This window comes from Coffea arabica, chromosome 10c (assembly GCF_036785885.1).
Source record: "Coffea arabica cultivar ET-39 chromosome 10c, Coffea Arabica ET-39 HiFi, whole genome shotgun sequence".
In the NCBI taxonomy this organism is placed as follows: domain Eukaryota; kingdom Viridiplantae; phylum Streptophyta; class Magnoliopsida; order Gentianales; family Rubiaceae; genus Coffea; species Coffea arabica.
This window is the reverse complement of record NC_092329.1, coordinates 47482979-47555067: the sequence shown is the minus strand read 5'-3', so window position 1 is coordinate 47555067 and position 72089 is coordinate 47482979. Positions and strand designations below refer to the sequence as shown.

At 33.7% G+C, this 72089-nt stretch overlaps 4 protein-coding genes and 1 long non-coding RNA gene across 20 annotated transcripts in view; all 5 read right to left on the bottom strand.

Moving 5' to 3' along the window:
- Positions 1 to 4283: 4283 nt before the first annotated feature.
- Positions 4284 to 5822, bottom strand: LOC113713746 (uncharacterized). The gene is made up of 2 exons (XM_027237535.2): positions 5413 to 5822; positions 4284 to 4873 (listed from the first exon to the last, which is right to left on the bottom strand). Exons 1-2 carry the CDS (start codon positions 5699 to 5701, stop codon positions 4542 to 4544), a joined length of 621 nt encoding a protein of 206 aa, XP_027093336.1. The 5' UTR covers positions 5702 to 5822; the 3' UTR covers positions 4284 to 4541.
- Positions 5823 to 10946: 5124 nt separating this feature from the next.
- Positions 10947 to 18416, bottom strand: LOC113714554 (long chain acyl-CoA synthetase 9, chloroplastic-like). 2 transcript variants are annotated; one of them, XM_027238460.2, is made up of 12 exons: positions 18280 to 18416; positions 16752 to 17218; positions 16404 to 16484; positions 14925 to 15194; positions 14291 to 14422; positions 13986 to 14159; positions 13656 to 13885; positions 12747 to 12864; positions 12170 to 12301; positions 11964 to 12098; positions 11679 to 11885; positions 10947 to 11294 (listed from the first exon to the last, which is right to left on the bottom strand). In XM_027238460.2, exons 2-12 carry the CDS (start codon positions 17196 to 17198, stop codon positions 11127 to 11129), a joined length of 2094 nt encoding a protein of 697 aa, XP_027094261.2. In that variant the 5' UTR covers positions 17199 to 17218; positions 18280 to 18416; the 3' UTR covers positions 10947 to 11126. The 2 variants fall into 2 exon arrangements, with proteins under 2 accessions (XP_027094261.2, XP_027094260.2); XM_027238459.2 differs by having other exon boundaries at positions 18141 to 18368.
- A 4847-nt stretch (positions 18417 to 23263) lies between these two features.
- On the bottom strand, positions 23264 to 36682 carry LOC113714797 (uncharacterized). The gene is made up of 10 exons (XM_027238876.2): positions 36432 to 36682; positions 34412 to 34671; positions 32880 to 32913; positions 30915 to 31051; positions 28709 to 28775; positions 28324 to 28423; positions 27362 to 27525; positions 25748 to 25794; positions 25584 to 25634; positions 23264 to 23845 (listed from the first exon to the last, which is right to left on the bottom strand). The coding sequence occupies exons 1-10, from the start codon at positions 36502 to 36504 to the stop codon at positions 23486 to 23488; spliced, it is 1293 nt and encodes a 430-aa protein (XP_027094677.1). The 5' UTR covers positions 36505 to 36682; the 3' UTR covers positions 23264 to 23485.
- A 2245-nt stretch (positions 36683 to 38927) lies between these two features.
- Positions 38928 to 41081, bottom strand: LOC140015632 (uncharacterized). Its single transcript, XR_011822270.1, has 2 exons — positions 40751 to 41081; positions 38928 to 40637 (listed from the first exon to the last, which is right to left on the bottom strand). It is a non-coding gene; the product is annotated as an uncharacterized lncRNA (long non-coding RNA).
- A 30245-nt stretch (positions 41082 to 71326) lies between these two features.
- Positions 71327 to 72089, bottom strand: part of LOC113715137 (uncharacterized) — a 12959-nt gene continuing 12196 nt past the window's right edge. For all 15 annotated transcript variants that reach the window (XM_072069019.1, XM_072069022.1, XM_072069018.1 and 12 more), the window contains 2 exons: positions 71905 to 72089; positions 71327 to 71672 (listed from right to left, as the gene is read on the bottom strand). The exon at positions 71905 to 72089 is cut by the window's right edge and continues 159 nt beyond it. In XM_072069019.1, coding sequence (XP_071925120.1) covers positions 71910 to 72089 — 180 coding nt within the window. In that variant the 3' untranslated portion in view covers positions 71327 to 71672; positions 71905 to 71909. The remainder of the gene's footprint in view (positions 71673 to 71904) is intronic.

Sequence of the window (72089 nt, the reverse complement as noted above, 5' to 3'; positions counted from 1 at the left end):
TAAGGACTTAAGTGTCCTATTTTGAAGTTTAGGGATTGAAGTGGGTAATCGTCCAAAGTTTGGAAAGACAAAGTGGTACTAACCCTTATTTATTTGTATGCGGGTGACAGGCACTGCCCGCCCCATCAACCCCCGCGGGGCGGGTGCCTGGGATCCCTGCTATTTAGAGGTCATTGTATATTCATCGTGAACTGCCAGGCAGGACACATAAAAATGAGTGATATCCAATGGGCAGTGAGCTCCTGCAAAGGAAAACTTGAGAAGGCTTGGGCTCCACTGGAATTCGGTATCCATTTACAATAATGTTACCATACTTGTCGGGCTTTGGCATCAAAGGCCTTAAGGAAGTTAACTCCATTGCTATGGGTTTGGCCACGTTACAAAATAAACCGTATGGTTTGACCAAATCACATTCTTACCCTTTGAATAGCATAATATTTATCAAGTACACCATCATGTTAATGAGCATTACGAAATGCAAGTTACATTAGGAAAAGTAAATTACTAGAAGGCCCAGAGTAACCTTTTGCAATTCAAGTTGATGATACTAATTTCAAATTAAACTACTAATCCTCACCAGTACGTTTAGCTAAATCCTTTTCTTCTATCGTCAATATTATATTCAAATGTGGTGAGTCGTGGTTCAACACAAGGAGAATTTGATTCAAGGGAGGATAGTAGCAATTGATTGGAGTCATAGGCTAAAGAAAAGCAGAGAAAGAAACACATCTTCTTTATTTTATACATTTTTTTTCTTTTTTTCCTTTTTAAATACTCAGCAATTGGTTGACCTTTTTAAATGGCATCAGGGGGTTTTTGATCATTTTTGGCTATTCAAATGGTAATATCACAATTTGTCAAACTTTAGGATTTTTTTTTTTTTGTGATTTTGACGAATCTAGGGCAGGTATATGCACTTTAAGTTGAGGGGCATCTTTGTCATTTCACAATTTTGGTTGGTTGGGTCTTGGCGTTGTTGCTACCAGTGAAGTCAATGTTGTTGGATTAATTCTCCGAGAATTAATTAATCGGAGTCTGGACAAACATTAGCCCAGCGTCAATGTAATTAACCCTTTACTCAATGCAGAGCAACAAACAAAACTTTAGAGCCATTCGGACTAACTATATGGCTACTGGTAAGAGCCAGTAGAACGGGTGTTCGGATCCTCTCCCACTATTTCCCCTTCCTTCCAATCCTCACCCTGTGGCGGAAAAGGTAAACACTAGAATTCTAAAGTGACAAAACAAAAATTTTCGTCTTTCACACTGGTAATATTGCAAGAAATTCTATTTCTTTTCCTTATTATTTTATAACAGGATCAACAGTAGTTCTCCACTTACCTCCTTTGATGATTCAAATCCGTTACATATCAATTACAGATGAAGTATCTTACCAATTAAACTGCTCTTCATTGTCATATTACAAGAAATTCTTGTTTTGGTCAATGTGGTTGCAAAGAGAATGACCTGATGATATCCAGCCGTAGAAAATACTAACCTACCATATTTACATGAAGACGTGATTCTACGGTATGTGCATATTTATGTCTTTAAGGCTGAGTTGTAATTATGCAGTAAACATACATGGGTAGTGCCAAAACTGACGCGTTTCAAAAGTTAGCACCAAATAAAGGCGTGATTTGATGAAATTCACACTCTGGTTAATCAGATTTTATAATAAAATCTTCTATAACATAACAAAATAATAGTAAAGTGGTAGGATATATTAATTTCGAAAACTAGGACGCATTCAAAAGAACATCAGTAATTATTACAACACAATTTAAAGTATAGTTTAATAACAAAGATAAGGAGAAGAGAAAGATCAATGCATGTGAGCCCTCTCACCACCCCAAAATACAAAGAAGTGCAATAGGAACTCAAAAGATAGCCGATATAAGTTGGTTCAGTTGGATAAAACGGACCGTTTCCTTACAAAAAGTTAAATCCCGCTGTTAATCTGAAAGCTATATTCCTGAATGATCTATAAAAATATTTGTAAACAACCTATGATTTCAAAAACATGCCCTAACTAGTGATGATAATCAGAATCAAATCCATTCAAACTTTTTTCGTACAAAAAAAACTCAAAAGATAAACCTAGAACATCAATTCATGTGTACTATTCGAGCTTGACTTCCAATGAAGTAAAGGTGGGATAGAAAAGAGAGCTAAAGCTATCTGTTTTAGGCCTAGCTATTTGTCTAAAGTCTTAATTGGTAGATTTTTTTAAAATATTTTTTGGTACTTTTACATGTATGGACAGGAAGATAGCTCCCCTCTCCAAGGGGTGTGACAAAACAACGTGCCCCATAAAAAGTTCTTTGACTCCAACTATAAAGGGTCTTTATCCTAAGAATGCAAAGCAAATAAAGAAGGTGAACTTTAGTGTACTAGCCACCTTCTATTGATTCTTGGTGGGCAAGGAGGATTGTTGAGGGGTCCCTTCAATAGCTCCACATCTTGATTTCTCATTGCCTTTTCTGTTGTTCCCCAAAAAATTCTGTATTACGTTATCCTTTTTTGATCCACCCAATCAATGAAACGTGTAAAATAATTCTAGCTAGTCTAACAATTATGAAGGATCATTAGGTTTGTCTATGTATAATCTTCTTTCTCTTTCTCCCACAACTTTGGTGAGATTTTTTTTTAAACCCTCCCTTCCCTCTCAACTCCCAAATTATTGTAATAAGGGAGAGAATTCTAAGAACCATTTCCTGACCATCCATCGTAACTGTAACTAGTTTAAAACGGATAGTCAAAAAGAAACATATTCTTTCCCCTTAACGTTCACCTTTCAAAGCTGAAAGTATGAATTGATTCTAGAGTAACATGCAGCTGCGAAAGCCTTTACTATATAACGATAATTTCATTTATTAAAAAGAAATTAACATATATCGACAATACCTACTTTGTAATTCATCAATCTTTTCAGATTTTGCGTTTTTTTTTTCTTCTATTTGCACAAAAATAGAACAGATAACGAAAGTCTGATGAGTTCAGCTAATTTTCCCAATTATTACAAGGAAATAAAACATAACTTTTGAAACACTTCTGGAATTAACTGATTGATGTGTTATATATAAGAGAGCAAACTGAAAATTGTTTGTTCATTTTGAGGCTTTGATTAGTACCAACCTTCTTTTGCAGTTAAACTTCACCTTTATTTATTTATTTCTCTTTGAAGCAAGGCTTCTGGGAAGACATAATTAATTGCCAGTAGACCACTTGAAATTTGAAAACCGAGTAAACCAAAGATGTAAATTTGGCAATTCTACTTCACAAAAATTTGAACCCTACAAATTGCCAAATACCCCATGTAGATAAACAAACAAATTGGACATAGATAGGACAATAATACTATTGCATGGTTCACTAAATCTGCCTTTGACAAGTACCTTTCTACATTTTCGTAATTAAGTACAATTTCTACCTAGATCCATAATGTATGAACTCAAATTCATGATCCAAAAAAAAAAAAAGGATAACAACTAACTTTTCCAAATCATAATTAAGCTAGTTTCTTTCATAGATTTGAATTTTATTCTTCTCTTGTCCTTTTCGTCCACCCCTATTAGGCTCTTTTCTCAACATCCATAGTGGTCCATTAGGTAATGATCCCTTTATTACAGCCAACAATGGGGACAAATAGCCCCACAGACATCTTTGTTATCATGCCAATAAAATACAGGAACAAAGCTCCTCCTCTCAGTCATCTGCACATGCAGGCCATTCTGCACTGATGGATGAGATTCACAATTCTAATCTTTTTTCATCCCTTTTTTCTTTTTTGAGGACGAAATCAAACAAAATAGCAATTATTCCTGTATCAGTTGCTTGTGAAACAAAGGAAGCAAGACATGGATCTCTTAGACAGCTAGAGGACACATTCCATGCTTGTTACTGTATAATATTGAAGGCCATTGTATTGTATGACTGACTTGTGTTTCCTTGTGTGGAACACAAGAGATAAATTGACTAATTTACTTGTTCCTTTTTGAGTTTTATCACAAAAGCCAGCACCCTCTTAAGCACTTCATCTCACATAAAGTGTAAGATCCATTTTCAAGAATTTTTTTTTTAATTAAGCATTTCAGTGCTAAATTTTCTTCATTATATTCTCTTTTTTTTTTTTTCAAGAAAAAAAAATCCTTGACCAAAATGAGTGAAATCAGCATGATCTCCCAAGTGCATGGTAGAACTATATTCTTGCAAGAACTTCCAACAATTATATTTGTTGTGTACATAAAATGACATGCTTCAAGTAATTAAGGCATCAACCATTCAATCAAAGAAGATCATTATTCCTTTCTCAAACTTCGTATACATTTTGAGATACAAAATCAAAGCAAATCATTTATCAATTTAATTTGAACGCAATTTGGATTTTTTTTTTTTTTGCTGAATCACAATTTGATTTGCTAGCTATCTCATCTTATATCACTTTACATAGTTGAGGTCCAGCCTTAATACACACCAATGTCAGTGTTAGGAGTAGTGGAGCAAAGCGAGAGAGCACCTGTTTATGTACAAAAAACCCTTTATTCTTTGGTCCTTCTCTTTGTCAGAGTTCTTATCCATCCATGTCTCACCTTCACTCCGTCAATCTTGGTTCCCACATGGCATACATTTCCTTTACTGGACTTCTTCCATCTGATGAGCTGGAACAAATGTCCAATCCGCTTTCGCCACCTCATCGAACCACGTGGATTTGGATGCTCTATCACAGCCTTGACCCCTAGATCACCGCCCCCTTTGCTCAAGCTTTGCTGCAATGACATGTTGCTATGTTGCATAGGCATCTTTGGGAGTTCTTTGCTCTTCTCCCATGAAGCAGCACCATTGTCTTCAAACTTGATGGATATGAATGAGTCTGCAAAACTCCATGACATATAGCTAGAATAATTTAATATCACATGCCATTATTTATATTAATTTTCACTTTGACTAAAATGGTCAACTAATTAGCACAGTATAAATGAAACAAAAGCTGTTTAAAAATCATCTGCTGATTTAAACACATTTACCAAGATGTGATTCTGAGAAGCCTTCATGTAGTTAAAATAATAGTGAAAAGACAGTTTTTTGAACTCCAAATGCTCGTACTATGACACCAAAGGCTTTAAGACAATTAAGTATATGACCTAATGTTGAGTTTAAATTACTAGTAAGCCTAAAGATAAAGCATAAGGTTGGAAAATCTTTCTTCCTCTTGCCATACTGTGAATCTATCAATCCACAGGAACTTTGGTACACAAATCTAGCTGATCCTCAACTAATATGCAGTACTTGTCAAGTAACCAAATTAAAGGAGGCAAAAAAAAGAAAAAGAAATCAAGAAGTGAAGAAGAGTGATAGAAATGATATAAAAAGAACAAGAAACTTCAATACGAATTCTGGCTGAAGCCTCACCTTCTTGACTGCTTGAACTCTCACAGTGGTATTGGTCATCTGACTTTCTGTGCCTAAGATCAAGGCGATTGAGCAAAGAACTGAGAGCAAAGATCCTTGGCAAATTCATGGGATTTCTCCTATGAGTAAAACTGTGAGTTCTATGATTGTTGCTGTTGTTGGCTTGGTGAAGCTGTTCCTGCTGTGATGCTAAGACAAGCAGCCTTTCATTCAAGCACAGAGCACAAATCCCTATAACCACTTCCCTAGGATGGAGATAACATGTCTTGTTATCTCTGTATTCATTCATGTTTGATCTTGAAGTAGAAAGAAATGTGGGATTTTCAGGAGTCAAGCAGAAAGTAAATGCAAGAGAGCAGAAAGTAGGAGACTATAGGAGGAAAGATCTTGTGTATGCTCTTAGAGAGCATATATATGTGTATGCGTGTGTTTGGGAGTTTGGGTGGTGGGGTTGATAGATTTGGTGTATAAATAATTAGTTTGGGTAATTAAATGATGGTTTACATTAGCCATCACACTAATATCTTTGTAAATAGTGATTAGCTGGTTAAGTATCTACCAAACCACATGTGCCACAAATCTTACCAATATGGTATGTTTTGGAAGGATAATGTGTAAAAATGTGCTACTTTATCTTTAGAACTATTATCTTGAGAGATTGTTTTAGCCTCTTGATCCTTGTATTTTGTGTGTGGTTGAGTGTGTGTATATGTGTAATGCAATTTCTTTTCATATCAGAAAGATTTGTTTGTTTGCAACATGGTCCACAAGCATACTCAGCTATATGTGTAGCTTACAACTCTAAATTATTGAGGTTGAACAGCCATTTCTAACCAACCACAAAAAAAAAACAAGGAGGGAGAGAGAGAGAGAATTGATGCAGGAGGCATTTTTGGCTAATTGAGGCATTGGACCATTTCCACTCATTGATTAGCTGACCCCTGATTTCTAGTGGTTCTCAACATTGTGTATGGATCAATAGACCTATGCTATTCATCTAGATTCCATGTTCTAGAGCTACCCTTTTCCTGTCTTCTTCTACTTCTTCATTTTGGGGGGGGGGGGGGGGGGGGGGCATGTTTTTGTCCCTTTTTCCACCATTGTGTGCTCCCTGAGTTAGAAAAGTAGAAAGGAGAGATTCTAATATGACTAGGGTTGGTCTACATAGTTTCTACACATTAGTACCTTTGCATTGAGGAATCCAAGTCATGCATGTGGTTTACCGTCGTTTACCAGGGCTATAATTAAATCATTGCCCTGGCTTGACTGTTTAATGATTATGGTGGCTTTCCAAGAATGTGCACATTTATGTTTACCAGGAAGCAAACTTGAAGAAATGTCTTTTTTTTTTTTTTCATTAATAATGGTGGGTTTTGATTTTTCAAAAATTACTTCTATCTTGCTTTGATTTTGAATTTATGATAAAATGTGAAAGTCTATTTTGAATTTTGCTAAAAGAAACAAATTGTTAGTTAGTAAAAGGACATTATAATACCATATATCCAACTCCTAAGTGTCAAAAGTAGTCATGTTGTCTAGAAGTACATTTTTAGTAAAACAATTACAAAGCATGAAGGAATAGAGGAATACGTCCATGTTGAATGCCTTGATGGTCTCCATCTAGAATGGTCAACTTACATTGGTCTTGGTCATTCTTATCCCATTTTATATTGGAAATATATTTGTGCAAGAAATCTTCTGGTATAGTTTATTAGACATTATAACAAAATGCTTCATACTAAAATGAATTGAAAAATCAAGTCAATTATATCAAGTCAATTATCATGTTAAGTTTTTTTTTTTAAAAAAAAATCTACTCTGTAGGACGTGAAGTGATAAATTGACCCTCACTTTAGCTTTATTTCGCTAGTTTCCTTCCATTCCTATTACAATTTTTATGACAAAAATGCTTACATAATTTTGAAGATAATGTTGAAACTCAACATTAATTTGGAATATGTTGATGTTGGCTTTTTAATCCTTTTTATTATAAAAAGATGAAAGAAAATGAATGAATCTTATATTTATTGAGCTTATCTCTCTTTTTTTTTTTTATCTACGACGGTAACTATTTAACCTACTCCTACCCCTTTTTTTTTTTTTTGGTAATATTCACTTTCCTTTTTTTTAATATATTTTTGGTATCATATTCTGGGATGCATTCCTTAGTCTATACTAATGCTCTACAAGTTTGAACTGCTTTATCATATCATATCATACTTTCACCATAAATAATATACCAAATCACAAACTGCCAAGGACTTTTGCTATCTACCAGACTCTTCAAGATTTTATTGCAGTGTCCCACTTTCAGATCTTTTCCTCAACCTCGACTCCACCAAAATTATTTTTTAAAATATTTTTTGAGTTTTTATTTTTTTTTAATTCCACCACAATTAGTTGCTTTAACTTTTCTAAAGTGTACACAAGGAAAGGTGGTCTTAAAAAGAAGTGGTAGATAAATGGAATAGCTTTTGAGAAGTACTTTGAAAAGCAAAAGCTTCTCTAAGAATTAAACACATATGAAGACAACTCTTTAGTCTTAGCCCTCACCGGACAAGGGGCCAGAACGGTTTGCCATTGGACCGATTTTGTGCAAAATGCATAAAATATAATTTTGTATGCACATGATATAACTCATTTTTAATAACGTGTAACTATAAAACAAAATTTTATAGGCCCTACACATGGTGTGAAAAATGATATACAAGATGCAATTTGGACCTTACATTTTTTTTGGATCAAATCTTGGCCATGAACCTTCAGGAACGGTTGCTTCCTGCAACGGTTCCTGCCCCTCCTCTGCCCTAAACTTCTTAATTCCATATTTAAATGATATTACAAGTTGGTTAATTTTTTGAGTAATTTTTTTATGCATTGTCAATGTATACACAAGCGGGTTTTAATGCATGTCACATAATATAATTTCAAATTTAAAATTCACTTTTTTTGCATAAAATTCTCTTAATATCCATTATGTCATAATCAGCATAATTTAAAGTAAATTTTGTGGTTTTTACTCTTTCAACTATCTTGGCCATCAAAGGGTGTCATATTTCAACAAAATAATCCAACTTAACAAATGCCAGTTGCCTCTAAGGTTTAAAAATGCAGTTCTACAAATACAACTGCAAAAATTGGATAGAGGTCTATTCTAAGTAATCAAGTGTCTCGTGCTTACTTATGCAACTCAGATCAATTTACACTACTATTTAGAAGTCGTTAAACTAATGCAATTCAACACTTTTGGCCTCTCATTGATTTTCAAATTTTAAATAGTCCCTTAATACAAAGTGTCAAATTTTGAGTTCCGTCCATTTCAACTGTTAGATTCATCAAATTTTGCCTTCAAATCCATCAGTTTGACTGTGGAAATAGACTAAAGGATCAAATTTGACACTTGCCAGGGGCTAATCTAATAATCAAACTAAATGAAGGGCAAAAAAATTAATGATTAGAATAGTTTAGGAACTCCATCAATGGTTTATCCTAAAATTTAAGACAGGATAATAGAAAAAAAAAAAAAAAGACATCATGGTAGGTGTCAGAAAGGGAAAAAAAAAAAAGGGAAACATCATGGTAGTTGTCATGAGTTCAATTCAGTTAAACTACTTCTTGACTTGTGCCTTAAATTATATGTTGATGTATTGGTCTAAGAGCAATTTCAGATAAAATTTGTGGCCTCTCCCATGCCATTTCTTTTTTTTTTTCCCTCTCTTTCCCCTCTTTCGTTTCTTTTAAGCTTTTGACTTTTCACTGATATAACTAGCCATAAGCATGTAGCATCACGTATTAAGACTCAAAGACACCAAATAGATAAATAAATATAACTCAATACATTTTTAAATTTTTTTTTCTAATCCTATTGAGTATTTGAAATGTGATGACATAGGTAGTGATGTCGTTTTAAACTAGTTCTATCACCATGGATTCTGTACAGAAAGCAACACGAATTCTTCAATACTTCTTGTACTTAAAAAAGATCATGTAGACATATATGGTGGTGGCATTAGGATGACATAATTCTGGTGTGCATCTCTGAGGAGATATATTGCATAATCTGACGGGTTTGGCTGTTATATTTCCTGCGTAAATTGATCAGACCAATAGGAATCTCATGAAAAGTTTTATGTGGTTTCGAAACAACTACTTGGCAGGTTTAACAGTTGCTCTCGAATCAATGAAAGAGTTCTACGTAAACATACAAGGGTCTCACTTGGTTCCATTTAATACACCGACTGGACCTTATTTAGCATGTAAATTAGCAAAAAAGATCCTTATATACCCACATAGAACTTTTCTATTAGTTCTGGATTAATTACTAGACATGCCAATTAGTTACTTTGAGCAGAAATAAATTTTTTGAGAATTTGATATGTGGCAAAGTTTTATCATAAATGGCCAAGTGGGAAAGGGATGAGCAAAAAATAAACTAAATTAGGTCAATCAATTCCAATAAATTCGAGTTGAATTCGATTTTGGTATCAGATGTTCGATTTCGATTTTAACAAAAAAAATCACTTTTGCTTTTTTGCATATAACATTTTTGTAATTTATTCTTAATTTCTTATCTGTTGGGATTTATATGCCTTATGTTACAGTTTAAAACTTATTATGTAATACACATATACACATACCCATTGACTATTTTTATTGACCATCTCTTCAATTATAAATAATAAAATTGATAACTTTCTAACTATTGAAAACAAAACAGTATATAGTTCAAAGTAATACATGTAAAATTACTTAATTACTTGCTACGTAATATGTTTGTATGTTTAATTTGCACGATACACAATTCGTATAGATACATATATAGGACCTCATTACAAGCTATGGATAATTACTTTGTAAAGTAATTCAATAAATCACATGCCACAAATCCAATTTCTTTTTTTTTTTTTTTTTGGTGCTTGTTATCAATTATCACAATAGATTTCCGGTTTTAATTCAAACAATTTTCAATTTACTAAAGTTGAATTCGATTTTGATTTCCAGTCAAAATTTTAGTGGGGTAAAAATCAATATTGACTCATTTTGTTTAACCAATTAATCAATTAACCAACCGACTTCACCCATAAAGTAGGCATCCCTTGCATGGTAAATTAGAGAGCATGATGTCTATAAATATCCCTAAACTATCAAACTATTTATTCTTATCCTAAGATTAAAACTACTTGTATCTGACTTGAGCATCCAAATTAAAAGTACTTGAATCTAACCTGAGCACTTGTGATTTTTTTTTTTTTTTTGGTGGTAAAAACTTGGTATTGATTTGTATGAAGCTATCATATCTTTGCAAATCAAGGCAAGGTTGCCAAAAATTTTAAAAAGAAGGAACATTATAGTTTATTGGTTTTATCTTTGTTAGCCTACAAAGCAATCTTGGCTCATGCTAGGGCAGCTAGACCGAGTGCTCTGTATCATTCAAGAATAATAATTCAACCTTCACATGTAGTTCGATCTTGATGCCAGCAAGCAGCAACTTTTCTTTAACGTTTAGGACAACAGAAAAGGCAAACTATTGAACATCCAAAACTGGAAATGTTATCCAACTTGCTACATTTAGGAATTTAGTGCAGAAGAAAAGGTTATTTTAAAGGTTAAAATAATACAGAAAGTGTAATCCTTAATCTGTACTGCCATCAACATTAAGCAAAATGATAAACAAAATTTTACATTGCTGTATCAAGATATCAAGATCTGCTAAATCATGAAGAATACAGTTTGGCAAGATCCTCAGAGAATGCCTTTCTGATGGATTCTCTCTTAATCTTTAAAGCTGCTGTCACAAGGCCAGATTCAGGAGTCCATGGTTCTGAAAGAAGTTTAATTTTTGCAGGGATCTCGAACTTCTCGAGGCGTGCATCCTTCGCTGCCTGTATTGGACCAGACAACAGCTAAGAGTCAATTTTTCAGGAAACTATGTTGGATATTAAACAAATAAGCAGGCAAAAGAGATCCTGATCTCTTTGCAGCAGGCTCAAACAGTTTCTCATCTGGTGCACTTTCCATTTCTCGTTAAGGTTTGGATGACAATGTAAACCATGTTATCTAACACTTAATCATTAGGATAGTTTGACTTTTAAACCTCAAACATTGATACCATGCTAAAAAAAAGCATCCTAATCAATTAACACTTCACAGATATTGGCAAGATGTTGACCTCAAAAATGGAAAACAAATAAAGGTCTGTGCCAGGATGGGAACTTTTATATATATCCATGTTGCACTCGATGCTCAAGGAGCAGAAAAAGAAGTACCTTTACTAGTGAACCATGCACTTCCTTTATAGTTTCTTCTTTTTGGCATAGGTCTGAAAAGTCGGTGTACTCAATCCCTTTCTTGGATGCCCATTCTTCAATGGCAGCTTGTGAAGCAACCACTAAAGCAACACAGTAGCTATGGAAAGGATCAGCATGTAGCATAATATTATCGACATACGGGCTAATGATAAGAGCAGCCTCAACCTGTAGAGCAAAGCACCAATAACTGAGCCAAATTCAAACTATACAATAACATGCATAGGCGAGCATCAACATTGTTACCTTTCCTAGGGAAACATACTCTCCATGCTGAAGTTTGACTATATCCTTTTTTCGATCAATTATCTCAAGGCAACCATCAGCATGAAATTGCCCAATGTCACCTGTGTAGAACCACCTCATGCCTTTCTCATCAACCTGTAAGCAATGAAAGTTTAGTTGAATTGTTTAAATTTTAATTAAAAAATAGTGCAAAATTTTGCAATTACCTTGTATACTTCCCTGGTTTTCTCTTCACTTTTGAAATATCCAACAGTAACATTTGGCCCACCAATAACGATTTCGCCTCGAGGCTTTGGAGAATCACTCGTTAGATATCCACCCTCGGGCCAGTCTATCAACTATAGTTCAAAAGTAGAAACGTGACAGAAAGCATTTACACGAGGAAGTTAGATTAAAACAAGCAACTTCAAAAATAAGTTCCCAAGGAAAATAGGTAAATACTAAGAACAACCATTTATTTGGCAGCATTTTATATGGAGAAACACAACATTATTAGATTTACACAATGCAGCCTAGGAAATAAGATGTTAGTCTAACCCCTTCAAAAATGTACAAGCACCTATACAGAAGTCATAAGTCCTATAGGCTTTGGTAGCTTACATCATAAGACACAATTCAAAAACAATACAGATAGCTGGAAACTGAACGTCTCACACACTGCAAATATATATAACTACTATAGAATATTTTTTTCTTTTTTGTTAGATTCACCAGGAAAAGTAGGCTATATAATTGGCAAGCTAATACTTTTGAAAATATGAAGTGAAATACTTTGTACTTTACCTTAACATATGAACAAGGCAGTGGGGCACCCACACGACCAACAGATGTATCATCCTCCTCACTGAATGTCCCGCCGGCACAGGTCTCAGTCAGACCATAGCCCTGGCCTATTGGAACACTGAAAAATACAATTGTCAGAAATATAATATGCAAAACTCATGCACAAAAGAAAAGGAAGGAGGAAGGTTAACATCTGTACAAATAATGTCATATGATAAGGATCAGCATAATGATTCTCAAACACAACTAAAGGAAACATAGATACAAATCTTTGGAATGCCATCATGGTAACAAACTGAATTTATTACTTGATCCAAAAGAAACAAATCATTATGTATTCATTTGAAGTATTACATTTTAGGGAAAAAATGGATTTACAAGTAAAATGCATTTAGATGTATAGAAGTATATGGCCGATGTTGACCAATGGAGAGGATATATTTAGATAATGACCAGTTAATAAAAGACAATTAGTCAATTTGGCTTAGCATAAGAAGTTCGTCAAGATCATCCCTTTAAAGGATAGAAAGCATGGAAACTACTCTAGTCTCCTCTTTCTGGAAACTAATTTGTCATACGCATGTGGGTTCAAGGCACAAACATACACAGACACACAAAGAAAGAGATCCACTTGTACAACGAGAATGAGCATTAAGATGCGGAAACATTGAGAATGGAACTTCAACTTCTATGTATGTCATTATTATGTTGACATCAACAGCATGCTAATAAACTAATCAAGCACAGTTATCAAGATTACATGCATTTGTCCACTTAAGGTTTAAATATGGTTCATTACATAGGAGATCAAAAGTGCATGTTGACATAACCATAGGAAGAATGCATAGATCTCAGGCAAATCATTCTTTCTTATCTATATATGAGTTGAAGGTTTTGAACCAAACTAACCCCAGACATATGTTGATGAATCTTTGAGTATCACCCGAAAGCGGAGCACCTCCAGATAGTACAAAACGGATACGGCCACCCAAAATTGCTCTTATTTTTCTGAACACCAGAAAGTTCCAAAGAAGCCTCTCCAGACCCCAAGCTCCCCACCAACTTCCATTTACTGCAGACAGTCGACGAGCATATGCCAAATCAAACAGTTTCTTTGCTAGTCCACCTGTAGCATCTACCTGAAGATTTGGCAAAGCTCAGCAACTAAACGACCAACTTGCAAAACAAAAATTAAAGCATGGTAAAGCATTTTACTTGTATTAGCTAAGAATTACAGACCTTCTTGCGAACACCATCTCGAACACGATCAAGAATTGCTGGGACACAAGCCATCAGTGTAGGCTTTAAAACAGATGCATCCCCTTTTGTTCCCTTCTTTATCTTATTTGAAGTATCAGTAAGAGTCAAGGGAGAGCCATACCCTATAGAAATTCCAACAGCTGCCATAATATTCTGTAGCATAGAGAATTTTTTCTCATAGTAATTACCTCAACTATGTTGTCACTAACTCAAAGTAATAATTAAAGCAACCAAACTAATCACTTACTAATTATCCCTGATTCAAGGAAGATAAGAATCTTTACCTCAGCAGCTAGTTCAAGAATATGGGCTAGGGGTAGGTATGCCATGTAAATGTCCTTTGTTCCAAGGCCAGGAACGATAGTCATAACAGCAGAGCCTGTAGCTAAAACATTGCCATGTGTCATCATTACACCCTGCATAATAGGAAGTTACTTTCAAAATGTTTCAACAATTTGTACAACCTTGCAGACAAGCTCAACAAACAATGACAAGATAACTAATTACGCAAATCTTCAGAACAAACTTTTCTTGTTACAAATCAATCATAAGCAAATTTCACTATTCATCTTTTTCTGTGTCACATCTAAGCCAGAAAACAGGAACATCTTCAAATCAGGATCAAAAGAAAGATTCAGATTGGCAAGCACTCCTCTACCAGGTAAAAATTCAAAGAGCTCAAATCAATATTCCAGTGATAATATGCACACTCTTAGCTTTTCAATGGAGGTGAACTATTCAATGAATTCATAAAGAGTGATGAAAATCAATTCTAAGTACCAAATACATATCATATCACATGCAGACATTAAGAAATTTCTCACGTACAAAACCAGATAATCACACTTGCATTCATTTACCTAATTAAGCAGATGTTCCTATATATAGGTAATTAGTGCAGACAAGTCTTAAATGCACCTTAGGCAATCCAGTACTTCCGCTGGTATACATTATGACTGCAATGTCAGCTGCAAGAGGTAATTCTGGATCAACAGGATGTCCTTGACCAAGCCTTAGTAGATCAGAAAAGGATATAAGCGTCCAGCTAACACTAGCAGAAACTGATGCTGAATTCGATGGAAGCTCATCATCCATGCTGATTATACGTTTTACTGTGTCAAGTTGCCCGCTTATATCTATAAGTTTCTTCAGTTCTTTGTGCCCACAAACAACAGTTGTAACCTCAGTCTGACCAATGGATAGAAATTTGAGTGAGAGGATATGACTTTCACAATGATAAGCAAAGGAAACTGGTGCATAAACCTTTAAAGCATACTATTCTATGACAACATTGAACTTCACTGTTCACAAATATGTTCAAATTTAACAACCATCTTGTAACCAACTCGTGGAACAGAATATTGAATTTGAAATTTGAGAGTCTGAAGTGTATTACAAGATAGGCAACAAAGTCTTCTTATTACCACAAGGCAGTAGATAAAATCTGATTTCAGTGCATATGGGAAGCTTTCCGAGTAAAGATAATTAACCACCAGCAAACCAGTCATAGAATAAATGTGAGCCTAAACACTAACTGAAGACACTAAAAAAAAAACTTTCGTTGTTCACACCAGGACTAATGCAAGGTATATAGTACCCTAAAAAATCTTTCAAGCCCAAAAGACACAAGCTAGAAAAGTACTCTTTTAAGAAAGTCAATAATACCCTAACAAAATCTTGACCTTACAAATGAGCTGACTTTCGACAAACTTCTGGGAAAATAAAATGCAGTTGCAGCCACATGCTTAGAGACAGGTAAAGCGACAAACTGCATGCAGATAGAGTTCAGGAAAAGTTGATCACTCTACATTGAGCTACAGTTCATGAGTAGTGTTCAAGGTCACTCATGCAGCAATACAGCCAAGTTATTTAAGGAGACTTGTAACACTATTTCCTTTCGCTAGTTACCTAAGTATTCTCCATTTACCCACCTCCCTTCTGTTTTAATGACTTTGGAGGACAAAAACCACTATTAGATGAGGAATCTAATTTAGGACTGGGCACTGTTCATGTTCCTTAATAGCTTTACATTGATTATAGTAGTGATGAGAATGTTTGGATAGTTTCCTGTTTAAAATATTATTTGGAATAATTAGTGTAGCACTTTTTGTGATGTGATATATGTGAGATAAAAAGATTATTGGAGAATGTGTTTGTTATGCAAACACAAATATTATTTCAAATAATCATACATCCAACCAAACACTCCCAGTATATTAGACAAACAACCAATGCATTTACTGTGGACAATAGACGTTCATATTCATGTGAGCATGTAAGTGTATAACGTATGTAACTGTGACTGAGGGTTTAAGCATGTCTTGGAAGATGGTAGGCAGTTTGAGCAGGTCTTCAAAGGTAAATATATGACGGAGTGGAAGAGAGACAGAGTCAGACCTCATTTAGTGAATGACAGAGAGCTTCTTCCCCCAGAGATGCATAAATGGTCACAACAGTCACATTCCGCCTGAAGCAACCCTGATTCAAGAACATCCGAATTATAAGTAGCAAAACATTGGACAGTTGAAATGCAATACTACATCCTTTTGAAGAAAAGAGAGAATCAGAAAAGTGTATGACAGATTGTACAATCAGTGGAAGTTAGATGCCTAAAACTAGTGATTTTGGATAAACAATTTGGTAGTCAGTGGTCTGAATAGTATAATAAGATGTCTTTCAGAACATCATGCAATCTAGTGTAGCATTGTTGGTATTGATTTTAGATCCAGCAAGACAAGCTCAAACCTGCAGTGCAATGAACCACTCCGCCCGTGTATCAGCAAAGATGGCTACACGTTCTCCCTTTCCATGACCAAGTTGTGCTAAACCAGAGGCAAAATTGCATACAGCTTCAAAAGCTTGGCCATAAGTTAACCACTCATAATCACCCAAATGAAGCTTCTCAAAGGACCTTCCATCTTCGGATGTCTCAATCTCTCTGGAAATTAACTTCCTAGTACCTAGTAGTCTCTTGTCAAAATGCTGCTTGCATGCTTGCTCAAAAAGCTCCGCAAGAGTGGTGATCCCTTCCCAGGCTGTTTCCACAGGAGATGGAAACCGACTGTTTCGAATTGCGTAACCAGGTTCCCCACCGACATCAACTGGCACACCTCGTTTTTTCTCGCTCTTTGAACTCCTTAATAGAAAAGTAACCACAAGAGGAACTAGGACTCCAACAATATAAGCACTCATCTCTCAGGTTTCAAAAACCCCTACAAGAAGCAACCAATATATGGCTAAGACAAATTTAACATCATCCACTTACCAATTGCAATGTTATACATCATGGTACATTTATCAGCCTTATGCAATTCAAAAGCTTGGATAGAAAAGTAATTCACAGAAACCAACAGTTTGGCAACATCACTGAATACTGGCTCAATTATGAAAGTAGTTATAATCATCACAAAATTAGCTCTTTTATCAGACAGTTAAAGTAAAATAGTTTCCAATGGTTCCTTGTTATTAAAAATACAAGTTTCCCTAAGCTTTAATTCTCTGATTGAATCAAATTAAACACACACACACACACACAGAGTTCAATAATTGCTGGATATCCAATACTGGAATAGAGACAACCAAGAAAGATTGGGTGCCAAGGGGGAAGAGCCAGACATCAACTGGATGCAGGAAACTACACGGTACAAACACAATTGCAACACAAAGCTGACAAAAATAGAACAACATTAATGCCCACAAAGAACATTCTTATCGACCATGGTCCCATACAACCACAGACACTGTCACACACACGCAGAGCACACACACAAAATAAAACCTCAAACTGTTTCTCTAGATGCTAGTACATAAACTCTCATCTAAACTTACTACAAGACTCACAAAGAATCAATTTTTGCACCAAAAAAGAAAGAAAACTTCAATTCTAAATATCAGCATAATCCAACAAGTAACAAAATAAACGAAAACGCACTTGATAAAATTGGCACATGCATAATATCTGTAGTGGAACAAGTAACAAAAAATGGCAGACACTCAAAACTTTACATGCCAAAATCAAGGAGAAAACTGAAACTACTTCAAAAAAATTTTAAATTTAAAATACCAACAAGAACCCAGTTCAAGAAAGTCATAAAAATGTATAATCAAACGCCAATCAAGACTGCAGTGTCATGCCTTGTTAAACAATGAGCAATCAACTCAGATGATGCTATTCTGCACTAGAAGGAGGTGTAGAAAAATGGGTTGAGAGCAATGACAATTGAAAGACGTCAGAGAAGGCTAAAAGAGGGACCACAATGGCTTAATCAGGGACCGGTAAAAAAGGCCGTTTTGGTTTGGCGGAGAGATCAAGGCACCGCTGGCCGCAGGGGCTTTGAGCGAGGGACTTTGGAGTTTCAGAAGGTTCCAGTCTGTAGCTGCTAGCGTATTTCTTCTAATATTTTGTTTGTTCATTTTTTGTTTTTGGGATTTTTTTTTTGGCAGAGAATTTTGTTTATTTGAACCATACACGTGGAGATTGAGATGAATGCAAATGCAAATCAGGACAACTGAATTAAATGGGAGCAATATTTTGACCACCAAGGGAAAAAAAAATTAAATGAGAGCTATAAAAGTCCAATTTTTGAGGTTCATATTTGTTAATCCTATTTGGCAATTTTTGTGACACAATCAGGCCTTTTACCAAAATTGAAAAAACAACAGATCAAGAATAACAATTCTTTTTACAGTTTTCAATGTATAATTACTCTAATTTGGCCCAAAAATTTTCAAGTGAATCAAGTTTGTTTTCTGGAGGGTTAATTACAATTAATCCCCTTAAGATATATCTCATTTTTCACTTTACCCCTTAACCTTTAATTTTACTCACTTAACCCCCTATAGGACCAAATTACCCTTCCATTATTATGACTTTTCATTTACCTTTTTTCTTCTCTTTTATTTATTTTCCTCTTTCTTCTCTCTTTCATCCTTCCCAATAGAAAACTCCATCTCAACAGAAATTTTTATTTTGAATTTGTAATTGCATTTTTTGGTGAAGGTTTAAAAGGCAACAAAAATTAATTTTTATTTTTTGTATGATGCGACGTGTCACAAATTTCAATTGATGATTATTAATCAGGTCACAATTTCATCTTATGATATGTTCTTGAGAATAAAATGAGAAACTAGAAAGGAAAGAGGAAAAATCAAAATTAAAAGAATTGAAAGGCTAAAAAAATTGTATTTTAGGAAAGTGATTTAAATATTTTTTTTAATCATTTAAGGAGAAGATAGATCTCTGCAATTCTTCTTTTTTAATTTCAATCATTAAGATGAAGATTTTTGTGGGAAAGAGGAAAAATTAAAAAAGAAGAAAGAGGCAAAGAAAATAAAGAGCACACAAGGGGAAAGGAAAAAAAATAAAAGAGAAAATTAAGAGTTTAGAATAATAGAGGGATAATTTTGTCCAATAGGAATAAAGTGAGACAAAAAAATGGTTAGGGGGTAAAGCGAACAATGAGGTATACTTTAAGGGGATTAATTGTGATTAACCCTTTTCTAGATAAAGAAAACAATTCATGATGTAAGTCCAACAATGACTTAATTCAACATGTCAAGTCAAGCAAAGTACAAGATACATTCTCAAATTCAGAGTTTAGAGGGCAAAATGATTATTGAAAAGTCAATCAATGAATTATATCAAATCCTAACAAATTTTGAACTTCATCCAGTGATTTGTTAATCTAGGTAAGCAAATTACACTTGAAGAGTTAAAGTTTTCTTTTTGGACCAAGTTTGATGTGTAGTTAGACAGTCATAGAAATGTTGGGACAAAACATGTTAAAAGATTATGGAAATAAATCTAATTTAATCTTTAACAATGAAATGGGATTCTTAAAGAGTTCAAACTATAGCAGCATTTGGGAGGTGTAAATATAAGAATCGGATAATTTAAAAAACCTCCGTTGAGGTTTCTAATAATTTCACTTAGCATCCTAAATTTTGAAAAATATCACTTGCCTCCCTTATTTTTGACTTTTTGTAACATTATTCACAATATATTATTAAAAACTCATTTTTGGATAGAGAAGGTGTTTTCACTCCAAACGTACCATTCGTTGTCATTTTTTTAATTAAAATTATATTAAGAAAGCTTAAACTCAATAGACAAATTGTGTGAATGTGCAATTTTTGTGGGATATAATATAACAGTAGGAGTTTTAGGGTATAAATAATTTATTTATAAGAGTGTATTTAAGGTGTTTTCAAGTCCCCCTAAAAAAAGGTGTTTTTAAGCCAAAAAATATTATTAAATTAGTACAAAATGTTTGCAATCAACATGGAAAATTTTTCAAATTGTTAAACTTTATGAATGCTAAAAAGGACACGTTTAAAATTATGTTTACAAACTTGTTTAAGATGCTTTTAAAGATCGAAAGAAGTTATTCTTTTGCTAAAAAGTGTTTGTGAATTTCTAAATATTATATTTATTGTGTCGACTGATGACATAAAAACTATTCAAAAAAGTCTTTAAATATTATTAACATCCTATAAATTTTAACTACAAAAACCATATTGGCTAAGTTTTTAAAAGTTTAAGATATTAACAAGATTTGCAATGAAAACAAAAAGGTACACAAGAAAAGGGCAACATTGGAATGAAAATATATTCTCTATCCAAAAATAAGTTTTTTAATAATATATTTTAAAATGGGTTTATAATGTTACAAAAAGTTAAAAATAGAAGACGTAAGTGATATTTTAAAAGTTTAAGGGTGCTAAGTGAAATTGTTAAAAACATTAGGGGAGGTTTTTGAAATTATTCCTATAAGAATAGAATCAATATTTTTTTTCTTTGGAGCATTTAAGGAAAGGGTTAAATGCACTAAACCCCTCTCAACTTTACCCTTAATTGAGTTTTACCCCTTTGAACTCCTTAAATAAACACTTTGTTCCCGTATTTGATATTTTAAGACAAAACTGCTCTTACTATTTTATTTTATTTCTTTTTTTGTTCATTCATTCTTTTGTTTTTTCTTTTCCACTACTTTTGTTATTTTTTATTTTTTACTATTTTTTCACTTCTCTCATGTCACTATTTTGTTTCACTTTCATAGTAATATTACTAATTTGTCTGCTTTATTATAAATTTGTAATTATCTTTTGCTTATAATTTCATTATTTTTTTTTATTTATTTACACAATTAGAAAATTCAAGACAAATTGTATAGCAAGAAAAATTTATAGACGCCTATCATAATCAAAATGTGTATACAACTAGAATTAATTTGACTATTTAAAATGATATTAGTAAAGTAGAATTTTAAATTACTTAACATTAAAAGTATATCCCAAAAAAGAAAGTAACTAATATTTTTATTTACTTTTTTATGTATAGTTGATTAAACATTATGTTATTACGATTTAAATTGGTTATTGTTGTTATCAAAAACTATTTTATTCGAAACTCCAGACTTATTAATTTATTAATGTATGAAATAATTTATGCGCATAGATTATATAGTATAGACTTTATGATCATTATTACTTCCAATAACAAAAGGTAAAAAAATTGAAATAATTAATGAATAAATTAAAGAAGGTTAAAGTTTATATATAGAAAATAATAGCAAAAAAAAGAAAGTAGTTGATTATATGAGAGAAGAAAGAAAATTTTAAAAATACAAAGTAAAGGGGCAAGTAATAAAAGGACCACAAAGCGAAAAAGGAATAAAAGTATAATTAATATTAAAGGGGCACTTTTGACCTAAAACATAAAGCAGGGAGGCAAAGCGCTTATTTATTGAGTTGAGAAGGGTAAAGGGTAAAGTTCAAGGGAATTTTATGCTTTTAACCCTTAAGGAAATACTATATTTTTTACCTCAATTTTGTTTTTCTCGTGTTCGATATGCAATAGAAAAGCATCATCAAAATCTTGCTTTCTTTATGCATTGACTTTAATAATTGGACCTTCTTCGCTTTTTGGAAAATTTTTGAGTTTTCTTGAAATTGCCTTCTCTATATTTTGGAAGATTACTCTTTAAAGTCTTCATTTTACAACCTCCTCGAGCAAATAAGAATATAATATAAGTTGAGCCTCAGGTTCTAAATTCTAATCTCCCTATCCCCTCCATGCTTTTTAAATCTCACCCTTGCCTTGTTTTGAAAAACAATTTATAAAAATAAGGATATAATACACAAACAATTTTCATAGTTTTAAAACCTCCATTTCAGGCATTGAAATTAGTTGTATATGCTATATATTCCTCCAAATTTTATCTCAAGTTACACCAACATCCAACAATTGTTGAAGCAACCAAGAATTTATTTGGACTCAGCAGAATGATCACTAGAACTCAAAAAGTGAATGCTATATATGCTTAATCATATTTACAAATCTCGATTACATCTTGTCAAATATTAAACTTTCCCTCTTATAATTGGATGAAAAGATTATACTGTTGTTTTCAAATTATACTTGTATATAATCTTGCACTTTAAATCCCAACTAAAGGCTTGTTTCAATAATATTTTATTTTTAAAAAAATTTTGCGTGCATCACAAATATATTTTTCAACCATTTTTTTATATTTCTAACCACTTTTTCATCTCACGTACATCACATCATAAAAAATATTATAAAATTATTCCAAATAATATTTTCAAATAATCTCTCATCCAAACACACGTAGCATTTTAGAGAAGCCTCATATGCAGGGAAAAGTCCAAAATTGAAATACTCAAAAAATGAGTTTTTTTTTTTCGAAACTACTAAAAAAAAAAAGAATTTGTGACGTTTATTGATATAGGTCTGAATCCTTTATGCCTAAAATCCAAAACCTGGATTATTGGACCAAACATTTGTGTGCCACTTAAACAATTGCATATAGGAAAGAAATAAAAATAAATAAATAAATAAAAAAGAAGCATCGTCTGATAGAGAAGTTTGCAGATAGATCTCGTTTGGTGACTTCAAACTCAATAATTATGAGATCAGACTATAGTATCGCACTGTAATAAAACAACTGATTTAGCATTAGACCATTTTTGTTGGAGTTTACCATTTTCTTCGTACCATGCAGATGATGGAACAGCATTTGAAGGTCAGTCATTTAAATTATGCTTTTTCATCAAATCACCTCATTCAACTCTCAATTAGCTGTGGTTTTAGTCCACAACTTTGAACGGAATTTTGGATATCCTTCCCAAGAAAAGAAAATGTCTGATTTTAAAATTATTTACAACTTGGAACGGAATTTTGGATTCTCTTCCATACTTGCCATTATAACAAAGCTGTAATGACACTAGAAATCAAATGCCAGGATAATCACCAATCTGGATATTACCTTTGAACCTTAAAAAATTGATGACATTGAGACAGCAGCTATAGAGAGAATGCTATGGACTCCTCCAACAATACACTGTTCTGCTTGTATTTGAGAATCAGGCATTACAGATACGTCCACCATTAATTTCCAAAAATCAGGGCAAAAGTTCAGTTATCAATGGAGAAAAGTCTGCAGTACAGATATAAAATCTCAACTTGGTGCTGATCTTCCATTCACATTCTCTTCTGGATTGCCGTGAGGTGCTGCACCTGAGAACATCTGCATCATAGACCGTAGAGCTCCAGAAAACTCCTCTGGCATGTGTTCACCTAAATCAACATTAATGTTTCCACCCATTCTGATTTCTGGCTCATCGTGTGCATCAGTCGAGCTCGTTCCTTCATGACCACTATGAAAATTCTGTCCTGGGGACAGATTTGGAGCCATATTCATGAACATGCTAGCGATATCAACAGGAAGGCCTGTAGCGTCAAATGGCATGGACGTAAAGGGTGGAGGCACACCATGGCTTCTTGATCCTGCTGCAGGGTGGTGATTTGAACTTGAATTCTGAAAATAGAATAAAAAGGAAAATATCACAATTTAAAAGTTAATCTTGAACAGGACAAACGCAGTTGTTACTGAGGTAGAAATCGGAGAATAAGCATAATCTTGTGATCGGCTGATACAAGGAATTCCCAGAATCAGTATATATATGTGTGGAACAGATAGCTAGACAAACTACCAAAGAGAGACCTTCTATAACACACTTGAGACCACTTCTTTAGCATCCATAAAAGATGTATATACCCATGAGCTTATACATGCATACCCCAAACAATGAGTGCAACTTTCTGCTACATGATGAGTATAGTAGGCAAGCTTATTTTCCAAAGGGTTTCCACCACCCAGCACACCTAGAAGCCAAACGAGACACTGGTACACTATTTTCGTCACAACTTGAAGGTTGTTAGAGAGATGCCACCAGTGCAGAGGTTGTTAGAGAGATGCCACCAGTGCAGAGGCCGCCAGCATCAAGGTGCATGTATTGCAGCTTCTTCAGATTCAATCTAACATTTCTACATGCAAAGGCTTGAAAATAACTTGAAAAACACCTATTGCTACCAAACCTATAATTGAGCAATGCTCATAAGATCTTCAAGAAGTCATCACAAGGGAACTAATTCCAACTTGTATCTTATATACCTCTTGTTCCACAAATAAGTGAAATCACAACATATCATGCTTATACGGAAACAGTGCTCTTTTATGTCTTTCCTCAACACTCTTAACTCTGTACAAGATCGAAGCACTTTCTTCTTATCCACATTCAGGTCAATTAGGATCAAACGTATAGAGAATAGATGGGAAGACCTTTGAGTGGCATCTGCTTGACTGTCTAGCACATTGGCTGGTCAATAGTGGGATCCTTTAGGAGCATATTACACCTCTCAGGAAAAACTCAGAAGATTTTAATGAATATGTAACATGGGGCTGTAGGAACTTGGAAACATCTCAATGGCCATAAGTGATATTTGACTTCAGACCTTGACCATCTATTGAGATGCACATTGCTCTTCAATTAGAATTCCATTTTCATCCTAGCCCCTTATTCCAACGCTGACCTTCTCATCTTACTTTCCATCCTTGTTCTCTATCCATATATAGGAGTTTCTTTGATTTTTTATTATTATATCCACTAATACTACGTGATTTATCTCATTCACAATTTACTCAATGAATCATCCTTCTGCACAATTTGCAGTACAATAACCCGCAGAAACTCTCAAAACATCCAACAGTAATACAATGCAACATGCAACGCAAAAACTCCTGTAATTAAAACTAGCCCATGCTTAAGCACTAGGATACCCCCGTAATTAAAACTAGATAGCTCCATACCCCCTTCACCCCAAAATTAGTTACAACAGCACTACATTCAAGCAGTGAGAACTACCCCAAATATTAACCAGAATCCCCAAACTCATGATCCCAATTTCCACAAATTATACGTACTAATGCACAGTTACAGGAAGCAATATGACACTCCTCCAAAATTCGAGAAATCTTGAGAAGCTTCTATTCATTAATCATGAGCTCTAGCTGGAAACAAAGCATAGCAAAAAATACTGAATCATGCAAAAAATGATCCCTATACAGTATTAAAACTACTTGAAACAATATCATAGAGATTCCACAAAGAACAATTTAGACTTCCTCTTCCTCTTCACTGAATCTGCATGCCATGGCATCAGATTCAACATACTGCCACAATATAGCTGTATGGCATTATACGACTGCATATTACCTGACTTTGCCCTGCCCTTTGTTGTTCTTCTCTCAATTTTTGCTCTGCCACCTACATTGAATATGAGAATGATATTAACCACAATTAGAATGATTCACAACACACACACACCCTTTCGACAAACAAGCTCAAATTCATAATCATAGTTAAAGGCACAAACTAACCCGAATATTCTCTTTCACAGAACTATTATTAGGATCCAACTGCAATGCTGCATTAAGAGAATCACATATTCCAAATCGTTAAATTTTCAAATAGTAAGATCTAGTTATTCACAACCATGAAAGCAAGTGCCTTGCACCACCAATCTTATAAGACAAACTTTTTTTTTTCTATGGTGCAGATTCTGTAAGAGCAAGCATACAAGTAGTAATTATCTGCAATAGCCGTAGTTATATTAATCTAGATAATGGATGGTTCATCAACTCAAGAATACATGAAAGATATTTCACAAAACCTACAGAATAACTACAAAAGCATAAAAATTGCCACAACAATCACATTTTTATATTATAAATCCAAACATAAACATAGAATTCTTTTCTTAATTTCTAAACATAGAGCCAAGAATCAAGATTAGAAAGTCATTTTCACCAGCATGTTGAACAATTTATGCACTGAGTTTCAATTAACTACACCATTTTGGTTACATTCATTTATTATTTGTTGGTCTAGCAGGCTTAAGCAGGGATTGACGTGAAAGCTCTATGATGCCAAAAAGTAACAAAATCATGTAATAGGATAAACACATGAAAAAATGAGAGACTTTAAAAAAATAAAAATAAAAATAAAACGTGAAAGCCCCAGTAAGATGAAAGCAGAGGTGAGAGGAATGATCTACAAGATAAATTTGATGGGCAACTGACACTGGTATCTAGGAGCACTTCTGAGTATTTCACGGTCCTCTAAAACATGGAATGGAACTCCATTTATTCTATAAATTCATCATACATGTAGTGTACAATCACCCTCCCCTAAAGATGAACTGCACTTTATTGATCCCTTAAATTAAGGCAAATAGCCCAAAATGTATTCTTTTCTCTGATCACCAAGGTCTCTCCTGTTTCAGAAATTTACCTAACCTTGTCAACAATTACGAGTAGTTAACACTTGTGCTTTTGTGATTGAAATCGTAATTTTTTTCTTCAGTAAAAAGCCACGAGCTCCTCTACACCTAGTTCATAATTGTAGAGTTTTAACTGTTGTTAAAAGCTGGGTTTCTTCTTTGAGTTCCAGCTGTTGGTTGAAAACAACACTGGAGTTTCAGCTGTTGTTCTAAAACTACATTGAATGCCCCCACTACTTTGTCATAGAGATATCCCGTCTATATAGTATCCAATGGATATCCCGCCTATGTAGTCTACTGGAGAGTTGAAACCTGAGAAGGTCTCAATATAAAATATGGAACCTGAGAGGGGTTCAATGAAATTTCAGATAGGAGGTCCTTGTAAAAGATAAAAGACAAGATCCATCCACATAATTTACCCTACCTCACCTGTTACCATGTCTCCTTGTAATATAAAAGACAAGATGCGTCCACATAATTTACCCTATCTCACCTGTTACCATGTCTAGACATTTCAACTTTCCTGCATCCTACAATCTCCTAAGCTTCATCACAGATATGTTAAGAAATAAAATTATCAGCACATGTAACAACAAACAACAGAAATCACAAAAATACTCAAAGCAGATCAAGTTAAAATCTGGGTGCAATCATTATATTTACAACCATCACTTGGAGTAATATAGAGTATTTAGATCAATTCCAAACCAACCTTTGATAAATCCTTTATCAATAGCATCCCTGTACTTTCCTTGAGCATAATAAGCAAATCCTAAACGACTGTAAGCCTTGCTATAGTTTGGGTCAATTTCAATTGATTTCAGGCAATCATTGATGGCTTCCTCAAAGTGGTTGATCTGAGTATAAGCAGCAGCCCTGGTAAATTTAACAGATTCATCGCAATTTTCAACTAAAATCCAAAGTTGCCATAATTGGCTATACATCTGCTATTTGCAATTGTTTACATCATTAAAACTTTAAGAACCCCAAAGTCAATAACTCTAAAAAAGAAGCTATTAGTAAATCAATTGGCGACTTAGCAAATTATTGTATAAAACAACCAAAAACAAAATAAACAGCAAATGACTAAGGATATAGTAACCTGAATAATACAACTACGAAAGAGAAATAGAAATGGTAGAATCGGAACTGGCTGAAACAAACTCAAATCATGTTATTCCCTATAGGTAGTTCACACAACAACAGATCATCTACAAAACAAAAAGAAATGGCCAGGAAGCACCACTGCACCACCACAAAGAAAGCAAAACAACTGATAGTGTGCAAAGGGTATGTTTTCTGACAACTTGAAAGATCACAATAGAAAAAATGAAAACCCTTGTTCCATGAAGGTATTTTACATTAGTTAAACAGATAATTGTTCAAGTCACGATCTGAACATTAAACCTAAAAGCTCCTTCGGCAACATTACCTATCGAAGCACGTTATTTTTTTATCAACTAAGCATGTTAGGATGCTTCACCCAAGGTTTACAGATTGTATAATGATATATGAACATAGAAGTTTGGTTCACAAGCAAAAAACTCACATGGTAACTTAGATTGTTTAATAACAACCTATAGACCTTTGAATCTGCACTCATCAGAATTTAGTTGAATGCTTTAATGCAAAGAACACCATGGTTACACATCCAAAAGTAAATAAATAGTATACCTGTTACAGTAATAAACAGCATTATCTTCACAAAGTGCAATGGCAAAGGTATACAGCTCTATGGCATCCAAGTAAAGCTTCAATTGCATGGCTTTGTTACCTAGACACACACACACACACACACACACACATATATATATCATTAAAAAATGTCAAGTCCAATATCAAAAGAAAAAGACTTAGTAAGATTTAGTATCATGAACATCAGAAGATAATTATGCAAAGTAACACCAGAGGAGCATCTTTAAAGTGAAGGATACCAGGAGAGTAACTAATGGTTAGAACAAATAAAAAAGAATGACTATCTATAGTAAAATGACTATGTATATGAAGTACTGCCAGTTCAAAAATGACCCAGAAATTTTAACACCTATTTTAAGTCTACCTTGCAATTTTAACGTCTCAGCCAAATTTCTTCCATCAAAAGTCTGGCAACCAGATCTTTGCATTTCCTGTTATTACAAGCATTTTCGCACTTGATCAATGCAAGCTCAGCAACAAATAAAAAACCAGGAAAGCAACACTTTATCAAACTTCATGCAGATCATTTTAGCTTACACAACCACAATAGCTACAACATGTACAATGAACTTAATGGGCCATAAGGTGGAAAAGTCCCATGCCGAGGCCTAAAGCCCCAATTTTTCTCATTGAAAGGAGAAGAGATGGTGTAGAGCTCATATCCCATAAGGTGAGACAAGCCTTCTTGCTTAGACCTTAAGCATTTAATTAATCTTCATCCTTCATATTTTAATGACAGCGCAGAATATAGTAAACAAAGAAATTGAATCAGATTATGAAAATAATGTGGGTGAGAGAAAAAATATTACCCTAGAAATAGAATAAACCACAGTAGACAATTTAACAAGCACCTAAATTTAATTTATGAGCATGATCACGCTGCTCTATTGAACTTATTGCGCATTAAACGATCAAAATGGCAATAGAAGAAGTAACTTTGTTTAGTTAATTCATCTACAAAGTTATGTTGCTAGGAGGAAAATGACTCCAAATCCCATTTTGAGACTTTAAGAGTTCCTCCAGGGAAAAATCTTCAGTAATTGGGGTTGGAAAGCTTCCTTCAGTGCCTAGGGAGTCGCTACAATTAAGTAACACCATGAACAATAAGAACTTATCTTTTAAATAGGGGTGCCAGAATGATCACCTATTCCTGGGCTAGCCCCTAACCAGCCTTAAGAACACCATGTGACCACAGAACGACAATATACACTATGTTATCTTTTACCCAAAGAGAAGAGACAAAGAATCTTATAGAGAAGCCGAGAGAGCAGGATGTTTAATATGGTAATGTCAGTCAACTGAAAAGGAATGATGCATTTCTTGAGGAAAGTGATCTCATGGAAGGTGAATTGTGTAGGAACTAGGTTCCCTGAAGAAGTATGCATAAGCAAATGTCGTTTCAGGAAAATGAGGACAAGGATTTATCTTCGGCCTGAAAACGATAACCTCAAATAATTAGAGGTCCTGCTGAAAGGTGAAATGCTCTAGATATGATTGAGATGAGGTAACCCTGGTAAGTGGGACCCTTTCTGACTTATAAAGTAGTGGCACTTGGTAAGCAATAAAAAAACAAGTAAATGAACATATCCAGCAGCATTAAATTGATAAAGTATGACCAAAGATGATAAGGAGGTAAGGTAATCTCTCGCCTCGATCAGAGGTTAGTGCAAGTCTACTTGCAGTACAACACCAAGCTGAAAAAACCTTTGCTCCTAACTTGCAGACCATAATGCCCAATAATAAAAAAGAGAGTAAGATAATCCTTGAATTAACTCTTGGTACTATCCAGGAGACATTATGTTATGTTCCTGCAAGAAGTGGTCCTGCACAGGGTAGGATTCAGCATGTATATCCACGGCTTAGCCAGTACGCAGATATGTTAGAGATCCTTGAGTTGCTAGCATGGGCACTAAGTAAAACGTATGGATAAAATAAGCTTTAAGTATTTAAGATTCATAAAGAAAGAACGAGTTTTTTCTATATTTGATTTGTCTCTCCACATTTTTCTTAACAAGTATTGCTCTGAAACCAACAATTTTTTCCTGCCAAAGAAAATCAAACCTCTGAGGTTTTTTAAAGCATCTAGAAAACCCATATTCCAACCAAAAAGATCCAATATGTTTATACTTGGCTTCTGCTCTCACTTTCTTCACCAAGTCAATTAACAAATAACTTCCAAAAAAAAAAACACTAAAAGAACAGGGAAAAAGTGTTACTAGAACCCCGTCATCTAGCAAAGAATAAAAATAGAAACAATACAACCATAAAAAGGCACATTTGAATACTAAAATCCAGCATTCTCTAGCATCTGCATTTGAACAATGTAATGTATTGCAGGACAGGACAATCTTTGAACTATATGCAGTGATAAAATCAGTTTATATAACAACTTTGAAATTGCATTGGAGCTTGACAAAGTGACAAACAACATACACTGGAACAGTCACTGAGCAGCTAAAACGCATGCTGTAAAAGTGGTATGCCATATCATAGTTTTGCTTCAGAAATTATGAAAGGCACATTTTTCAAGTAAATCCAAATAAACTATGAAGCAACTAAAAGACAAATACCTCCAATGCTTTGTGAAAGATATGTGTGGCTCTATCCAACTGGGCCTGATCATCATTTCCATCAGCCGTACTTTTGAAATAGCGAATTTTTTCCAAAGCACCAAAATATTGCCCAAAAAGCTCATCCTTTGATGTTCCTAACATAACATCATAAAAGCTAGAAATTATATCATACAAAACAAGGTCCTTAAGATGTAAATCTGGACACTGTCTCCAAATATTAATCTCATATACAAATAAGGAATACTTGGAAGTCAGACATGCATAATGCCGGTCAAAAAAAAAAAATTTTGAACCGAAATTTAATAGGGATAGGAATGTGAACTGTCTTGATGCATGATCTGGAATATTTTAGTGCCACTGACATGTTTCTCGCATCTTGCATTCTTGTAAATATACTTAGGCAACTCAACCTACCAGTGAAATAAAATTTTTTAAAATATGTTTTTACTGTAGGAAAAATGTTGATGGCTTTCAAGATTTAATTTAAGGCTTTGATCAAGTAAACTTTTAATTGTTTTTTCAAGATAATAAGAACAAAATCCTCCAAACCTTTAGAAGGTGGTCATATATTGACACCACAATGAACTAAGGAAAAGGGAAAATGTATTCGACTCTAGATAACCCTTATCCAAGAAACTACATCTTCTTTATTCGAGACTAATAATGTGTGCCCCGTACCCTGCACAATTTAGGCTACTATCAGCCTAAGAACCCATCTCACAAGCCTGTAAAGAATCAAATGCCCCATTTTAAAAGCAAAGGCAAAACTTGAATATGAAATGATAAAAGAAAGATTGGGGAAGATGAGAATGAATTGAAAAAGTAGCAAACAAAAGATAGCCCTCCAAGAACCGATCACCTAACCACACTTACCATTGCAATCACAGAATGCATATGAGAAACAAAATTCAAGAGGATAGTGGCAAGCGATCTCAAGATATCTAGACAGTGATGGATCTGCAGGCCTTCTAGCTATATCTACCATAAGTTTGATATGGTTTAACTTGCTTTATGATTTAGCATTTCTTGGAGTAAAATCAAAATTCAAGTGTTCAAGCAAAAATTGGCTTCCTACTCTTTTAGCTTTTAGTTTCCCTAGTTCTCAAGCAAGCTTGGTTATGATGTTTCCTTAGTTCCTACTAGCCTTAGCCTCCAATTGTTGTGTACTGCACTTATCCCTTGTAGTAGAGTGGTGTAGAGAAGGAATGAAGTAAAATTATGTCCACCCAAGTAAATGACATTGTGTTGAGTTTTGAAGCAGCCTTACCATAACAGGTCATTTACAGGGAAATCTAGGTAGAATTCTTACATATTATATGCTGGACTTTCTCCACCTCTGCCTTCCTAACTTGCTTCTTGTAAATTCCTACTGCTGCTCTCTTGTTTTCTAAGATTCTAGAGGTTCCTACAACTAAGAATTATCAAATCAATAGTCCGTGCAATAGCTTGTCTAACGCTGCATCAATGATTCTGGACAAGAAAGCTTTTACATAGTTCGTCTAGGGGCATGCAAGTCATCCAATGTAACAAAAGGATTAATGACGGCATTTTCTTGACCTGGAGACTATAAGTTCTCTAACAGTCTAACTCGCTCGATTATTGTAATTAACAGTCTAATTTGTAGGTATGGCTCACAGCAAACCTTATTCAGATCAGTCCAGTATTAAAAAATTATCTTCAAAAAGTATAACTGCAATTCACAACCATTTTAATCGTGGTCCAATATAATTCAAAAGATTTTGTACATAATAGGCACCAAACATTAGCAACTCCTTTCTAACTAATATCTGAGCAAATTTACAAACTTGAAGAAATAAAAATTTATGTCAAACAACCAGAGACTTGAGAATGCAGTATTTTTACACAACATAAACCAAATTTTGGAAGGGAAAACCCAGCACTTAGCTATCCTAGGTTTCCACATTTTTTCAATCAGGATAGAGAAGTCCAAAGATCACCTACCATGTGTCTGATCCTCTTTGCTCCAACCATCAACCTGTTTATGGACATGAAACAGAATCAAACTCTCGAAGGCACAGTTACAACAAACCTACCAGGAAATAAGGTTTAGCACATAGTTTCTTTTTTAACCAAAATAGTTTTTTGGCCAAAAGCATCTGATGACAACATCTAATGGGCTGCTTCCTGAATGTACTTCTCTCTATAAATAATGAACACAGAATATTGATTTCCCAATAAGTTGATTACCTAGAATAATAAAGAAACTGGAAGTACACTTAGCAGATAAGTGTTTTGGAAGCCACATTTTAAATCTTCATGTAATGTAATAGAAACATATGTCAAAAAGTTAGACAAACCACTTAAAAAGAGAACAGACCATGAGAATGTCATTACATGGCCCAAAGAGCACAATTTCCCATACATCATAAATTCCCAGTATTTTCTCCTAACTTACTGTAATACCATCCCAAAATAAAAGTTTTCCCATTGTCTAAGTAGCAGGTATAATCACACCAACATATATGTGCCTAGAGATATGCCTATATGTACATGTGTGCGCGCGCATGTATGTGTGTCTCTGCATGAGAGAGAGAGAGAGAGAGAGAGAGAGAGAGAGAACCTGTATGTGTGTCTACAGAAACCAAAAATAGAATAACAGACACCCCATACAAAGACCAAAACTTGTGACATATCAAGAACAAGTTTGTTTTTGTAGACATTCCAAAGCTTTTAATAGATTTCAGTAATCCACTTATATCAAGAACGCAGATATAAAACAATACCAGAAAACCAAGAAAACATGATCTCAAAATAATAATAATAAGGCTATTCATTTTTTCTCCAATAAAACAAATCGAGTACAAAAATGGGAGCACAACTATATCTTACTTAACATAACAGTTTTGGGACAAGGCTCACATTTTAGGGGGAAAAAGTGAGGCACCGTTTTTTGAAGGAAAGAGACAGAAAGGAAAAGAAAGGAGAGTAGAGGAAACCTGAATCCGTCCATCTTGTTTGGATTATGGAAGGAAAGGAAAGGAAACTAACATGCATTAGTTACGTTTTTATCCATAATTTAAAAGTCTAATGTATAAGCACATGATAGGTTTTTTTAGGAAATCTTAAAAATTTTATTAATCTTTATGTCCTTTCCCTCCGTTTCTGCCCACTTTTGGATGGAAACCAGGCTGACAAAAAATAACTAAACCTTATCCCTCCATTCTCCCAATCCTTTCCTTTCCCTTATCAAAAATCATCCCAAGCATCAAAAACCTTATCGCTCCATTTCCTTTCCCTCCCATTCCCTCAAAACAAACAGTCCCAAAGGATTATCAGATGCTGAATTTCGGTTTAAAAAATGCCAAAAAAAATAGGCTTAGACACAACGCCACGTACAACATTATCTGAACTATAACTTTAAAATGCATTTGACTATGTATAGGGACAACCATGTATAGGAAAAGAATGTTTTGGTAAGTCACCCAAATCCAACAAAACCAATAAAACGAAAGATGCTTGCACTAAAAACGAACCTGAGAATACGAGGGCTTAAGATGATGAGCATCACTAGCATTTCCTGCCGAGGATGTGGATGCACAATCTCCTGGAGACACCTCATGGGGAAGATCAGCATTGCTGTTACTCCTTCCAACTGTCTCCCAGGAACTGAATATGTCAACCAATGATTCAGAATTTAATTGATTTTCAGATGACAATTCAATCTTGAATGCCTCTGACAAGCATTCCTTGGCTACCTCAATACCCTCAGCATCAACACCAGAAGCGGGTTCAACTGCCATGATAGAGACAGATAATACAGAATGGTAGCCTCAACATAATAAGAATATGAATACCAAGTACAGAAAAAAGAAAGATAAAAGAGGATAGCAATGATTTGCATCTGAACTACAAAAACATCTTCAAAAAAAATGAAATTAATAAAAGGCTAAACATGAGGGGGGTGGGACAAAGGGCCCCCCTTATGTCTCCAATAATTTCTTCCATACCAACGTATAACAATTTCAGGAAAATTACAAACAGAACTTGAAAAACTAGTCTTGTCATATCAGGCAAAATCAAATACCAGCACTGCATGAAGTGATTAGTTATGTATGTAGTAGAAAGTCGCATTCTACTTTCCTAATATATATCTTTGCTAGTACTTAAAAATTTTAATCAAATTTCTTTGTCCTATTATCACAAAAATCAGTTTTTTGCCAATTAGTGTCTATTTAGAAAAAATTTAATACCATCTAGCGCTATGTATTAACCATTTATAGTGTTAGTTACATATAGATAGACCCACACACACACATGTACATGTAAGAACACAAAACAAGCCTAAATTCTCATCTTGCTAAAATAGGAAAAGATGCAAATAAATATGATGTCACATTGACCCAGAGTTGAACAAAGAGAACAGGTAAATTACCAGGGGGATCTTTTCTTATTTTGTTTTTAAGGCTACCAGTGATGATGTTAAAACTTAGCATTCCAAATTTTTATCACTCATTTTCACATGAACAATCAGATTGGGGTCGGTACTACAGATTCTCAAAGTGGACAAATGCAGTTGCAGATGCCTAATCTCAGATTATCAAAGTAAACCATTCTCATCTAGCTTAAAGATTTATCTAACATCAGGAACAATTGCAATAAATCGCCAAGATGTCCACATGGACTTTTGGAATAATCATTTGTATACCGTCAATGTCAAAAATTATTTACACGAGTGAATTGAGATCTTTGCCACATGTCCTTTATCTCTTATGTACTTAAGTATTCAGATGCACTATTCTAAAAATAACAAATAAAAAAAAATTCTTTGAGATGGTATAGAAAATTTATCCTAAGATAAAGGACCTCATTAATGGCTATTTTGCTCTGAGAAGCTTTTCCATGGAAACGTTTTATAACATCAATAACTTTCTAATACTTGGTTCGTAATCAGAAAAACATTTCCAACTTAACTTTGTGGATATATTGTTCACTCTTAAAACTTCCCGTACAAAAGCTTAACTGGATTACTGACAAACAAACATAGCAAGAATTAATAAACACCACAGGATTTAATGTTAAAAAATGTTTTTAAGTTGTCGCAACAGAAAATTCTGAAAAAATTAACTCCACCACAATTAAAACAAATTACTCCTACCAAACATCTTCAAAAAATAAAAATAAAAATAAAAGATCACCAATTCTAAAATTTAATAGTCTTCTGTCACAATTCGTACCAATATTAAAGTTCTTCAATACCGAAAGTATCCTAATTACTACTGCCAATAAGATTTCTATCAACAATAAAAAATTGACGTCATTGCAATAGATGTTTCTTTATATAGTTCCCATTTTCAACTTAAACAAAAATAAAGAAAAAAAAAAGAAATATCGCCCGATACATTTGCACTACTAGTTCAAGAATAATCAGTAAAGCAACAAAATCAATTCCACAGGGTAGTTAAAAAAGGGAATTGAACAAGAGAATACCACAGTTGACTGACTGAAAAAGAACATATTGAAGTAAAAACGGAGAGGTAAATGTAGAAAAATTACCGGAATCGAGGAAGCTAATGAAAGATTGGGCGATACGGCGAGCGAGAGGAGAATCCGTCTTCAATTTCGCCATGGCTAGCGGTGGAGGAAGGAGAAAATGTGAAAATCGTCAAATTTCCGAAGGGCAGCGAGGTTTATTGCATACCGGGGTAATTTGGGAGTTTCAAGTTGAGAGAGGTTTTCCCATCTTTCTTTGGGTTGATTGCGCTAAAGACTAAACCGGCCAATTTCTCCAAACATTTTGTTCACTTTACCCTGAAAATGTTTGGTATCATGATCAATTCCCCCACTTATCTTCGATGTTTTAAAAATCGGACCGTTAATTAAACCGGTGAAGTGAAAGGGTCGAGGTTCAATCGATCGGACCGGTTCAATCTCGATTCAATAAATTTTTTAAAAAATTATTTATATAAATATATATATATACAAAATAAGACATGTAATGCATTAATTTAATACTTTATATGATGAAAGGTTTACTATTTTTTAATAACTTGAATTTTTTAAAAATAAAATTTTTAAATTATAAGTTAAAACAAATAAATTTCATCTCAATTTCAATTATATCTAAATCCAACCCAAAAATATCACAATATTGCAATTTAAAAAAGGAAGTTTGGAATTCGAAGGAAGTCAAGAAAATCGAAAATAGAAATGTAAACTTGATAAGAAACAAAAAATGAGATAAAAGTAAGTGGTTGTAGTATTAAATAATTTGGGTTAAAAAAATAATTTTTTTTAAAATTTTTTCAATTTAATGGACAAAAACAAAATTAAAAGATGGAAGAAAACATCAATAAATTAAAAATAAAGAGGTTTGATTAAAAACGGAGTGACAAAAAAAAAAGAGGATAGAGAGAGAGAGAGAGAGTTGAAAATTAAAAAGAAAGAATCATAAGAGAATGAGATTTTGTAAAAAAAATGGAAAAAAAAAATATGAGTGTTTGTTTTATATAAATAAGTTATCAAAAAAAACTAATAGGATGTGATGGTGCAACGGTTAATACATTGGTCTTCTATTACAAAGGTCTTGAGTTCGAATTTTGATAGCTGCATTTTGCCAAAAAAAAAAAAGAGAAAAGTTGAAAACCGGTTCAATCGTGGTTTTTTACGATTCGACCGGTTCTTGACCGATTTTCTGACAAAGTCAGCTATGGCATTGAATCGGACTGGTGCTATGGCCGGTTTGCGGTTCAACCGGTCGAACCGGCCGGTCCGGTCCGATTTTCAAAACATTGCTTATCTTTTAATCACTTTACTCCCAAGATTAATAGTTAAATTTAGCAGAGTTTATTAATCCAAGTGTAAAGACATGTTTAACTTTTAACATTATTATCACTTAACTCTCATAAACTGTCGCGTCCCATTTTGCGAAAAATAAGTGAAAAGGACCTAAAATGGGACTTTAAAAAATGTGACAGTTTGGATCCAAAATTGAGTCTAAAAGGGTTTTTAAAAAAAAATAGGAATCGCCACTTGGTATTGAATTTAGGTGTACTAAATCACTCAAAAATGTTTTTAATAAAAATAAAAATAAAACCCTTTTCGACAATTCCAGATCTTTGAAAAATAAGAAAAAATAAGTTCGGGAGTTATGGTTGAAGAAAGGGAAGACAAAGATTCAATCGAGTCAAACATAAGACACCCTTTCAACCTAATCTAAACTAGTTGCTAGGTTTAGTGAAAATTTTCCTAATTTAACTCTTATCACGTTTAGATGATTCCTACATGGATACAAATCTAAATTTATAGAAAGTATCAAAAGGGGCAAAATATCCATTCAAGTGCTTAATTGATACCAATAGCATTAATTGCGAAGGCCAAAATAATTCCTTGAAGAGGGTCATGAGTATGCGAATGATGAAATTAAAAGAAAAGAAAATTAAATTAAATTATATACATAGGTATAAGTGATCAAAGGAAAAGGAATACAGAATAATGGGTACGGGAGGCAAAAATTCATGACATAATTTTCTTATACATGGATTAATAGGATATTTAAACTAAAAAAGTTATAATCACTCATTCTCCATATTCAAAGAGTAATGTTCCTAATCTAGACAAGCAAATGAACTAACTTATTTTTTACAATTTCTTAAATGAGGTGCAATTCTAAATAATATGATTAACACATATAGAGAGTAGGGGATAATATAATAAGAAATATCATACAAATGAGAAAAGATCCTAAAATAAAATTAAAAAAATATGCATGAAAATGTAATAAATGTCACAAAAAAAATGAATCTAACGCATGAATGATCAAAGGATTTAGTTTTGGACTAACTCGTTTTTAAAAATCCTTACTAGCGTTGGACTAGCATATAAGCGGAGGGAGAAGTCACAACTAGCGTTGGATTAATGTGGTGACATCATGCATTCATGATATATAGTAAAACAAATAAGGCATACACTAAAGCAGTTAAGCACATAAGAGCACATAGCACGTAACACATAAGCATAATATTTAGATGCAAAAATTCTAAGAAAAGTGGATAAAACACATAACACATAAGTAACATAAACACACAAATCCTACCTATTACAACGGGAAATTTAATTACAATCTAAAATAGGAAAATATAAAAAATAAACCTATCCATTCTATCTATTACAATAGGAGGACCTAATTACAATCTAAAATGGGAAAATATGATAAAATAAACCTATTTGTCCTATCTATTATATTGATCTATTTAATTACAATTTTCCAAAAAATATCACCTATCTATTACATCTTGAAGTATTTAAACACCTCTCAAATAATTACAAAATTAACTAAACAAACATAAGAAATTTTGAATGAACATTTGAATCAAATAAATAACAAAGCATATAAAAATATGTAAACACATAGGAGCACGTAGGAGCACATAAAAGCACGTAATTGACATTTAAATAATAATAGGGGTACCTCCCTTTTGAAGTGGTGACTAAATGAAGTCAAATTGCCCTATTTATACTCAAAATGAACAAAAGAATAATAGCACCAATTTAATTGAAAATAATAATAATGATGATAAAAATACTAAATTCACATTAATATGTCAAACATAAAGAAATTTAAGAACATCTAAAAATCACAAGTTAAGTATATTCAAAAGTAACATAATTAGTTATTAAAGAAAAGAAACAATTATAATAGAGAGAACCAAAAATTCACTAGGGGCTGAATTGCAAAAATTGAAAAACTTTTGAGGTAAAAAATATAAAAAATTTTCAAAGTTTAGAGGTCAAAATTAAATAAAAGATAAAGCTCAAGGACCAAAATGCAATTAATTTAAAGACCCAAGTGAAAGAAATTTAAATTTCTGGAGCCACAATAAAATTACTCAAAGATGAGGGGCTAATGTGAAAATTTGTTTATCTGATTTTTTGTAAAAAAGGGTTTTGGGCCATTTATTTTTATTTGCTTGGCTCCGGCCCAAAAGAAAAAACGTGGGCTGTCTTCATGAAAATAAACACAAGACCAGATGAAAAAGCCCCAAAAAAAGAAGATCCTAACCCGACCAAAATTAGCCCACTCGAAATAAAATATTAGCCCAATCCATTTTCCTTCTTTTTCTTTCATTTCATTTCTTCTTTTTTTTTTTTCCTTTTTCTTTCTTCCTTCTCTTTTCTTTTCCTTTCTCCCTTCTCCCCTCTTATTCTCTTCGGTGAAGCTGAAGCTTCCTTCCTATTGGCGGCAATGGCTATCGGTGTCGGCCACCGCCGACAAATTTTTTGATCACCAAATTTTATCAAAATACATACCCCCACTCAATTTTTTGCGTAGAATTCGTTTTTGGGTTTAGTTTTTACAAAAAATGAACCGAAAGTAGCGAAAATAGCAAAAGACAGCCCAGTTTTTTATTTTTTTTTTCAAAACACCATATGCTTTACCAAAAATCATAATAATTATACTACAACACTTCTTACAGCTTCTACAATACAATTATGATTTTAATTTGACAAGAAAACAACATAAAAGGGCTAAATTAAAGCAAAACAGCTCCTAAAAATTCATTTTTTGTTGCCTTTTAGACTACAAAATTGACACAAAACTTAATTAAACAACCTCCCCAAACCATTAACTAGTCATGATTATTCATTTTAACAACAATATATGTACAAAATTAACATTTTAATTCGATTTTCCATATAAGCATTTTCTCAAACACTTGGCATGCATACACAAGAATCATTTCCTTTTCCTCAATCTAGTCCCTGCCATTTTCCAAATTTTCAGCAACATATCAACAACAATAAAAGACAACAAAAGCAAGAACACTAAATAATAAAATATGGGTTTAATATGATTAACAAAAATTGTAAAATACCTCAATCCAAGCAAGAGTTTCTCAGCCAAATGGTTGAAGGAACTCCCAAGCTTCAATCCTTTGTTGCTTGCTTTGTTGTGTTTGAATTGTATGTGGGTGTGTTGTGTGAATTGAGAAAATGGAAGGATAGAGCCAAGAGGATGAGGGAGAGTTTCTTATTGGTGTGTGTTTGTGTAGTGGAGGTGTGCTGGAAATTTTTTTTTGTTTTGGGAAAGAGGAGGGCCAAGAGGGGGAATTCACAGGAGAAAATTTTGGAGTCCTTTTTTGTCTGGCTTTTTGTCCAATTTAGAGACAAGAAAGAGCCGAGAAAGTCCAAAAGAATTTGGTGGAGTTTTTGGTTAATTAAAAATGATGAGTTTTTCACCAAATGAAAAGAAAGATGCATGGAACATTGAGTGCAAAAATGGATCAATAGTGTATTTGGTGAAAGAGAAATAACTAGGGGAAGATTTTATCTACAATTTTTCTTCTTTTTTTGTTTCTTTTTTTTCTAAAACAAACCTACAAAATGAGAAAAATATACATTAAAATGCAAGAAAATAAATAACTCATTAAATAGAAAAAATCCAAGAAAACATTAAAAATTGACAAAAATTTGGTGTTTACATAAACTATAGCTTTATTATTAGTTTACCCCATAAAATTATTTTTTAGACAATTTATTCTAGGGTTATTATCACTTTACTCCCTAGAGTAATTATCAGTTTAAATTATTCATCTAATTACTTTTGATTTTTTATTTTTAACTAGCTAACGTTATTCTACTTTATAAAAATTATGTTGAATAAAAAAAAGAAAGTAAACTGAATTTCAAGTAATCAAAGAATATCTTTTAAAGTAATTAGTTTTAAAAAAATGTACACGAAATGCCAATTTTAAGAATGTACGTCTCTTGCCCTTATCATGACATGTTGTCAAGCAGCAAAATCTCTTGAACCTCCTTCTCGTTGGCCCTCAGGCATCCTAGTAACACGAATCGCATATCAACCGTTTGCAGCCGTTCCAGAATGTGAAGAGCCTTAAAGGCTTCTGAATCATTTTAGGTTGTTCAAGAGTTTTAAAAAATAGCCTAGATCTTGTACATAAGAGTTTTGTATTGTATAGAAGATTCTAGAAACTAAATATAGGAAGACTTAGTGTAAAATTCTCAAGAAACTTGTAAAGCTTTTTTGGCTTGCCTATAAATAGGACAAGCATCCTCATTTGTTAATCATCTTATACAAGTGTTTTCAAGAGCAATTTAAGCTTTCCTTAACCTCCAATACTTCTCTTCTTTGCTCACTAATTTTAGCTTCTTCACAAATCTGCAAACTAGAGTTCGGCTAAAGTAGCAAAATGATCATAGCTCAAGTCTTAAACAACAGCTAATGTAGCACAGTGCGAGTGTTTATAGGAAATTGAGCAGCCCGCGACATTAGGCACTACCAAAACATGAACCGGTAATGTATCATCTTTCGTGGCATCATCCTATAATGTCCATATTTCCCTCTAACATTTAGACTACAAAGCACTATGATATGACTAAAGATAGAAACTGAAAAAAAAATTAAAGAACAGGATACAAACTTGAAAGAGTTCAAAAGTTTACAAAACACCAAGAAATTGTAGGACAGGCTCCAAATAGAACAGTAGAACAATACCTTTAAAAAATAAATTGCTATAGCAATAACTCCTTCCTACATCTCCATTGTCTTGGTATTCCTCGAATCCCCGTAATATATCTGCCTATATTTGACATATACTTCCTCACCCCCTCGAGCTTGTCGGCCGTATGCTTTGATTCCAAATTTGCGAGTGCGTTGTGCGTCCTTTTTACATGGACGGCACGAAACTGGGAACATCGGGTCTCTACCTGATGTATCCTTCTGAGACAATTCGAGAAAATCATCATCAAATAAAAAAAGTTCAAATCATTTAAAAACTTTAGAATGTCTTTCTTGTTTTACCTACAGAAGGGCACAAAGCGAGCCGGTGTCTTTGCTTTCGACTTCCCCAGATTTGTCTTTTTCTTGTTCTTGGTCAAACTTTTTTTGTACTTCTAATAAGCGACAAAGGCATCCAAGCAATCACCTTCGAGGATTAATTTTATGTCGCTTTCTCCCTCCTTGGTTACAAGGTGATTATATGCTTGCTGTACAAAGTGGGTCATGGCTCTCAATTCAAGTAGCATCACATCACCAACTGTGGCCTTTTCAAAATCTTCCAAGAAGGTTGTTACCACCCTTCCCCCACTATCTCTAAGGAGGGTTGTTACCACCCTTCCACACCTATGTCCTCTAATTTTTGAGGAATCAAACATGACATCGGTGTTAAGCTTATAAAAGCTGCAAGAATAACCATAAAAAACAAAAGGAAAGGAGTAGCGTTAGTTGCCAATTTATCCCCAAATACATCATTAAAAAATCAGACAAAAAGTCTGAACTCTGGTCATCATCTACCATGATGCCATCCAATGAAATCCATATCACCTGCAGAAAGTGAGTCCGAAGTGCTCCTTTTTCCCTGAGGTCAGAAGCAACACATGAAATTACATCTAGTTGAATAGCATGTGCAGATCTTGCAACCCAAGAAGTTAAAGAAGACGAACAAGCCATCTAAACCTCTTCATTCTCTGAAAAAGAAAACAGCAGAATATAAGCATGTGTGATCCCCAAAAAGAACACAAATCTGCATGATTCAAAAGTATATCCATCACTAGAATTTTAAGTCGATATTCAAAGAAGTACTGCCACCCCATCCTCCCTTTCCCTGCTAGCCACCTCCCTCCTCCTTCCCCCAACCCAAGTTGTACAAAGCCAAAAGAGATGACATTCTCATGCCTCTTAAGCATTAATGACACTCTCAATTTACTTCTGAATGTCAAATCTTTTGGCACAATTGAGTGAAATTATCCCATTTTAATCATGTCCAACTCTGAGGAAATCCAGGTGAAGCAGTAGAGTTTTTAACACAAATAAGAATAGCCAGACCCCAGGAGAGACAGAAGCCCATATGATACCCTAGAGCTTAACATTAGATCTACTACTTATACCTAAAATCCTTGAGAGGGGGTAAAGAACCAGTGGTAGAAGCGCCAGCGCTAGTGGCCCTAGCAAAAAGCAACCCTAAGCATGCCGGAAACACTTAAAAATCACTACAACCATGGCAGCAAGATGTTGGAGAAAAGACAGAAATTTAGGCAGAAAACGCGTAAAGGAGGCTGGCTTGGAGCAAAAGACACTGAAGAAGTGCTGGAAATTTTAATATAGTTATGATTAGTTCAGTTAATTAATGTTTCAATTTCCTATTTTCTCCAATTAACAGTCAACGATTCAGCCCATAATTATAAAAGGCATAAATTAATTAATATATTAACAAAGAATATATCATTAGATGTGTGTCAAAATAGGTGACTTGGACGGGTTTGGACGGATCTAGATGGATCATAATTGGGGAATATGTATAATTGGGTCAATCCATTATACTCATTTAATAAATAGGTCAAAATGAATCAACTCATTTATACCCATTTACGAAATTGGTATGAATATACCCAATCACCCATTTATAATTCACTCAAAATTTTGCTTTTTTTTTAATTAAATTTTTTGCATGTTGTTTGACAAGATAAAATGACATTTTATGTTATTAAATTGATAGAAAATTCAAATTTATCAGCTTAACACTCACTAAAAATTAAGTTTAAATGTATAATTATTTTTGAATGGGTATAAATAGGTGAATCGAATCAACCTACAATCCACCAACTAAATAGGTTTAATTAAATACCCATTTAGACCCATTCAAAGTTCATTGCATACCTAAGTCCACTTATTAGTGAGTGGGTTTCGGCGAATCAATATAATTGGGTTATGATTGACACTTTTAATCAATGGTTAAAAAAATTAATATACCAATTATAATTTCTGACTAAGAAATAATTAAAAATATCATAAGAGAGAGTAAATTAGAAAATTATTAATGATACGTTTTTGACTAATTCTTTAAATGTAAAATAATTTTTTTCCAACAAATTAAATTCAAACATTAAATCTAAATTTAATTTGATTAAAAATCAGATTCAAGATGCGTTTGATAAAGCTCAAATCTGAAAGATCTAAAATTTGAAACATGAATCTATTATTTAGTAAACCATTGAAATCTTAATATTCGAGTATATTTTCAACAAGTGATATGCTATTTTTTGGAGTAAGTTTTGCCCAAGTAATTCTGAGGCACTTAATTAATTAAGATATTTTATTTTTTGTTACCAAACACATATGAACATATTAAGGCCTAAATCCATTAATTTTAAACGTTGAATTGAATTATCAAATAAGGCCTTAGAATAACTTGTTTTATTTTAAGGTCTAAACCCATCAAAATATTCCTAAATGTTAACCCCAACACATGTGGATCAAAAGAAATGGGGACACCAACACCATACAAACTTACTTAGCCAAGAATTAGACCTTATGCAGTGCAACAATACTTTATAAACAAGCACAACTAACAAAAACTGGAAAGTAAAGGTAAACAACCAAGTTATAGCAACTCACCTCTTGACTAGACATCTTATAGCAACTCATCTCTTGACTGGACATCTTTTCTTTCAACTAGCATCGCCATCGCACACAATTCACAACCAATGAGCCAAAGATTCAGGACTGAAACTTAAAGTACCACAAATCTCCGAAATCAGCAGATCCACGAGCTTTGTTCCTCACAATAAGGTTAAGGCATGCAACTTCTCAAGCAGTGTACTGAAGTGAATTGCTTGTGGAGCTCTCTACCACCTCCATTTTCCATTTGTAGTTGGACCACTAACATAAAGCTGTTTTCCCATCATACATCAACCACTCCAGCCAAAAACCTCCGGATGTAACAAACTAGAAATAACCATTTGCAGTTGAGAACAGATTAAAAGGATAGGAAACAATCAACACAAGAAGGCACCAACTTGATAAATCTCTTACAATTGCTTGATAAGAATAGAAGATACAGGTAAGCCACACAATAACCTAAAATTCCATACTTGTCCCACCGACCCACGTCACAAATCTAGTTCTAAAAAAAAAACTAACACTTTACGACCAATATCCGCTATCATTTGGATGATTACTTTAGACCACATAAAGGAAAATACCTCCAGAAAGGTCAAGCTTCCACTTACTTCGCCAAAGATCTAATCAATTTAGCGTAAAATATACTTCTAGAAGATGCATTTATCAACGAATGTGCATTTCCAATTGAAAAAAAAAAGACAAAAAAAAATAGGTCTTGTCCCTGGCATTTTGCTCTTCAACTCGCGATGCTACACTGGTTTCCTTTCTAATTCTGTTGCAAACTAACGTTTGTAGCAAGATGAAGATAAAATATGCTAAATGAGAAAAAAATTAAAGAAAAAGAGTTGGTTCCGTAAGGTCCTAATCCAACACATCCCAAAGCAACTAATCAGAACTAAGAAGCTAAATAATCTACTAGTCAAAGTTACACTGAATAGCAAAATCAATCTAAAATTTCAAAGTTTGAAATATTAAATCTCAAGAAACTACAGATAGAAAAAAGATATGAAAACAAGGGAACAAAACGAATGCCACCCAAAATCGGACTTCTAAAGTACATGGAAACTCAACATTAACAACCGTCGACATGCAATCTATCCCTTCAAAAAAAATTATGTTTGATTCATTTTTTTAAATTCATCGAAACACCTTCCATACTAATTAAACTTCCTAAATGATTTCTTTACAAATAAATAGCCAATCTTTCCCATGTTTATAGATAGTTTGATTTAAGATCAAACTCATGAATGACGATTAAGCAACAATTGAATACGGAAATGTCTGTAAACTTTTAGCGCAGGAAAAGAATGAAAGAAAGAAAGCTAGCTGTTAAAGACTTGATTCTCAAGTGCTGAACCCTAAGAACCCGCCCAAACTTTTATTTATCAAAAAAAAAACATGCTGAAACCTGAAGTTGGTGCACCTAAGTCTATTGTTATATTAACGAAAATGATACTACCTTTTAACCTATGCATAACCCATATGCTACCAGCCTCACAGTGCATGCTTACTTCAGAATAGCAGAAAGCACAAAATTAAGAATAGATCATCAAAAATAGGGAAAGGAATTTGACAAGCCGGAAATCAAATAACATACCTGGCAATAAACCTCTAGAATACCAAAACATATGCAACAAAGCAAAGAAAGATAAGCAACCAGAAAATGAAAGAGGAAAAGAGTTCATAAGATGTTGAGATGATGGCAAAACAAGAAAGATAAGGTTTTTGGTTGGAGATGGGTCAATATTTCAGATGCTTAGGCATGTAATTCCTTTTTTGAACGCAACAATTAGCGTTACATATGTACAATTACAGGCTGCACAGGATATACTGTCAATATTGAATTTTGCTAAATCGGAATAAATCACTGATGAGAAGTTATCCCACCACCAACTACTAAAGCAACGCAATCTAACTGTTTAAAATCTGAACCAATTTATATCACCCTTCCGTCAAATTTCCTGGAACAAAGCCTACCGAAACATCCTTAATGTAATTGAATTGGATGGATGTCATGCATAAGTATAGTAGGTAACTGTTGTAAATCCACTATGCCCAACCTATTTTGAAAAAGAAATTATTACAGCAAATAAAATTAGTAGCTAAAGAAAAGCAAGAGTGGGATTCTTGATCTGCACAACAAAGAAGCATTAAAATCCATAAAGCCATATCTCATTGGTTTACTCAACACAACAATCAACAGTATTGATGTACAATATGGTGATTTATCATACCTGAAAAATACAACCCACAAGATCAATGAGTTTCAAATTCTCAGAAATGCTTGTGGCACTAAATGGCTGACATAGTAAAGAGGGAAGATATATACCTATCTCTCATTGGAAGTTCAAGTTTAAAAACAAGTATGATGCAGGGATTTAAATATCCAATAGATTTGAGCACTTTCTAGATACTTATTCATCAATCTTCAACTTATATGAGTTAATAAATTGAAGTAGAGATTGGAATACCAAATTGCTGGCTCAAAGAACAAGCATTAGCTTTATTGGATGAAATTTAAGTAGGCAATAATATGCATTTTGCCCCTCAAACTACTCAACATGATTTTTAAGGAAAATGCAATGAGTATTGCCAGGAATTTTGACTTTCTTTCCACATATCCAGCAGGCGAGCACGCAGCTACTTGGAATGCCTAAAAACATCATCTAACTCACAAAATAATTCTCAAAATATTCTTAGACAAGTTTAGCCTACACCTGCAATGGACTCATTAGTTAAAATTGAGGTAACTATCCCTGCATAGGAGTGTCCCCCAAGTTCCAAATAAAACTCCCAGTTCATTTTCATTGTCCCAGAAAAAACAAGTTATTCCTGAAACTATTTGCATCATTAATCAAACAAAGTTTTGAAAAGAAAAACAAAATCTTAATGACCAAACTGTTAAGGGAAACAGGACGTTGCCTTAAAATTTTTGTCCTCAAAAAAGAAAACAACAGACATAAGTTTTTTAATCTTGAAAATTCGAATATCTAAAATTCTACATATGTACCATGCGAATGAGAGTTTTTGAATTATTAAAGGGGATATTATCACTTTACTCCTTTAAACATGTCTTATCACTTGAATTAATAAACTCCGATAAGTTTGAAAGTTAGTTTTGAAGGTAAAATGACTAAAATATAATATTAAGAGAGAAATTAATAGTGATAACAAATGTTAAGGATGTAAAGTGATAATAATCCTTATTAAAGAGGTATTTATCCAGAAATAGTTTGATATGACAATGGAAAAATTGTATCAATCATCAACTCATACAATACTGATGTGAAATTTTGTCCCCCAAAATCAAAATGAGAAATTTTAGTCCTTAATAAATAAAAAGCAATCATTTTTTGTCCTCCTGTCACCTTTCTAGCCAAATATTTGCTGGAATATATTGCGCATCAATCACATGATCAATTTTTGAAAGCAAATTTGGTAACTAGTTTAATGTTGTATAATTTCTCACTTAATCTATTAATCTTCCTAATCATTCTTCGCCAAAACTATAATCTCGCAAGCCCAAATCCATATCACTCATTTTTCTCTGCCACCATCATCCTTCCGCACCATTACCACTTTCACGGCAATCACCACTGCCATCTAACCCATTCTCACTCCTTTTTGGCAATGTTTTAAAACCCGGACCGTCAATTGAACCGGTGAAGTGAAAGGGTCAAGGTTCAACCGGTCGGACCGGTTTAACCTCGGTTCAATGAATTTTTTTTAAAAATAATTTATATAAATATATATATGCACAAAATAAGACATGCAATAGACTAATTTAAAACTTTATATGATGAAAAGTTTACTATTTTTGAATAACTTGGATTTTCAAAAATAAATTTTTTAAATTATAAGTTAAAACAAATAAATTTCATTTCAATTTCAATTATATCTACCAAAATAATCTTAAATCTAACCCAAAAATATCACAATATTTTGAAATTATACAAAATTCACATCTATGAGAATTTGACATTGTGAACTTAAATTTTAATTTACGTCTTTGAGATTTAGGGATTGCAATTTAAAAAAGAAAGTTTGGAGTTCGAAGGAAGTCAAGAGAATCGAAACTATAAATGCAAACTTGATAAGAAACAAAAAATGAGATAAAAGTAAGCGGTTGTAGCATTAAATAATTTGGGTTAAAGAAAAATAATTCTTTTTTAACTTTTTTCAAATTTGTGTTTTCATTTTGGCCAATTGACTTTCTCACTCAGTCCATATTCATTGGAAAGAAAAAATTCTCCATGTTCACATATTTTATCCACTAGAAAATTGTTATTAGCACCCAATTATTTATCGATGTTCCCTTATTTAATACTTATTTACCAGTCAGTTAGGTAACAATATCCTTATTCAATCTTACTACCTACGATATTGTTTTGAGATTGTAATTGAAATTAAAATTTTTAAGTATTTTGTTTATTCACACAAATAAAAAAAAAATCAAGGAGTCATGATGTAAAGTACGAATGTGTACAATGTAATTATAAATATTTTTTAAAATAACAATTACTTATCAATTTTTTTCCTAAATACTTGTCTACAATGTCAATTGAGCAAGAATATCCCTACTCAATCTTTCAATCTGTTATTGCATTTCAACCACTATTTTATTGTGAGATTGTAATTGAAATTAAAAGTCTGAGTATTTTTATTTATTTTCACAAATTAAAAAATCAAGGGGATCACATTAATAATCAAGGGGAGTACATTAACAAACATTGATATACCAACAATATATTTATGATGTAAAGCACAAGTGTTTCTGATGTAATTAAAATTTTTTAAAACATTAACTTATCTAAACAATTCAATTTAGTTACCAAATTAGACCTTGTTTGGATTGTTATTTTTTTTATTTTTTCACAAATCTATTTCTTGATTATTTTTATTCTACACACATTAAATCATTGTCGTACATTTTTCTACAAAAATTTAAAAAATAATTTGAAAAAGCTATTTTATTAAAGGATTTTTTTAACGGTTGACCTAACACATTTAATATTCACCTAATTTATTATATATATATATATATATATACATATACTAACAATTATTACTATCTTTGCATTTATATATTTTTTGTATACAAAGAAATAAGTTTGATGTGTCTTAGGTTGGGGGTATTTTTAGTTTTTCACTTAATAAGTTAAGTAGATATCTACACAAAATAATCGTATCCGCTGGCTATGGTTTAATGGTAAGGGCTTCTTATGACAAGCACAAGGTTAGGTGTTCGACTCTTGGTGGTTGCAATTTGGGAATTAATTTTGAAAAGTTTCAGAAACCGCCGGTTCACGGTCTAAACGGGTTATCACGGTTCATCCTAATCATCCGGTTTCTAGCGGTTTTTGATTACTCCCAGACTTTAGCACTAGACCGGACCGTTGGCCCGTCCGATTTGCGGTCCAACCGGTTGAACCGGCCGGTCCGGTCCGGTTATGAAAACATTGCTTTTTGGCCATCTCGTTCGGTTCTCCCTCTTTCCTCCTGTTATTCCCCTCACCTCGTGGTCTTGGCTTATTTCTTTCTCCCTCTATTTTTTTAAAAAATCATACAAATGGGCTTTGTTAAATTTCAAACATTTGTCATAACTTTGTTGATTCTTGAGGTTGTATGACAGATTTTGTGGGTTTTACTAATATTGTATATTTCATGTGGCTTGTTTTTGCCAAAAATTCAATGACTTTTTGTGATGTTTCGGTTTTAAAAAGTGAAAAGAAACCACGGCTAGTTTTAGCCATTTTGACCACTTTTTGTATACTTTTGGCCAAAAGTAATGTTGGAATCGAAATCTATGTGCAAAATCAGATAGGGAGTAAAACTATGAGCGAATTTTACGAGTGGGAGATGGCTGTCTGTGGCGGTATTACCTTAGCCATTGCCAAAGTCCATCTTGGCAGCTCCTGTAAGCTTTGCAAGAAAATAGAAAGAAGAAGATAATAAAACAAGGAAAAAATAGAGAAAAATGATAGGTTCGTTTTAGTTAGTTTGGCACTTGGAGAATAATTGGAAGAAAAAGTGAAGTAAGTTCAAAATGGGTCATATTAAATGAGTTATCAAATTTGCCCTTCAAAGATTATTCATTTGATAGGTTCATGACATATTCCAACAAAAATTTGGCCAAAATGGTGATAAGGGACAAAAAAATAAGCATTTTTATTTGTTAGGGTAGCGTTTGGTAAGAGGGTTTCGGAATGGAGAATTAGAACAAACCCCATAGTTGTTGTTTGGATTACTACTATCAGAATTGAAATTTTGAAATCATATCTAAAAACTTGGAGTTCCCCAATTCCCTAGTAACCTGGAGGGTTTTGGACAAAATTCAAATTTGATTCCCATTTAGAAACGGGCCCATCCCGCCATTCGTTAAAAAAATATTAATTTATAATTATATACATATATATAATTATATATAATATATATAATAATTATAATATTTAATTATAATTATATATTTAATTATAATATTAGTATAGTTATATAATATATTTATAGTTATTACAATATATTTATATAATATATATTATAAAGTTAATAATATTATATAATAATATATTTATATTATTTGTAAATATATTTACAAATGCATATTGTATGGGCATATAATTACAATATAATATGCATATAATAATAATATATTACATAATTATAATTATATTTATTATTATAAATATAATAATAATTATTATTACATTTAATATATAATATATAATATACATTATAATTATATATTATATTGGTATAATTAATATTTATATATTATACAATTATAATTATTTATTTGTATTATAATATTTGTATAATAATATTTAATTATATATAATATTTAATTTAATTAGGTACAAACTTATAATAACGATATTATTAGTTATATGTATTATATAATGTATATTAGTATTTGTTATATAATTGATGTTATCAATTATACTAATAATTATATATGTTTACTAATAGAAATTATTAATTAGTTATACTAAATTTACTAATACAATTATTTAGTAAAAATTTCTTATATTTCATTTTGAATGAGCAAACAAACCGAACAGCAACTATAGTAATTATATACAATCCTAGTATTGAACCAAACAAATGCATTGGAATGACTAACTCTATTCCAAATCCAAGATGAATGATCCTAAATCCAAATCCGATTCTAAAGTGGAAACCAAACACCACGTAGAAACTAAAATAACTGATTCTAATTCTGCCTATATTACCATAACTGGTCTAGAAACTTCATCTGACAACTACACACAGGGCCCATGGTCAATAGTTAGTAATTTGGTGAATAGGTCTTATGGATATCTTATGAGCCAAGGTTTTGTCTAAATGATACGTGTCTAAATAAATTCCTCATGACATAGGACGGTAATTAGTCAGAACACTAGAATATTGATCTGAGAGTGATAAAATAGACCAGTCACACTAGAAAACAAACAAAAACATGATAAGTTGTTGGCTATTTTAATTAGGACTGGTGGATGAGGCAGATACTGTGTGTGTGCATATTTTAGAAAAAAGCAAATAATAAAAAATTATTTAGAGAGATTTTTGGGAGCTGATGCAATGCTCATTAGTGGATTAGTTAATCAGTTAATCAAGAGTGTAGTGATAGTTATGCAATAGTAATTATGTAAGAGTGGGAGATTTTCCAAATAAGATGTGGATAAATAATGGTAAATATTGAAAAGATACTTTCGAAATAACAAATAATGACACTTTTTGTTAACAACAAACCCCTATTGACACCAAATTCCTACTCACGTTTTATTATATGGTAAGATAGTAAGATAATGTTTTGGGAGAATTGCACCAATCGTTACTCGCATATTGCAAATGTGAAAATTAATTTTCTCAAAACGAAAATGATCATTTTTAGTCCCTAACAAACAAAAAAGAATTAATTTTAGTCCCCTTGCACTTTTTCGAGCGATTTTTAATTAGTCGGAATGTGTCATGCGCACATCACGTGCCTAACTTTTAAATAATAGAAAAAAGGCAGACCACTTATCTGTTGACCAAAATATAAGAGATGAACAGCACAAAGCTTGGTTAAACAATTCATTTTGGGACCACAAGCACTAACAGTCACATTAATCTACTATTTCATCTGCTATTCCTCTCAACCCAAAAAGAAACTTAGTTACCACTATCTAGTAGCAAACTAATCTTGATCAAAAGGAAAATTGGTGATTGAAGCGAAGAAGAAAAAGGTTGATCAAAGTGATGGATGAAGAAGACATTGAATGGATCCAAAATTACAATATAAATTTCTAAACCCTAAACAAAAGTATTTGTGGAATGATGACAGATGCTATCTTAATAGTTTAAATAGAGTTGCAATAATCATGGTTAGTGCACCTAAGAACTATTATTATATTGATTAGTGTTGCTGTTGGTCAATTATATGCCTTATGTTGTTGCAACTACATGTGGTCTCTTCTGTTGTGTTGTCGTTTTGCATAAATCGATCTGGTATGTATTTTTCTCTTCCATTATGATCAGTCCCAAGATAATCTTCTTTTGTTGTTAATTGTCACGTAAAAAAAATGGGTGGCAAATGGTATGAATCGATTTTCCATTAGGGTCCACTACGGAGGTAAACTCACTGAATTGCCGAACAAAGAATACAGTGGAGGTCATGTAAAAAATTACCACTATTGTAATTCGGATAGATGGTGTGACAACCCCACTTTCCCCTAGAGCGTACCCTAAGGGTTAGAGAACTGCCTGCCCAACTCTCGCCAGGACTACTAAACTGAAACACACGTAAACCCTACAGATGCGCGAAAGAACTTTGAGAACATGAACAATCGGAAATGGAACTAGCTAACTCAAACGGTGCAATAGAAATTCGATTGAACGCTCTAATGAAAACGAAAAGGAACGGGTGCCACGTCAGAATTGTTTTTCTTCCTCGTTCAAGTTCTGCACTCACCCGGTTCCCAACGGATACAAGAAGAGTTCACCCAAGCCAAACAAAAATACCATCTCAAACAAGTACACTTAATTTACATGGTTAAACACTTAGAGATATATACATTGGAAGGTTCAAAAGTTTAACTAGCAATATAAGTCGGAATATTCACAAGTGACCAAAGTACAATTAGGGTTTTGCCATTTCAGAGGAGCTTAATCAAAACTATAACTATAAATAGCTCTACTCTTTTCCTCAAAATCATGGTTTCCAAAATATTGCTCCTGTAAGGAAAACAAAAGTAACAGGGGTGAGCTTACGCTCTGTGAAGTACCATAAGTATAAGTAGTCAAGAATCATGGATCATCCTTTTAATCAATCATATACACACCAAATAAAGAAATGAACAAACACCTCAAATAGAAATGATACAGATAGCTCTCAAGAGCCAAATTCCCATTGCTGTACTTGATCCAAACTTATTGATCCTCCGTCAACGTTTAATGAAACAAACATATCCGTAGACCCCTCTTATGCCAAATCCTGTTCACGAAACATTCCCCTTACCGGGCCCGAACATCAAACAGGAACAGAAATGGTAATACTCGAGTATACCAGGAATTCAGAGTTTTCAATACCCAAAGATTCCCAAGAAACAAGCTCTCATGGCTTGTCAATTTTCCTTAACCAAGCCCCTTGCTGGCTCGATTCAATTAACTACCAATGAGGCTGAGCTTAGATTTCACAGGAAAGTCGTTGGATACAAGCCTCCAAATGACATCATAACAGGCACAGGTAACAGGTTCAAGCTTATAACAGGCACAAGTAACAGGTTCAAACATATACAGTGACTCGACAAATAAGCAAGAGAGACGAGTGTGATGAAGTACACTCTCGTCTTGTCCAGAATTAAGCAGGTGTTACAGTCATTCAAGTCGCATATTGCAGGTACAGGTAAAACAGTTAAGCAATAAGTCATGCGAGTGGTTCACTCACCAGTTCAAGCAAAGGTAACTTCAAAAGTTTCCTCTCAAAGGATGGCTTGGATCACCGTCGTGTCCTAATAACAACCAAGGTAAAACAATTATGGTTTCCCCATCCACAAACCTAGGAAACGAAAATGCACAAATGAGGCCGGACTACAAGTCGTATGCCTAGTCAAGTTAACTATTAGTGCAAAGAGATAATAATGTGGCTTGGAGTAAAAAGGTAGCGGTTAGTCTTAAAAACATGAACATCCCCAAAGCCCTTCATTTCCAGCCAAAGTCAACCCAAACTCAAATGAATCAAGCAGCCCTACAATTTTGGATAGCATGCCCTTTATATTTCGCTATATTCCAACCATTTATGGCTTCATTTTTTTCCTTAACTCAGCCCAATTCAACACATAAGTAAACTTAACACAATAGCTCCTCAACTAGGTTCAAAGTCATCCAAATACAAGTCAATTCTAGCAATGCATCCATCAAAATCCAAGCTGGAAACCAGTTTTAAAGACGAATGGCTAAGTAGCAGGTTTGCCATCTCCCGGCGTTTTGGTCACAAGCTGAAGCTACGCTTATCGGATTGGGGTAAATTTTATGGCGTTTTGAAGCTAAGGCATAGACTTACATTTCCTATGAAGACATCAACACCCAGTTCTTGCATTTTCAAGGTCAAAAATCGAAATCTCAGAGAAAATAGAAAACTGTCCTTGAAATAGGGCATTTGGGCAGTCAAGGGTATTTTAGTTATTTCCTAGGCTACAGTGCTCTGATCGAGTTGAAATTTTATAGGTAGATAACTCAATTTCCTACAACTTTAATGTTTTGAGTAAGAGCTGATTCAGCCATTATCATGGACGAATATGTGGGTCAGTTTGGGTCCAAAAACAGGGCAGAATCATTCCTAAATGTAAACCCTAATCTGAAATTGATACACACCAACTAAAATTTTTCGTAGGCAAGTAAAACTAACATATAAAAGTTCAATATTACACATAATAACGCTATCAATCCAAGGCTAATACTCAAGTATCAAATAAGAGCAAAAAATTCACCATAAAACTGAAATTTCCCACATCACCACATCAAATCATGAAATATCCTCACAAAACTACATATTTAACAACTCTAACCTACTAATTTGCAATTATTAGGAGCAAAGAGGGATTTCTTGACAAATTACCTTAGAAACACTAGGAAGATGGTAGCTTAGGCTTCTTCCTCCCAAATTTACTCCACAACCACCTTGGAAACTACCTTAGCTAGCACTTATATGGAGTGATTTGCAAAAGTTGCGGTTGAAATTCAAGATTGAGCTTGGAAATTGAAGTGCAAGATGAAATTTCTCTCTCTTCTTCTCCCCCAAAGTTTCGGCCAAGCCACAAGAAAAATGAAGAAGGTTTGGTCAATTTTTAGTATTTAGTAAAAGTAAAAATTGGTCAAAGTCCAACATCCTTAGGTTTCATGACACTTGGCCTTCTAGAGTTTACTCCAGTTTTCCTTGTCTTCTAACACCAATCTACGTAACTAATCCCTAATTATCTCTTAACATCTTGTAAAATAATATCACTTCATATAAAACTTCACTTAGTCGTCAAAATTTTATCGCACTTACCGCACTAGCAGGTCCCACGTCCATAATACACTCCAAAATTAACATGAACTAACTTATACTAGAAAAATGATTTAAAACTTATACCCACTTATAAAAATCTTTGAAAATTTAATATAATAAGTAAAGTAAAGAAAATGCATGCGAGGAATTGAAATAAAATAATATAAAATAAGGAAATTTTACGGGTCCTCACAGATGGCCTATATGTACACTGGATAGAAAATCTAGGATACCTTGAGTTTACTGCAATATACTATTACCTAATATTTACGAAGAACATGAAGGATGGGTTAGTATATATGTTATGAGAAGATATTGCTCAAGATTTGGCTAGATACAGAGTGAAATATGGTCTGGTTGATGTATACTTTTTGAACCTTAAATCCTAATCCATAAGTGGTTGTGAACCTAAACCATCTAAAGCAAAAGAGATGGCTGATCCTAATGAAAATCAATATAGAGGTGAGGTGCATGAAGATTCTCCTAGTTAGAAGAAATAGTACTAACTAACATTTTTATAACTCAATCTCAAAATGGGGGTGAAGTGGATAGCAAAACTAGAGGTGAGTTTGTAGCTGATAAGCACATGAATGGAGCAATTATAGGACATAAGAACCTGAAATTTGTTGAAAGACCAGGTGAAATAAACTCAAAAGTTGAGAGTAGAGTTGCTAATAAAGGGAAAATTGGAGCTAATATAGGAGGGCAAAATCAGAATTTTGGAGAAGAACAACGTGGAACAAACTTAGAAGTTTAGAATGGGGAAAAGAATGCATCTTCTATTGGCAATTCAAGAAAAGACAAATCATCAACGAAAATTCTTCAGCAAATAAAAATCGGTCTAGAAAAGTTGGGAGAAAGAAAAAGAGCAAGAAAAAGGCACCTGTTAGGGAAGATGAAGAACCAAATGATTGTGATAAGTTCATTGATAGTGACAATGAGTTCAATGATAGAGAGAACATAGTGAAATCTCTTAAAGAAAGAAAAGTTGAATGGTAGAAAATTGTCAAAGATTGCAAATCAAGTAAGGGTACAACTGCATCTACATCTCAAGTGGAGGGTGTTGAAATGGAAGAAGATGCTACTAATTTAGATGAATTTGATAGTTGTTGTGACTCAGAAGAAAAAGAACAACCAAGTAAGATGGTTAAGTTTCCAAAGTTTAACCTGAGACTAATATGGCTGATCCCAAATTTTACATTGGGTAAACTTGTACTTCTAAGCAGTTGTTCATGAAAGCATGCAAGAGCCATGGAGTGGTTTATGGAAGGAAGATAAAATTCAGCAAAATGATGGCAAGAAGGCTACAGCTTATTGCAAGAACTACAGTTAGAAAGTTTCCACAGCTATTATGTTAGACAAAAAGACCTTTTAAGTCAAGAGCATGCGAGGTGAACAGAGTTGTGGGAGGACATTTGACCATGGACTTGCAAACTCTACCCTTTTGGTTAACAGTACAAAAAAGAGCTAGCTGTTATGGCTGACATGAAGGTGAGTATATTGGTAGATAAAGTGAAGACTGGTATGAATGTTAATATCTCTAGATGGCAAGCTTATAAAACTAAGAAAAAGGCAGAGAGTTTAGTTAATGGTGAACATAAAGTCCAATACAACAAACTTTGGAACTATCGTAGAGAGGTAAAGAGTGCGAATCCTGATTCAAATATTTTCATGACCACTGTTGAAGATGATGAGAGAGAAAATAGGTTTGAGACATTGTATGTTTGTCTTAATGCATGCAAGACAGGTTTTTTAGCTAGTTGTAGGCTTGTTGTTGGGATGGATGGCTACCACCTAAGAAGGCCTTGCAACTAGTGAGTGACCTCCAAGTCAGAGATGAAAGTAATTGGATATTCATTACTGGTAAACAAAAGGTGTGTAAGTGTCTTTTTCTATGTTTTTGTGTAAGTTGAGGTTTCTCGTTTTACTTTGCTGATAAACAATTTGATTTTAATTTTTTTTCAAAAGGAGCTGACTCAAGCTATTAAGGATCTGCTTTCAAATGTGGAGCATAAGATGTGTGTGAGACACATGTATAATAACTTCAAAAAGCTGTATGGTAATTTGGCATTGAAGGAGAGAATTTGGGCACTTGCAAGAGCACCTTACAAAAATCTATTCAAGGCTTTGATGAAAGCCTTGAAGGCAACTGATGAGGGTGGATTTCAATGGCTGCTTGACAACATAACACCTCAACAATGGTCCAAAGCATACTTTAGAATCTTCCTTAAATGTGATGTCTTATTGATCAACCTATGTGAGAGTTTCAACTCCAGCATTCTAGAAGTAAGGGAGAGGCCTATACTAGCTATGTTAGAAACTACAAGACTTTTTATATTGGTTAGAATGTAGAATAAGAGGGAGTAAATAAAGACATATATAGGAAAGATGTCTCCAAAAATTTTAAAGAAACCAGAAGAAAGAAAAAATGTTTCTAGTGCTTGCATAGCTACACCTTCTAGAGACTGGTATTATGAGGTGAGATGCATGTATGTGGATAGATATACTGTGAATTTGGCTAGTAAAACTTATAGTTGTAAAAGGTGAGAACTAAATGGCAAGTGTCATTGCTTTGGCAAATGAGCTTTCGGAGAACTTTGTTCACGAGTGCTACTCAAAAGAGGCCTATATGAGGGCATATGAGGCTATCATATATCCTCTCAATTGTGCGTATCTGTGGAAAGATTTGAAGAAGGGGCCTATTTTGCCACCTGAAACCATCAAGCTTCCTGGTAGGCCCAAGAAGGCTACAAGAAGAAAACCAGATAAGCCACCAGCTGCAACAACTACTCGAGGACATACAAAAGTCTATCTAGAATGGGTCCAATGAAGTGTAAGTGTAGAAAGTGAAAACACAAGGCCCACAACAGTGGGAAGTGTTCGAATAACCATGAGCAAGGAACTGTCTAGCAACAAGCTACTGAGGTTACAAGTAGCTCTCAGCCATAACAACAGATTCCAAATGGCATAAACCTTGATCCAGTAAGTACATCATCTCAGTCTCAACTTGAGCAAACTAATTACCAGCCTCAAAATACTACTCCCAGTGCAAACAAAGAGTCGAGCTTTATACCTGAAGCAATTCTTGGTGCAAGTGGCTTGGAGACTGATATAAGTGACCAAATGCTGTTTGATCTCATCAGTCATTTCCCATATGAACCTACAAACAGCCAACCACATGCTCAAATGTCAAGAATTGTGACTGAAACATCTCCAGTTCATACTTCTCTATTTCTTCATACTAATTCCATTGTGTAGCATGTTTACTTCCTTGAATACTATTGCTTAATCTTTTTTTGTTGAAAATGGTCAGGGTAAGAAAGCCAAGTATAGATATGGTATATGTCAAAAATTTGGACACATTCAAAATAGTTGTGACTCAACATTGGCCGCTCTCTATAAGAGACACCCATGGGATCCACCTGGACTTTGCTGTATATAAATTGCTATTGTCTACTTCGAATATCATATATCAGATTTCGGATGTTGTATACAATGTCTAACCTTCTTATTGTTTCATTTGTGTCTTTAAAGGCCTAAGAAGGCACCAACTATAAAGGTATCTAATTCTAAAAATGCTATAAGGAGGGGATTGAAAGCTAACTTAGATGACCGCTAGGTGCTGATACAAATTTGAGCTCTTATGATGAGAACTAAATGGAAATTTTTTTTCATATTTTTAACTAGTATTTGACTTCGGCAGACAATTATTTTGGAACAATGGAATTGACTTCTTACTTCATGCATTTTTTGGTGAAAGGCATATTCTAATTAATGTACTTTATTGGATTATGTACTTTTTTTTAGAACAATGGAATGCATGCTTTTCTTGTTTTTGATGCAAATAATTGGTTCACTTTCTATTGTTTTTTCAGTCATAATCACGCCATTATCATCTTTTATCATCTTTCAATAGAAGCCTGTTCCTTTTCGGCTTTTTATAACACATTGAAGTTAGACTTCACAAATAGCAATAATTTCATCGTTTTCTCCTTGCGGCTTGTTTCTTCCACCCTTGCCTCCAACTCTTTTATCCTCTTCGTTAATCATCTTGTGTGTCTAATAAATTTTCACACCTGTCATAACTGCTTGTGTTGTAGCACTTGAAATAGCCGTAATCATCGCCACCATTATATTGTTCAAACTCAATCATTACCTTTTCAAATTTCACAATTCTGAAATAAAAAAGAAATAAAACTCAAGTGAATACTTCATAGTAAGCGCAATTATAGAACCTTTTTCTTGGTTTTTCAGTTGTCCACGACGTTTTCACTCTCGTTGATACACCACAATTACAAGTTGGTGCTTCTACCATAGTGTGAAGTTTAGATTTAGGGTTTGCTTAAGATAAAGACGATAAACAGAAGGAGAATTTTGAAGATTAATAGTCGCTTACATTTTGGTCAACAGATAAGTGATTTGCCTTTTTTACCTTTTAAAAGTTGGGCATGTGATGTGCATGTGACAAATTTCAGCCAAAAATCGCTCGAAAAAGTGCAAATGGATTAAAATTGATCATTTTTTGTTAGCTAGGGACTAAAAATGATCATTTTTATTCTGGGAGACTAAATTTTCACATTTACAATATGCGAGAGACCATTGGTGTAATTCTCTCCAATTTTTTACTCACTAACAAGTGTAAACTTATGTTAGTTTACCACATTGCACCGCATCACTAGGGTTAACTGAAATTATGAGCCCAAGCAAAAGCACCTTTCTTTTGCTCTCTCTCAGCTGTTTCTTTCTTTTATACTCCTGCGTTAATAAAAACATCCTAGTTGCAGATAATGTTGGGGGTTTTTAATCCATACTGAATGGTGGATTTTATGTGGTTAATCATTCCGAAATTTTCCATTGCCCGAGTGGATAGCAACGGGTCCTTTGATTGACAAATTCTGAGAAGGCCTTGAAAAATTGATGTTTTTATCCATTATCTTTAGAATTTTATAGAGTTAATCAATCTGGGAATTTGCAAAGATTCGTGGTGGTTTTGATTGAGGAATTGCAGCGAAATCCTTCAAATTTTGGGGCTTTTTAGACATGGATTTTTTCTAGTATTAATCAATCTGAGATTTTGTAGTAGTAGCGGTGATGGTGGTGGCGGCAATTGAGAAGGTTTGGTGGTGGTGACGGCAATGGATATGGCCTTGGTGTTGGCGATTGGAATGAAATGAAGAAAGAAAAAGGAAAAAGAAAGAAAACAAGTAAATGAGGAAAGAAAAGAAGGAAATAGGAAAAAGAAAAAAAATGTAAAAGAATTTCTTCTTCTGTTCTAATGGTGGTGACGAGAGGTTGTGTAGCGGTAGGCATGGGATTACAGGTAGAAGAAAAAGGAAAAAAATAAAAAAAATGAGAACAAAAGGATATTAAAGATATTTCAAACTATCTGAACATATATAGAACAACTTAAAACTTTTACTCCCATCTTGAGCCAAGTAGCTAAGGTTAGGGAGAAAGTCTACTGTGGAAAAAGTTTTTTGCCATTAATGCCCTTAGAATTTTGACCACTAGTCCGAACAGTACGTCACTGTTGAGGGTATTTGCGACTTTTTGTCTAAAATTACTACTTTGTCCAGAAAAAATAACTAGCCCCAAATACAGTAGCTAACTGTTGAGAGCTAGTTTTGACTTTTTACTCACTAGCTTTTTGCTTTCTTTTTCATTCTTTCCCATCTCTTCTCCTCTTATCTCAGACGAAAGAAAACAGCAATTTAACTACCCTTGTAGGCGGTTGGTTGCATCGTCTTCTTCTTTTAGATCACCTACTTTTTTTGATTTGTTGGTACAAAATTTGCTTGCACACATTATGATTGTACTTGGAAGGAGAAAATTGGGGAACTCTTAGCTTTTCTTTTCTTTTCTTTTCCCAAAAAAAGAAGAGAATCAAAGAGATGAAAGCACTATACATCTCTCCTTCTTGCTCCTATTTGCTATTCACACTTTCGCATCATATTTCAACCATTTGATGAGTTTATTGTTGAGTTTTTCTAGCATTTTTTTTTCAAAATTGACCTCCTAGCAAAAATGTTTGATTTTGTTATTATTGATTGTTTTGTAGGTTTGAAAGAATCAAGAAGAAGCACAATAAAGTAAACATCCGGTGTTTAAGGTGTGCGATAATCTCTTACAGTAGTAGCATGTTTTGCGTTTGATGATTTGCTTCTAAAGGTAGCTTTACCACTACACTGGTTTAGTTTTTTGAAAATTTGTGTGTCGCATTGTTATGGAGTATTAAATGATTTGAGAGATGTTGTTTAGCTTACTGTTTGATCATAAACAAAAAAATTTTACTTTTGCCTTTATGTTTATATGTCGAATGATCCTTTAATGTCTTGCAATGGCTCGAATTATCTAAGGATGGTAACAATGGCGAGTGCCCGCGTGGAAGTAGAAATGAGGCGGGGCTAGGGGGAGGGGGAAGAAAATTCTCCCCTGCCTTAAAACAAGGCAGGGGACGGGGCAACATACTCCCGCCTCATTCCTTTCATACAAAAAAAATTATATATATTTATAGATGTATATATAATACAAACATATACACAATATAATAACTTAACTTGTTGAACATGGGATTGTAACTTAACCTGTGTTTTGTTTCCATCTTGATAACTTGTTAATTTTATTTAGTGTTGTTTACAATTGTGTGACTTGGTCCTATTACATTTTAGTCGGATGTTTTAATATCATTTTCATGGTATTGACAGGTTTTTAATTTTCTTTAATTATTAGTATTTGCAACTCGTTGAATGATCTAAGATTAAATACTTAAGCATATCTTTATTGAATATTTTGAAATAGAATGCATGATAAAATTATCCCGTGAATAAGCAGATTATTAAATATAGTAAGTTGATTTCTTCTCTTGCAAGAAAAACGGGGCGGGGCATAGGGCTGGGTATGAAGCGAGGGATGGGCGGGGGACGGGGGGAGTTGTTTGACAATAGGGTGAGGACCCCTGCCCCATTGCCACCTCCTTCCCCCACCCCTACGCTGTCCCATTGCCACCCTTAGAACTATCTTAAATTTGTTGTATAGTAGATTTCCTATTGTTATTAAAAGTTTACCATAGGCATTTGGTTTGTTAAGATAGAAATGGAAAGGAACTTAATTGCAAGAATCATATGTTGGATCAATTATTTAATGAGGCCTATGGCGGTCAACAATTTATTCAAGAAAAGAGCAAGAAAATTGCTTATTCTTCTCTCTACCAAGAAAAAATTAAAAGGCATAAATTTTTCTTTGCTTTCTTTTTGTTTTTCCTTTCCAATGTTTACAAGATAATCTTCTAATATTCATCTTCTTGATTATGGATGCTATTTATTATCCGGGAAATCAAAATTTTTGAACCATATGACAAAGGTTAGGACTCCTCCATTAAGGTATGTTCTAAATTGAACTAATAGCTAATTTATTGTGCTTTAGTTAGATCTTTTGTTGGAGTTTCAAAACAGATGAAGAAAATAAACAATAGGTGAATTTATCCTATTCATTTTAGGCTGCGATGATATAATACTATTGGCATGAGGCTGCGATGATATAATACTATTGGCATGAGTCATGTTTCAAGCTTCATACTAACTGGATTTAAACCGTATCTTGATGAGGCGACTCAAATGGCATATTGGAGTATATTATTCTAGAACTGAAATTGAGTTTGCAGCCATGCCGGTGCTCTTCTTCTTGCTTGACTTTGATAAACAAATTTGACGCATTGATCTTATAAAAGATCATTGATCCTAATCAAAGAGGACATACTTACAACGGGCATTACCTAGGGCCATTGTATGAGTATTAATCCTGTAGACCTGCATGTTTGTAAAGAAAGGGACTGAAAAGAACCGATCCATTTTCTTAATAGATATTGAAGAGAGAAGAAATTCCACTATGAATTTTTGTTAAAATTAGGGAACTATATTTGTCACAACTCAAGAAAAAAGTGAATGAGGCAACAGAGAGCTTGGGAGTTCCTAAAGGGCTGTTGCCCCTCTGTTTTCATGCCTATGATTTCAACAATTTTTTTTAAAAAAAGAAAGAAATTAACATCCCTTTACAGAAATTAGAAACGAGAAATGTTATCAAATGAGGCCTTTTTGGATTGGAGATTATTTCTGAAAAATCTGCTAAGATAGCAATGCTTGTTTCATCATTAACTTAATTCTTTGTTGCTGCTGTATCTATGTTGTATAATCATAATTATTGATGCCTTTTTGCTTTTGGGCATTGAGGTTTGTGTATATTTTCGGGCTGTGATGATGCAAATCTTTTCTTGAGTTATTGATGGCAAAATGCACAGAGGTAAATTCGAACTCGTATCTTGGCTAGGCAACTCAGATGGCATGTGGGATGAGATGGGAGTCATTCACATATGTAACTGAGAATTTGCAGCCATGGTGGTGCACCCCTCTATTTATAGATCTGAGCCTAATTGATCATTGCATGTATTTTCCTGTATCTTTTAATTACTCAATTTTTTTTTGTTTCAGTCTAATTGGTGGATGAATTCCATTGGAAACAATAGCTTGACAGACCTAGAAACATCAATTTCATCTATTTTTTTTTGGCTTTTACTACGTTGTCATGTTAGTGACTATCATAGTTAGGACCAAAGACCAGTTAAAAAGTATTTTCCTAGTTCCTAGTCTCTTGGTTCTAATTTTTCACATGTCTTGGGTCTTAACAAATAGAATTTGCTGTCAATCATGATTTGTTTGATATAATTTGGTTTCTGTTTAAATTTTGGTTTTAGGAATTGGTCATGCACTGATTAATTTCTAGCACAGATAAGTACTTCTGAGTTCCATACCTTGGTTCATTGAAAAGGGATTGTTCAATGAACAATCCTAACTAGGGGGCCAATGACTTTTAACATATCTTATTCTTCAATTTTAACATATCTTATTCTTCAATTATTTTGCAGCTTCCTTGTTATATGGGTAAAATATCAAAAAACTCCCTATGATTTATCAAATATACAATTTAACTCCCTTTGCTTTGAAAACTTACACTATAACTCCCTGTAATTTCGATCAAATTGAAAATTGAACAGAAAGCTGTGACGGCCCCACTTCTTCCTAAGGCGGACCAGAGGGTTGGCGGGTCGCCTGCCTAACTCTCGCCAGGACTCACGCAAGGAAACTGGCTAAACCCTTCCGACGTATAACTTAAACCATTACAAAAATTCGTCACCCGAACAAGCCAACCTTTTAAACAACCAGAATTCTAGGAACACATTAATTTCAAAGATAACATTGCCATTGGACATCTGAACGTTCACTCTTAAGTACATCTCCACCCAACTTAACACATTACTACATTCATACATTACAAACCACAAAGTGAAATCAAAAAATTCAAATACATCCATACAAGCCAAAATTTAGGGTTTGCACTTTTCCAGCTTCAAGTGGCAACCCAAGACAAAAGATACATAGTCCGATTCAAAACAATATTTACAAAAGCCAAAGGTAAGCTTCAAGTCTCTCGAAAGCCAGAACCTGTTCAGGAAAACAAATAACGTGGGGTGAGTTAAAACTTAGTGGTGCCCCAAACATGCAATCATATAAAACAAATAGCAAATAATAACTCCAAACTTAAACTCAACAAGTAGGAAAGCGTTTAACAGCACAGAGTAGGATACAGGGCTCTCAGGAGCCATTTTCCACGAACTTGATCAAAATTAACCGCAGTTGACCCTCCGTTAATTCTCACTATCTAAAATCCATGTAGATTCATTATTTTTTTTCTTAACACGCTCCAACCAACTTACTCCCACCGGGCCCGTTCTTCTCACGAAAGGGTTTGGTATTACTCGAGTATACCTTTTATAGCCTAGTCGAGGGATTCATCCAACGACGTCACACAAATGGTTACCAAGTCAGGATAAGAGGCCCTCCCACCCTAAGGTGTGGTACATTCCCCTGCTTGGTGGATTAGTTGACAAGTCCACGCACCAGTCAACAATTGCAAGGTTTTGGTACTTGAGTTAGGATAAGAGGCCCTCCCACTCTCAGGTGTGGTACATTCCCCCACTCAGTACTCAACTAGTACAAGCATGCTATTCGAGCAAGCATTTCAAACAATTCACCACTCTAAAGGGCTAATGCGATAAAGTACACACTGCCCACTTCGATGGATCAGCAAAACCACATTCCAATTATCACATAACAGTCAAGAAAGCACTTTAACAAGTTAGTCATAGAACAAGCACGGACACTCACCAAAAATGAAGTTCAAAGGTCAAGCTGGGAATCGAAGTCCACGTCCTCGCCAAACCCTAGAAAACCAAGTTTTAAAACTATAAGTTTTACTATATAAGGCCTTGTTTTATATATAAAAGGTGATTTGATATATATAACTAGTTTATTTCCTCAAAATAAATCACTAAATCTCTTAGAATTAAGGCTAGTAAAGGGATAAAATATTTCGTATGGTTTCTTTAAAGATACTTTTCTTTCTAGAGGTGCAACTAGAACTAATACACTTCAAGTGAGTTTTCTTGCTGAACAAGTTTTCTACGCTTTTCATTTAAATTTATTGAAATCTAGTGTTTTTTAACAATTTTCCTCTAAAATAACCAGTCAGGAATAATTTGACGCAAAACTTAAAGTTTGGAAGTTAAAGCAATTATTTCTTAACGGTAACAAAGCTAGTTTAAGTAAAGAAAAGAATTAACTAGTTAGCAAAGTTTTTTTTTTCTTTTAAAAAGTCCTGACACTCAAATTTGAGCATTATCGTACTATGTTCAATTTTTATAGCTTAATACTAGGACAAAATATTTTAACAAAGCTTGGTTAAAAGTACTCGAGTTCAAAGGACCAAAACGGACTTCACGATTCCAATTCATTTGCACATTACATTCCAATTTGCCATTATAGAAAAATTACAATACAAACATCAATTTCACTAGGGATTCATCAATCATTAGTCCTAGGTCTCAACAGGATCAATTCTAATCAAAATTAAACAAAGGAAGTCCAAGATATCAAACGATTTCAAACCACAATTCATGGCCTTCCAAGTACATTTCGGCCAAACCACTTTAATAATTCCACCAAAAACTTAACTCTTGCAAAAATTACTCAAATGGCCAAGAGCTTCATCAATCATTAGCTCTTGACGACAAACAATCATTCCTTACAACAATAAACCAGAAACTTAACTCAAAACATAAAAAGAAAGTCACGGCTAGCTTACTTACAAATACCCCTAGAAATTCAGGTTTTTCTTCTCTTGTTTCGACAACCAAAAAAAAAAAAAAAAAATTCCAGCAATGTCAATTCACGAAGTCCATCAAATCTCCATCTTTTACTTGCTTGAAACACTAAACACATAGCTCAACCTAAACCAAAACAAATAACACACAAATCCAGAAAATAAATTCATCAAAAGCCTCAACTAATTCGGCCAACAACCATGTACAATTTCCAGCAATATAACAATTTAACTTATAGTACTTTGTCCATAATTTCTTCGATTTTTACTTCAACTCACATGCAAAAGGTGACTAGCAAGCTACAAGCTACTCTTAAACATCCAATATGAAAATCTTGACTAAAATTCGAAGGAAAACTGATAGGATGTTCACCCCCTTCACTCGGCCATGCTGAAAATTTTTTAAAAAGCTACCCAACTCCTTAAAATACAGATTTTCTTTTTTTGTTCTAACCACAGCTCTTTTCAGTACATGCATGACTAAATAATTAGTTAGCTATCAGTTAATCCAAAGCCAAGTCCGGACAACATCAAGAGTCACCAACCAACCAGAAATTCATCCAATTTCCTCTCGGTTGGCTTGCATGCAGGCGGATTCTATAACCCTTCAAGTTTCATACTTAATCCAAGCTGATTAATCTCATGCAAAGCTTAAACATCCAGCTATTAGTCAGCTAAACACACATCTAAGCTCCGATCACCACAAATTAACAAGTTAAAGCTGCAATTTCCAGCTCAAGCTCTCGGACAGTTCCAATTTCTTCAATATCAGATTTCTTGTGACTTAATTTATCATCCAACCGGACCACCCTCACATGCATGCCCCCTAAACAACTTCATCAACCTATAATCATCTAGCCTAAGTCCAGAATTTACCTCAGTTTGAAGCTCAGCTCACCCGACAAGCAGCTGCAAAAATTTTTTCCTCTCGGCTTGCTATGGAACTCAGGTATGGCTGGGCTGAGCTCAGTTTGTGTAAGCTGTGGAGTTGGTGGTTGTGGTTGAGCTCAGCTGATTGAAGATGAAGAAGGAAATGGCAGCCCGGCAGTGGTGGAGGAGGTGAAGACAGACAGCTCGCACCCTTCCTCTTGCTCACTCTCTCTCGGACAGTTCAGATTGCAGCTCACCAACTCCCTCTCTCCCTTGCTCAAGCTTACCGACAGAAAGGAAAAGAACAAAGAATTCGGCTCTCTCTCTCTCTCTCGGTCGTTAACTCCAAAGAAGCTGATCACTCACGGCTCACGGCAGAAAAGCAAATGAAATGAAGATATTGTGGTGAGTGGTAGTTGTTGTAGTGGAGAATGGAACCGGCAATATGGAAATGCTTAAATGTGAAGCTTGTTCAAGGTGGTTTCACGACTGCATGGTTAATTTGAGATGGAGAGAGGCTAATTTAGACTTTTAACATCTTGTCCGACCTTCTACTTAAGTTCTCATTCGTAAACTAACTCCAAAATTTTATCCCAAATGAAATTCGATAGCCTACTAGTGTACTAGTCTCGCAAAAATTTAATTATCGAGATTCAACGTCCTAAGTATAATTATAAAGGTTTTGATCTAAAATCGATTCCGTCTTAATTCTAGGGTCCCGTTAACACTTAACATTATTAACACTTAAAGTTAGCTATCGGAATTCAAAGAATCAAAATCAAAGAAATAAAATAACCTACATTAGGAATTCTTAACTTAACTTGGCAAAAATTCAAATAATTTAATATTTTACACAATTAACTTATTTGCAACCTTAAAATTATTTTTACATACATAATTAAGAACCAACAATAGTAAAGGTTATTAGGACTCTAAAATGCAAATGCGATATGTATATATATATATACATATATATATATATATATATATATATATTTTCAAGGTTCTCACAAAAGCATCCAATCTAACAGTTGTATGTGAAATGTCAATATTGCCCCTACTATATGTTAAGTGCTTTTTATTCAATTTTCAATTTAGTCGAAACCGCAATGAGCTATAATGTAGTTTTTCAAATTAGAGGGAGTTAAATTGAACTTTTTATTTACTAATTTTTAAAAATTTGTTTATGTACTTTCACTATAATATGATAGTATATATCAAATCATGTACCCCATATCAAAAATTTGGTAGATATTCTTTTTTGACAAATATTCTTTTAAATAATTTAAATTTTTATAATGACCATAAATCTAGAACTATATATTCATATTTAATAAGTAGAAAAAAATCCAGCAATTCATTTTTCTTCATTGCTAAATATTCAGTTTTCAATAATATTGGTAAATCTATCGATGTAATAGTTAATTCTCTTTTCTACACTAAATTAATTCAAAATTTAGAAAAAAAATGATGAACAATTTGAATACTAATCAACAGTATGGTGGTGAAAAAAAGTAATTTGGGATATATAAGATTTGAGTAATTGTGATCAAGAAAGTAATTTGGAATATAAGATTTTAATAATTGTGATTTGAAAAATATTTTACTATACTTATATATGTAATACTTTGATAGAAAGCAACATCATTAAGATAAGATTAGTTATTTTTTAAAGCAATGTCATTAAGATAAGATTAGTTATTTTAAAATTAGAGATAATTTTTAAACATATAATATAATCCAAATAGGATTCAATATAGATAAAGCCCAAGTGACCCATAACATGTTAATTCTCTTCAATTAGGCATGCCACATAGAAGTGAAAAATAACTCTGATTAAAATAGTTATTTTCATATATATATATATATATATATATATATATATATGTATATACATAGATTACGGTTATATGTTAATGATTACTACAAAAAAAAATATTTTTAGTGACAACAATCTTTGTCAAGAAAAGTTGCGTATGTTGTCAGGAAAAGTTTTCGTGACGCTCATGTCGTCAGAGAAAATTGGTCACCTATACGCCGTCGGCAAAAGGTTTTCCTGACAACTAGTGGAATTCTCGTCAGGAAAAGTTCCATTTTCTGTGACGTGTCATCAAGAAAGGTAATCGTGACGATTCGGTTGTCAGGAAAAGTCCTCATATTCTTGACCTTTGTCAGGAAAGACCCTGAACTTTGTCACTAAATTTTCGATTGTCAAGAAAAGTCATGCATTGAAACTTGCTGGACGTACTTTAATGACAATTCAATGTCATTTTTCCTGACGACAGCTGCATCACTATAATATATTAGTTTCTAATTTCACCATGTAGCATTTTTAAGCCTAGCAATTTTAGTGACAACAAAGTAATAATATCATCTACTAAAACACTCCACCCAATCAAAATATAAAAGTATGCAAGCAAAATATCAACCAAAACTTTACAAATTTCATTAGTAGGCAACCATAATATGTCAAACCACAAAAGTTAACCATGTCAAACATTGACATATCATTACATTCCATGATTTGAAACCAATATAAATATTGCTATTTCTCCCTAGATAACTGCTATATACCTAACATGTGCTAAAATCAAAAGATGGACTTCAATTCCATGGTCAACAAAATACTAGAGATGGATGATATCAAAATAGAGGAATTCTTCAGTATGAGCTAAAAGCAGTCCAAAAGCCAAAAGCAGTCCATAATGTTGAGTTTATCCCAAACTCAAAAGCCAAAAGCCAAAAGCGGTCCCAAACGTTCATCCCAAACCTGTACAATAAAACCAAGAAAAATCTGAAATCAGAGAAACAATAGAATGGCATGGAAAAGATGTATTTTTGTTATGATGCATGGATGATCACTACAAATTGCTTAGGGACCACCTAATCATGAGGACAAGCAATACAAGAATAATTACTATGCTGAAGTAACCAAGTTGTTCCACAATAGTAAGTAACTGCACATAAATGCATTTGTTTCGAATAAAGATCTACAAACTCACCATTACTAGGAAGAACCTCCACACTGCTTCTGTTTCCAAATGAGGAATTCTTGCAGCATTTCTTGTATCCCTTGCTGGCTTTGTACAAGATTTTGGATTTGGGTATCTTGTGCTTGAATTCGCTCCTCATAGCATTGAATCTTCTCCTTGCACTGTTTTAGTTCTTCAAGTAGTGCTCTATTAGC

Bases quoted from the DNA above. Each gene is read 5' to 3' on its own strand.
- LOC113714554 (XM_027238460.2), bottom strand. From the start codon at position 17,198: ATGAGTGCTTATATTGTTGGAGTCCTAGTTCCTCTTGTGGTTACTTTT. The intron at 14,423-14,924 runs GTGCATTTAAGA...CCTATTATGCAG, and splicing joins GAAGTACTGGATTGCCTAAG to GGTGTAATGATGACACATGG. The intron at 14,160-14,290 runs GTAAAGATTCTT...TCTATGCTACAG, and splicing joins TTCTTGAACTAGCTGCTGAG to AATATTATGGCAGCTGTTGG.
- LOC113714797 (XM_027238876.2), bottom strand. From the start codon at position 36,504: ATGGCGAAATTGAAGACGGATTCTCCTCTCGCTCGCCGTATCGCCCAA. The intron at 25,635-25,747 runs GTTAGTTTGTGC...TATTCAATGTAG, and splicing joins CTGTGAAAGAGAATATTCGG to GTGGCAGAGCAAAAATTGAG. The intron at 23,846-25,583 runs GTAATATGCAGT...TTCTATTTTCAG, and splicing joins AAAGGGCAGGGCAAAGTCAG to AATTCAAGTTCAAATCACCA.
- LOC113713746 (XM_027237535.2), bottom strand. From the start codon at position 5,701: ATGAATGAATACAGAGATAACAAGACATGTTATCTCCATCCTAGGGAA. The intron at 4,874-5,412 runs GTGAGGCTTCAG...GGAGTTTTGCAG, and splicing joins GAGTTCAAGCAGTCAAGAAG to ACTCATTCATATCCATCAAG.